The sequence below is a fragment of the Bufo gargarizans genome, unplaced genomic scaffold (genome assembly GCF_014858855.1).
Source record: "Bufo gargarizans isolate SCDJY-AF-19 unplaced genomic scaffold, ASM1485885v1 fragScaff_scaffold_576_pilon, whole genome shotgun sequence".
Taxonomy (NCBI): Eukaryota; Metazoa; Chordata; class Amphibia; order Anura; family Bufonidae; genus Bufo; species Bufo gargarizans.
In genome coordinates, this window is record NW_025334140.1 from 238,686 (window position 1) to 308,311 (window position 69,626).

A 69,626-nucleotide genomic window follows, 5' to 3' on the forward strand; every position below is an offset into this window, starting at 1 on the left:
ACCAGGCTGGGAGTTTGTAAAAGCCTCAGGAATCTTTTGCAGGTGTTTAGAGGTAATTAGTTGATTCAGATGATTAGGTTAATAGCTCGTTTAGAGAACCTTTTCATGATATGCTAATTTTTTTAGATAGGAATTTGGGTTTTCATGAGCTGTGGCCAAAATCATCAATATTAAAACAATAAAAGGCTTGAACTACTTCAGTTGGTGTGTAATGAATCTAAAATATATGAAAGTCTAATGTTTATCAGTACATTACAGAAAATACTGAACTTTATCACAATATGCTAATTTTTTTAGAAGGACCTGTATACCATGACCTGGATAAATGAGAACCTTCACAGACACTTGACCATAAAATGTAACTGACAAATGTTATTTTTTTTTTGTTAACCGGCCTACTAACGCCATATCAGCATGGCTTTGTGAGGGATTGATCATGCCAAACTAATTTAATCAGTTTCTATGAGGAGGTAAGTTCTAGACTTGACAGCGGCGAATCAATGGATGTCGTGTATCTGGACTTCTCCAAAGCATTTGACACTGTACCATATAAAATGAGAATGCTCGGACTGGGAGAAAACGTCTGTATGTGGGTAAGTAACTGGCTCAATGATAGAAAACAGAGGGTGGTTATTAACGGTACATACTCAGATTGGGTCACTGTCACTAGTGGGGTACCTCAGGGGTCAGTACTGGAGGGGTCACGGTCACTAGTGGGGTACCTCAGGGGTCAGTACTGGAGGGGTCACTGTCACTAGTGGGGTACCTCAGGGGTCAGTACTGGAGGGGTCACTGTCACTAATGGGGTACCTCAGGGGTCAGTATTGGGCCCTATTCTCTTCAATATATTTATTAATGATCTTGTAGAAGGCTTGCATAGTAAAGTATCAATTTTCGCAGATGACACTAAACTGTGTAAAGTAATTAACACTGAAGAGGACAGTATACTATATATATACTACAGAGGACAGTATACTATATATATACTACAGAGGACAGTATACTGTGTATATATATATATATACTACAGAGGACAGTATACTATTACAGAGGGATCTGGATAGATTGGAGGCTTGGGCAGATAAGTGGCAGATGAGGTTTAACACTGACAAATGTAAAGTTATGCACATAGGAAGGAATAATGCAAGTCACCCGTACATACTAAATGGTAAAACACTCGGTGACACTGACATGGAAAAGGATCTAGGAATTTTAATAAACAGCAAAGCTGCTGCCAAGGCCAATAAGATAATGGGTTGCATCAGAAGGGGCATAGATGGCGGTGATGAGAACATAGTCCTACCACTTTTCACATCACTAGTCAGACCACAGATGGAGGACTGTGTACAGTTCTAGGCTCCTGTAAATAAGGCAGACATAACAGAGCTGGAGAGGGTCCAGAGGAGGGCAACTAAAGTAATAACTGGAATTGGGCAACTACAGTACCCTGAAAGATTATCAACATTAGGGTTATTCACATTACGAAAAAGACGACCTGAGGGGAGATCTAATTACTATGTATAAATATATCAGGGGTCAGTACAGAGATCTATCCCATCATCTATTCATTCCCAGGACTGTGACTGTGACGAGGGGACATCCTCTGCGTCTGGAGGAAAGAAGGTTTGTACACAAACATAGAAGAGGATTCTTTATGGTAAGAGCAGTGAGACTATGGACTCTGTACTGTAAGAGCAGTGAGACTATGGACTCTATACTGTAAGAGCAGTGACACTATGGACTCTATACTGTAAGAGCAGCGAGACTATGGACTCTATACTGTAAGAGCAGTGAGACTATGGACTCTATACTGTAAGAGCAGTGAGACTATGGACTCTTTACTGTAAGAGCAGTGAGACTATGGACTCTATACTGTAAGAGCAGTGAGACTATGGACTCTATACTGTAAGAGCAGTGAGACTATGGACTCTATACTGTAAGAGCGGTGAGACTATGGACTCTACTGTAAGAGCAGTGATACTATGGACTCTATACTGTAAGAGCAGTGAGACTATGGACTCTGTACTGTAAGAGCAGTGAGACTATGGACTCTTTACTGTAAGAGCAGTGAGACTATGGACTCTATACTGTAAGAGCAGTGAGACTATGGACTCTATACTGTAAGAGCAGTGAGACTGTGGACTCTTTACTGTAAGAGAAGTGAGACTATGGACTCTATACTGTAAGAGCAGTGAGACTATGGACTCATTTACTGTACGAGAAGTGAGACTATGGACTCCTGTACCTTGTAAGAGCAGGGAGACTATGGACTCTGGTACTGTAAGAAGCAGTGAGACTATGGACTCTATTACTGTAAGAGCAGTGAGACTATGGACTCTATACTGTAAGAGCAGTGAGACTATGGACTCTATACTGTAAGAGCAGTGACACTATGGACTCTATACTGTAAGAGCAGTGAGACTATGGACTCTATACTGTAAGAGCAGTGAGACTATGGACTCTTACTGTAAGAGCAGTGAGACTATGGACTCTATACTGTAAGAGCAGTGAGACTATGGACTCTATACTGTAAGAGCAGTGAGACTATGGACTCTATACTGTAAGAGCAGTGAGACTATGGACTCTATACTGTAAGAGCAGTGAGACTATGGACTCTATACTGTAAGAGCAGTGAGACTATGGACTCTATACTGTAAGAGCAGTGAGACTATGGACTCTATACTGTAAGAGCAGTGAGACTGATGACTCTATGTAGGGGACTTCTATACTGTAAGAGCAGTGAGACTATGGACTCTATACTGTAAGAGCAGTGAGACTATGGACTCTATACTGTAAGAGCAGTGAGACTATGGGACTCTATTACTGTAAGAGCAGTGAGACTATGGACTCTATACGGTAAGAGCAGTGAGACTATGGACTCTATACTGTAAGAGCAGTGAGACTATGGACTCTATACTGTAAGAGCAGTGAGACTATGGACTCTATACTGTAAGAGCAGTGAGACTATGGACTCTACTGTAACAGCAGTGAGACTATGGACTCTATACTGTAAGAGCAGTGAACTATGGACTCTATACTGTAAGAGCAGTGAGACTATGGACTCTATACTGTAAGAGCAGTGAGACTGTGGACTCTATACTGTAAGAGCAGTGAGACTATGGACTCTATACTGTAAGAGCAGTGAGACTATGGACTCTATACGGTAAGAGCAGTGAGACTATAGACTCTATACTGTAAGAGCAGTGAGACTAATGGACTATTCTACTGTAAGAGCAGTGAGACTATTGACTCTATACTGTAAGAGCGTGAGGACTATGGACTCTATACTGTAAAGAGCAGTGAGACTATAGACTCTATACTGTAAGAGCAGTGAGACTAGGACTATTACTGTAAGAGCAGTGAGACTATGGACTCGTACTGTAACAGCAGTGAGCACTATGGACTCTATACTGTAAGAGCGGTGAGACTAGGGACTCTATACTGTAAGAGCGGTGAGACTATGGACTCTTTCCTGTAAGAGCAGTGAGACTATGGACTCTATACTGTAAGAGCAGTGAGACTTGGACTCTATACTGTAAGAGCAGTGAGACTGTGGACTCTATACTGTAAGAGCAGTGAGACTATGGACTCTATACTGTAAGAGCAGTGGAGACTATGGACTCTATTACTGTTAAGAGCAGTGAGACTATTGGACAGTGAGACTATGGACTCTTTACTGTAAGAGCAGTGAGACTATGGACTCTTTACTGTAAGAGCAGTGAGACTATGGACTCTTTACTGTAAGAGCAGTGAGACTATGGACTCTTACTGTAAGAGCAGTGAGACTATGGAACTCTATACTGTAAGAGCAGTGAGACTATGGACTCTATACTGTAAGAGCAGTGAGACTATGGACTCTATACTGTAAGAGCAGTGAGACTATGGACTCTATACTGTAAGAACAGTGAGACTATGGACTCTTTACTGTAAGAGCAGTGAGACTATGGACTCTTTACTGTAAGAGCAGTGAGACTATGGACTCTTTACTGTAAGAGCAGTGAGACTATGGACTCTGTACTGTAAGAGCAGTGAGACTATGGACTCTATACTGTAAGAGCAGTGAGGACTATGGACTCTATACTGTAAGAGCAGTGAGACTATGGACTCTGTACTGTAAGAGCAGTGAGACTATGGACTCTTTACTGTAAGAGCAGTGAGACTACGGACTCTATACTGTAAGAGCAGTGAGACTATGGACTCTATACTGTAAGAGCAGTGAGACTATGGACTCTATACTGTAAGAGCAGTGAGACTATGGACTCTATACTGTAAGAACAGTGAGACTATGGACTCTTTACTGTAAGAGCAGTGAGACTATGGACTCTTTACTGTAAGAGCAGTGAGACTATGGACTCTATACTGTAAGAGCAGTGAGACTATGGACTCTATACTGTAAGAGCAGTGAGACTATGGACTCTGTACTGTAAGAGCAGTGAGACTATGGACTCTATACTGTAAGAGCAGTGAGACTATGGACTCTATACTGTAAGAGCAGTGAGACTATGGACTCTATACTGTAAGAGCAGTGAGACTATGGACTCTTTACTGTAAGAGCAGTGAGACTATGGACTCTATACTGTAAGAGCAGTGAGACTATGGACTCTATACTGTAAGAGCAGTGAGACTATGGACTCTATACTGTAAGAGCAGTGAGACTATGGACTCTTTACTGTAAGAGCAGTGAGACTATGGGCTCTATACTGTGAGAGCAGTGAGACTATGGACTCTTTACTGTAAGAGCAGTGAGACTATGGACTCTGTACTGTAAGAGCAGTGAGACTATGGACTCTATACTGTAAGAACAGTGAGACTATGGACTCTATACTGTAAGAGCAGTGAGACTATGGAGCGCTCTGCCTGAGGAGGTGGTGATGGTGAGTACAATAAAGGAGTTCAGGAGGGGCCTGGATGTATTTCTGGAGTGTAATAATATTACAGGTTATAGCTTCTAGAGAGGGGTGGGGAAAATTGGCTTCTACCTCAGTTTTTTTTTGCCTTCCTCTGGATCAACTTGCAGGATGACAGGCCGAACTGGATGGACAAATGTCTTTTTTTGGCCTTATGTACTATGTTACTAGGTTTAGCAGTGCTACTATACACCCAAAAATTGGTGAATTTCACCCGAAAATGTAACTGACAATTTTATTTTTATTTTTTAACCGGCCTACTATGTATAGCAGTGGTACATCACACCAAAATTTTTTTGAATTTCACCATAAGATGTAACAGACAAATTGTTTTATTGTTTAACCTATCTACTAGGTATAGCAGTGGTACTTCACACCCAAAAATTGTTGAATTTCAACTGAAAATGTAACTGACAAATTTTTTTTTTTTGTTAACCGGCCTACTAGGTATAGCAGTGGTACTATACACCCAAAAATTGGTGAATTTCACCCGAAAATGTAAATGACAAATAAGTGAAATGATATAAAATAAAACATGTACAAAAAAAAAAAATGTGATTTATGAGGTCGAATTCCATATGGAGTAGGAGTTTGAGGAGGCGGTGGACGTAGCGGCAGTGGAGGAGGACGAGATAGCCAACACAGGTTTTTGGTTTTAATTACATTTTTAAAAATTAAGGTACACTCCGAAAGTGTGAAATATCCAAAATACAAATATGAGCAGTTGCGCTGCAGTATAACAATGGCTGCTTAGTGCCGGTATACAGGTCTATTCTGCACAAGGTACGGACAAGTCCTGAGGGATCCAGGCCTGGTTCATTTTATTGAACGTGAGCTTGTCCACATTGGCTGTAGACAGGCGGCTGCGCTTGTCTGTGATGACGCCTCTGCTGAGCTAAACACACGTTCAGATAATACACTGGCTGCAGGGCAGGGAGCACCTTCAAGGCGTAAAGGGCAAGCTCAGGCCATGTGTCCAATTTAAAGACCCAGAAGTTGAAGAGGGCCGACCCGTCAGTCAGTCCGTGTAGGCGTGTGCACACTTACTGCTCCACCGTGTTGGTGAAATGCTGCTTCCTGCCTCAGCTGGTGGTGCTGGTTGTTGTGGCGTGCTGACAAAGCTTTTCCACATGTCGGCCATGCTCACCCTGCCTTCTGAGGTGCTGGTGGTGCCCCAGCTGTGTTGGCGACCTCTTCCTCCTCCTCTGCCTTCGCCTTGTGCTTCCACTGTGCCCCCGCTGTCAGGTGGGAATGCCACCAGCAGCGTGTCTTCCAGTGTGTGCTAGTACTCGCGCATCTTACGATCACGCTCCAGTGAGGGAATTAAGGACGGTACGTTGTCCTTGTAACAGGGATCCAGCAGCGTGGCCGCCGAGTAATCAGCACAAGTTAGAATGTGGGCAACTCGGCGGTCGTTGGGGAGACACTGCAGCATGTAATTGCTCATGTGTGCCAGGCTGCCCAGAGGCAACGAAAAGCTGTCCTCTGTGGGAGGTGTATCGTCTGTGTCCTCTGTATCCCCCCATCCACGCACCAGTGATGGCCATGAGCTGGTCTGGGTGCCACCCTGCTGTAAACATGGTTCCTCCTCCTCCATCTCCTCCACCTCATCATCCTCCAGAACTGTGGCCTGGCTGGACAATTGTGTACCTTGGGTTTGTGGGTGCAGGAACCCACCCTCGAAGCCACTTGGGAATGACTGGCCGGAAACCCTACGAAATGATCCCTCTTCCTCCTCCTGTGCCACATCCTCTTCCATCATCGCCAGCAGCGTTTTTTCAAGGAGGCATAGAGGTCGGATAGTAACGCTGATAACGGCGTTATCGGCACTGGCCATGTTGGTGGAGTACTCAAAGCAGTGCAACAAGGAACACAGGTCTTGCATGGAGGCCCAGTCATTGGTGGTGAAGTGGTGCTGTTAGGCCGAGCGACACACCCGTGCGCGCTGCAGCTGAAACTCCACTATCGCCTGCTGCTGCTCGCACAGTCTGTCCAGCATGTGCAAGGTGGAGTTCCACCTTGTGGGCACGTCGCATTTGAGGCGGTGAGCGGGAAGGCCGAAGTTACGCTGTAGCGGTGACATACGAGCAGCAGCAGGGTGAGAATGCTGAAAGCGCACTTTATGCAGCAGCTCTGACATATCGGGGGTAATTTTTAAGGAATCTCTACACCACCAAAATCACCACATGCGCCAGGCAAGGGATGTGCGTCAAACCGGCTAGTCCGTAGAGCTACTACGAGATTTCGCCCATTATCGCACACCACCAGGCCGGGCTTCAGGCTCACTGGCACAAACCACTCATCGGTCTGTTGTTCAAGGCCCGTCCATAGCTCCTGCACGGTGTGGGGTTTGTCCCCCAAACAGATACGTTTTAGAACTGCCTGCTGTCGTTTACCCCGGGCTGTGCTGAAGTTGGTGGTGAAAGTGTTACACTGACCGGATGAGGAGCCGGTAGAGGATGAGGAAGCAGAGTAGGAGGAGAAAGCAACAGGAGGCAAACTGAAGCGCCCTGCAATCCTCGGTGGTGGAAGGACATGCGCCAAACTGCTATCCTCCTCAGGCCAAGCCGCCACTGCATTTACCCAGTGTGCTGTTATGGAGATATAACGGCCCTGACCGCGCTTACTGGTCCACGTATCCGTAGTCAGGTGCACCTTGCCACAGGTGGCGTTGCGCAGTGCACACCTGATTTTGTCCCCTACTTGGTTGAGCAGAGAAGGGATGGCTCTCCTTGAAAAGTAGTAGCGGCTGGGCACGACGTACTGTGGGACAGCCACCGCCATAAGGCCTTTAAAACTCTCCGTCTCCACCAGACTGAATGATAGCATTTCAAAGGCCAGTAATTTAGAAATGCTGGCATTCAGGGCTAGGGATCGCGGGTGGGTAGGGGGTACTTCCTCTTCCTCTCCAGCGTTTGGGAGATGGAGAGCTAAACGCTTCCGTGGGACATTGTGGAGATGCTTGGTGACCCAGGTGTTGGTGTTGCTGGCAGATCCTCTGTTTGCGGGGTGGCAGGTGGCAAAATGGATATATTTCAAATGGCTGTATATCAAATGCCTGAATCAAACCCCTGTATGTAGAGGGGGTATCTCACAGGGCCTGAACCAGTGTAGGCCTGAATTAAATATTTCTTTGCACAAAATGCATGTATTTCAAATGGCTGTATTTCAAATGCCTGAATCAAACCCCTGTATGTAGAGGGGGTATCTCACACGGCCTTAATTAAATATTTCTTTGCCCAAAATGGCTGTATTTCAAATGCCTGAAGCAAACCCCTGTATGTAGAGGGGGTATCTCACACGGCCTTAACCAGTGTAGGCCTGAATTCAATATTGGTGCACCAAATGGCGGTATTTAAAATCTCTGAATGTAACCTAAATGTATTAAGGGTGTATCTTACAATGACATCTGCATCAAAGGCTGCCAACTAAATTTTTTGTGCCCAAACGAGTGTATGTTTAACAACTGAATTTGACAGCAGTATATAAGCCTGTAATTTCACATGTGCTGATGCTGCAAGGCCTGAAAATAGTGTTTTTTGTCAAAAAAGTGTGTTTTTAAAATCCCAGGAAATGATGGGTATATTTCTAGCTTAAATTGCACACTGACTAATCCAGATGTTGTAGATTGCCAAAAAAGTGTTTTTTTGTTAACAGAATATGAAAGCTGTATATAGTAAACTTGAATTTAACACTTGTAGATCAGAAAAATAGTGTTTTTCAAAACTCAGAAAATGATGGGTGTATTTCTAGCTTAAATTGCACACTGACTACTCCAGATAGATATTGTAGATTGCCAAAAAATGGTGATTTGCAATGTCCCAAAAGCTCAGATGCAGTGCTGGTGCACTGAGCTTGCATAAAATGGCCGCCGCCGCCCGCCTAACTAAATTATAAAAGTTTTTTTTATCTTTTTGGTCAATGGGCTCAGGGCAGGGTAAAACGATTGTGCCCTGCACCCACACAACTATTTCTCTGTAGATCGCTCAGTTAGATTCTCTCCTATTATCTCCCTGAAATCACAAGTCCAGCAGCATCCTCTCCCTACACTAGTAACAGCAGAGTGACGTGCAGTGCTATGTGACTGCAGCTTATATAGAGCCTGGGTCACATGCTGCTCTGGCCAATCACAGCCATGTCATTAGTAGGCATGGCTATGATGGCTTCTAAGGTCAGACAGTTAACCGCTTGTTGATTGGCTGCTTTGCAGCCTTTCAAAAAGCGCTCGAACACCGAACCCGAACTTTTACAGAAATGTTCGGGTTTGGGGTCCAAAAATCCTAAAGTTCGGTACGAACCCTAGACAGGATCTCTTGGGAAGGAGCTCTGAAGAGCCAATCGTCCAGGTATGGAATGATGCTCAGACCCTGAAGTCTTAGAGCTGCCACCATGGAAACCACCACTTTGGTGGGGCTGATGAAATTCCAAACGGGAGGGCTGCAAACTGAAAGTGTTTTAGGTCTCCCCTGACTTGCACCGCGATCCTTAAGAATCTTCTGGACCCAGGATGGATGGGAATATTGAGGTAAGCATTGTAACGGATCTCCTGGCACCCCGATCGGGTACCTCCATTGATGGATGCTCCTAGCGCTTCCTGAGGACTCCAAGCACTCCACTAGATACCGTAACCACCACAGGAACCAGGAAGAGCTCTTACAAGAGCTAGTAGTTATAGCCAGGGGAAAAATCAGGGGTTTGAGCAGCTCTCACCTGCCAAGGATTCCACTAATATAGCGCGGACCAGCTCCCTCACCCGAAGCAGGAGAAATGTAGATATGAAGAAAAAAAAAAAGGATTGATTGGTCCAGCTTGTATTCGTGGTAATCCAAAGCTTTATTCAAAATTCAGTAAAATCCAGGTACAGGAATGCAGGTCTACATGTTTCAGGCTCAATAAAATCCTAGCCCTTACTCATGACATTTTCCAGTACACTGCAGAAAGTTTTTATAGAGAGGAGGGAGGGACTGACTTTCTCACCTGAGGTAATCAGGCTGAGGTTCAACCACTCACATCCCATCCACAAACCAACACTCAGTTAAAAGCATACCATAAATTTATGTGATTTATAAAAACATAAAAAGAAATAGCAATGACATATTCAGAAAAAAATTATATAGTAATAATGACGGATCTGGGTGAAAAAAATGATGAGAAAGGAGGAATACTATATGGTCAATAGTTTGAAAATCAATATTGTAGGATGAGGTCAAGTTTTTTATTCAGACCATGGGGTTGGCGACTTTCTAACTGGAAAATCCAGTAGGATTCTCTATTCAGAAGTTTACGTTTTCTGTCACCACCTCTTAAAGGTTTTTTGACTTTTTCGATACCTTGTGCTGACATATATGAGACATCCCCACCATGCACTGTGGCAAAATGGAGACTTGCCGCAGATACATTACGGTTTGCATGGTGCGGTATGTCTGATATATGTTTTCTAATGCGCGTTTTTATGGCATTTGTTGTACATCCTACATATTGCAGCTTGCATTTGGTGCATGTTATGCAATAAATGGCAAAGGTGGTATTGCAATTGAGAAAGGAGTGAATCTTAAAAGTCTGGCCATTAACAGTAGATTCAAAATTCTGGCTGATTTTCATGTATTTGCAACAAATACAAATGGAATGACCACATTTGTAGTTCCCCTTTGTGGATAACCAAGTGCTCTGAATAGAGCAAGATTTGTCATTTCTAAAAAGGGAGGGACTTATTGAGCTAGCTATGGTAGGTGCTTTTTAGCTGCACATTTTACACCTTTTTGTGCCATTGCTGCCCATGCCTTGTCGCAGGCCAAAACCGGAAAGTGTTTTTTTACAATATTGCAAATTTGGGTGTATTCTTTGCTATATTGTGTTACAAAGATATTTTTTCTTTCATGGTTCAATGTCTCTCTGATATTGTGACTATGTTTTTTCACATTAATAGTTAATAATGAATTTCTGTCAATGTTTGATACCTCTCTATTGCATTTGTCCAACATTTTTTGTGAATAAGCCCTATGTGTCAATCTTTTAGTAATGTTTTCTGCCTCTGTTTTGTAGGTTGACTCGTCACTGCAATTCCTTCTGGCTCTAATTAGTTCTCCCTTAGGTATATTCCTGATGGTATGTGTGGGATGGCATGATTGTGCATGCAGTAGTGTATTACCAGCTGTTTGCTTTCTGTGTGTGCTGGTGTATATGGAGGCTGTGGCGGAGTCCCCCCTGAGTCTGAGATCTAAAAATTCGATGTTATTCATACTGTGTTGAACGGTAAATTGAATACCATTTACACAGGAATTCAGATAATCCGTGAACAGCGGTACGGCCGCCACATCGCCCGACCAGATAAAGATCAGGTCGTCGATGTAACGGCCATACCACCTCACGCAATCCGAAAAAGGGTTGGTGTCGATGAGGAGAAAGCTCCTCTCCCACCATGCCATAAATATATTAGCGATGGAGGGAGAGAACTTGGCCCCCATCGACACCCCTGATGTCTGCAGGAAGAACTTTCCATCAAACATGAAATAATTTCGTCTCAGTAGGAAGTCCACCACAGCCACCACATACTCTGATAGCACCACAGAAAAATTTCCAAAGTTTTCCAAAAACCAAACCAGGGAAGTATGGACCATATTATGAGGGATGCTAGGGTAAAGTGCAATTACATCCGCAATGACCCAAGAATATTTCTGGGACCATTCAAGCTCCTGTATTGCTTGTAGAACTGATTTGGTATCCCTTAAAAAACCAGGGATGTTGGGGATCAAAGGTTGCAATAACGAGTCAACCCACTGGCAGAGACGTTCAGAATAGGACCCTATGCCCGAGACGATTGGTCTCAGGGGAGGTGGAAAAATTAATTTGTGGACTTTTGGTAAGGCATGTAAAATAGGGGTGACAGGAAAGGCAACAAAAATATAGTCCTGATCTTTTTGGCTAAGAATACCCAAATTGAAACCATGCATCAATAAAGTTTTCAGTTCTGATTGAAAGGAGGGGAGCGGGTCACCTGATAAACTCATATAGGTCTTATCTTTTTGTAACATCTGATTAATTTGGCATCTATAGAGTTCACTATCAAGAATGACCACAGCTCCCCCCTTATCAGCTTGTTTCACAACAATATCATCTCTGTTTTGGAGACTGCGCAATGCTAATGATTCTTTCTTAGACAAATTGTCAGTATGAAGATCATTATGTTGTGAAGCTACAAAAATGCTCAATGAGACAAGATCTCTTTCAACCAGTTCCTGAAACCTATCCAGTGCATGAGACCTGGATTGCACCGGATAGAAATCACGGTTGGAAGGGTTAAAGTCTGGTGAGCAATGCATGGTGTCAAGTGGGAGACAAGTATTTTTCAATTCTATTAAATCATAAATGTGTAACATTTCATTGAAAGACATACTGGTAACATTAAATGTTTGGTCTGATATGGATGGAGCAATAGCTTCATCAAGGTCCGGTTTAACATTGGAGGTGAACACATTGGTCGCAGCGTCACTTGAACTACACAGCTGTGAATCAACTGATTGAAAATGCTGCTGCAGGGTTAGGCTGCGGGCCAGTCTGTTCACGTCCAATATGGTTCTATATAGATCAAAATGACATGATGGCGCAAAGGTGAGACCTTTGCCTAGAACCTTAAGTTCATATTCCGATATAGTACACGCCGACAGATTGATTATCTGTAGTTCGTTTTCCCCCGTCTGGATCTTGCAGGATAGCGACGGCTTTCTATGTCTCCGTCCCCCTCTGCGTTTTTTGACGTTTGTCTGTGTGAACCAGAACCTTGTGTGGAGCGGGTGCTCGGTGTCTCCATCTGAAGTTGATTGGTATCGCTTTCCGATTCAGCAGAATCGGCCTCAGTTGAACTGAATGAAACTTTGGGTTTCTATTTTCATTGTTTTTTCTGCGATACTGGCTAACATCATGGCACACGCTTCATTGCGTCCGATGGAGGATGAACAGGAAAGATTCCTGAAAATCAATGCCATTTTTGAACAGCCACAGCAGGATATCCAGGACAGTCTGCGTTCCATTACACTGATGTCTACACTAGAAAAACAGCTTCTAAAAGAGCTTCGCACCTGGTGGGACTATACGTCACTTAAAAAGTATATTGAAAAAGAAATGATCCCCAGGGGCCTACGCTTAAAAAAGAAACCATCCACCATCTATTCAGATTTATTTCTTACGGAATGGGAATCTATTTTATCAAACTGCTCCCTAAAACTTATGGACTTAATTGTTCAAAATGAAAAACAGACCCTAGAGGAATTAAGAAGGGAGATTAAAACCACACAAGATTCACTGCTGGAATACATCAATAATCCAGCATTCTTGAAATTTGATGACAAATTAAAGGAGGACCTTGCAGCAACTGAGGAAGCCCTCATGCAAATGAAGCAATCCAAATTCAACAGAGATTTACTGGACTATAACCGTAAAGAAGTATATACCTGGCCAGAAATGCGGTCACATACACCGAGATCCATTCTGAGAGGCTTACGATCCAAAAAAGCCCAACGCCGCAAAGTTCATTCAGTTCAACTGAGGCCGATTCTGCTGAATCGGAAAGCGATACCAATCAACTTCAGATGGAGACACCGAGCACCCGCTCCACACAAGGTTCTGGTTCACACAGACAAACGTCAAAAAACGCAGAGGGGGACGGAGACATAGAAAGCCGTCGCTATCCTGCAAGATCCAGACGGGGGAAAACGAACTACAGATAATCAATCTGTCGGCGTGTACTATATCGGAATATGAACTTAAGGTTCTAGGCAAAGGTCTCACCTTTGCGCCATCATGTCATTTTGATCTATATAGAACCATATTGGACGTGAACAGACTGGCCCGCAGCCTAACCCTGCAGCAGCATTTTCAATCAGTTGATTCACAGCTGTGTAGTTCAAGTGACGCTGCGACCAATGTGTTCACCTCCAATGTTAAACCGGACCTTGATGAAGCTATTGCTCCATCCATATCAGACCAAACATTTAATGTTACCAGTATGTCTTTCAATGAAATGTTACACATTTATGATTTAATAGAATTGAAAAATACTTGTCTCCCACTTGACACCATGCATTGCTCACCAGACTTTAACCCTTCCAACCGTGATTTCTATCCGGTGCAATCCAGGTCTCATGCACTGGATAGGTTTCAGGAACTGGTTGAAAGAGATCTTGTCTCATTGAGCATTTTTGTAGCTTCACAACATAATGATCTTCATACTGACAATTTGTCTAAGAAAGAATCATTAGCATTGCGCAGTCTCCAAAACAGAGATGATATTGTTGTGAAACAAGCTGATAAGGGGGGAGCTGTGGTCATTCTTGATAGTGAACTCTATAGATGCCAAATTAATCAGATGTTACAAAAAGATAAGACCTATATGAGTTTATCAGGTGACCCGCTCCCCTCCTTTCAATCAGAACTGAAAACTTTATTGATGCATGGTTTCAATTTGGGTATTCTTAGCCAAAAAGATCAGGACTATATTTTTGTTGCCTTTCCTGTCACCCCTATTTTACATGCCTTACCAAAAGTCCACAAATTAATTTTTCCACCTCCCCTGAGACCAATCGTCTCGGGCATAGGGTCCTATTCTGAACGTCTCTGCCAGTGGGTTGACTCGTTATTGCAACCTTTGATCCCCAACATCCCTGGTTTTTTAAGGGATACCAAATCAGTTCTACAAGCAATACAGGAGCTTGAATGGTCCCAGAAATATTCTTGGGTCATTGCGGATGTAATTGCACTTTACCCTAGCATCCCTCATAATATGGTCCATACTTCCCTGGTTTGGTTTTTGGAAAACTTTGGAAATTTTTCTGTGGTGCTATCAGAGTATGTGGTGGCTGTGGTGGACTTCCTACTGAGACGAAATTATTTCATGTTTGATGGAAAGTTCTTCCTGCAGACATCAGGGGTGTCGATGGGGGCCAAGTTCTCTCCCTCCATCGCTAATATATTTATGGCATGGTGGGAGAGGAGCTTTCTCCTCATCGACACCAACCCTTTTTCGGATTGCGTGAGGTGGTATGGCCGTTACATCGACGACCTGATCTTTATCTGGTCGGGCGATGTGGCGGCCGTACCGCTGTTCACGGATTATCTGAATTCCTGTGTAAATGGTATTCAATTTACCGTTCAACACAGTATGAATAACATCGAATTTTTAGATCTCAGACTCAGGGGGGACTCCGCCACAGCCTCCATATACACCAGCACACACAGAAAGCAAACAGCTGGTAATACACTACTGCATGCACAATCATGCCATCCCACACATACCATCAGGAATATACCTAAGGGAGAACTAATCAGAGCCAGAAGGAATTGCAGTGACGAGTCAACCTACAAAACAGAGGCAGAAAACATTACTAAAAGATTGACACATAGGGCTTATTCACAAAAAATGTTGGACAAATGCAATAGAGAGGTATCAAACATTGACAGAAATTCATTATTAACTATTAATGTGAAAAAACATAGTCACAATATCAGAGAGACATTGAACCATGAAAGAAAAAATATCTTTGTAACACAATATAGCAAAGAATACACCCAAATTTGCAATATTGTAAAAAAACACTTTCCGGTTTTGGCCTGCGACAAGGCATGGGCAGCAATGGCACAAAAAGGTGTAAAATGTGCAGCTAAAAAAGCACCCACCATAGCCAGCTCAATAAGTCCCTCCCTTTTTAGAAATGACAAATCTTGCTCTATTCAGAGCACTTGGTTATCCACAAAGGGGAACTACAAATGTGGTCATTCCATTTGTATTTGTTGCAAATACATGAAAATCAGCCAGAATTTTGAATCTACTGTTAATGGCCAGACTTTTAAGATTCACTCCTTTCTCAATTGTAACACCACCTTTGCCATTTATTGCATAACATGCACCAAATGCAAGCTGCAATATGTAGGATGTACAACAAATGCCATAAAAACGCGCATTAGAAAACATATATCAGACATACCGCACCATGCAAACCGTAATGTATCTGCGGCAAGTTTCCATTTTGCCACAGTGCATGGTGGGGATGTCTCATATATGTCAGCACAAGGTATCGAAAAAGTCAAAAAACCTTTAAGAGGTGGTGACAGAAAACGTAAACTTCTGAATAGAGAATCCTACTGGATTTTCCAGTTAGAAAGTCGCCAACCCCATGGTCTGAATAAAAAACTTGACCTCATCCTACAATATTGATTTTCAAACTATTGACCATATAGTATTCCTCCTTTCTCATCATTTTTTTCACCCAGATCCGTCATTATTACTATATAATTTTTTTCTGAATATGTCATTGCTATTTCTTTTTATGTTTTTATAAATCACATAAATTTATGGTATGCTTTTAACTGAGTGTTGGTTTGTGGATGGGATGTGAGTGGTTGAACCTCAGCCTGATTACCTCAGGTGAGAAAGTCAGTCCCTCCCTCCTCTCTATAAAAACTTTCTGCAGTGTACTGGAAAATGTCATGAGTAAGGGCTAGGATTTTATTGAGCCTGAAACATGTAGACCTGCATTCCTGTACCTGGATTTTACTGAATTTTGAATAAAGCTTTGGATTACCACGAATACAAGCTGGACCAATCAATCCTTTTTTTCTTTATAGCCAGGGGAGTATAGCAAATCTTCAGTGTATAGCAATCCCCAGTGTCGATCAGTTACCCAAACACCAGCCTCAACATGATGAAGGGTAAAACAGGAACTCTTTATTGAGCACACAAGCATTGACTTATATACACATTTTCCAACAAGGGTACCACCCCCGTGGACCTGGCTGGGAACTGAGGACACAACATAGCAGCCAATCCTTACAGTTTAAACAGAAAAACTATACATTCAACAAACACAATGGCATTGTCTGTGACGCAATTAACAAACACAATGGCATTGTCTGTGATGCAATTAACAAACACAATGGCATTGCCTGTGACACAGGAATAGGCATTGTCTTTGATGCAATCAACCAAATACAATTACCAAAACACAATGGACTCTGCCTATAATACAATTACCAAACATAATGGGCTAACTTAATCACTCACAGGCAGAAAACACTCATTTTTTCCCAAAACACAGAAAACACCTCAAAATCCCACATATCTCCATAATCTGATCTGGGTGAACAACATATCCAAAAATCACCCATATCTGAGCAGGGGTTCCCAAATTCCATGGAAATCACATTTGACCGACCGCAAGCGTGGCTTTCCTGCCCAAAACAGTTCCACAGATTTAGGCTGAGCGGCCGGTCTGTCTTCTCCTTCAAAGTTAGTATATGGGCCATAATCCTGAGGCAAGAGGCTGGCAAACAGGCACCTCCAAAACCCAGTGGCGAGGTTATTTTCACCACAAGCATCCTTGAGATCCAAGGTTGCCAGGAAATCTCCTGGCAATGGAAGATTGGTCACTGACTGGATAGTTTCCATTCGGAAATGCTTGCGTTTGATGAACTGAACTTGCGTTTGATGAACTGAAATATCTCAAATCTATGATCATCCTCCAGTCTCTGGTCACCTTGGGTACCAGGAAAACTGGGGAATAGATATCTGCTCCCTGATCCTGAAGAGGCACCTCCTCTAAGGCCCCTTTCCGAAGATACTCCAGGATATAGTCCTCTAGAATCTTCTGTTTGCTGGACGGAAGCAGTCTTGTTAGCAAAAATTTATCCCCGAGATATAATACGGAGCACTCAAGGGTCTTGGATATGGATCTGCCAAGATTCTAGAAAGTGTTGTAGGCGACCGCCTACAGGAATATGGGGAGTAGGGAGTTCTGAGAATCCAGTCAGACCTGCATGGTACCAAGAGCCTCGAGGAGCCCCGCAATCAGAGCGTTGAAGATTTCTTGGGGCTTAGAGACCCTGGAGGATTCCCCCCCCCCCTACGGGTGCTCCAATCTCTCTGGGCTTTGGGCTGAGGTCCAGACCTGGATCCATACCTTTTGCCCTGACCACGAAAGGGCTGTTGGAGGAGAGACTTGCTCTTCCATAATCTGGTCAAGCTCTGTCCCAAAAAGTCTGCCGGGTTAATATGCCATGGCGCAGACATTGTTTGGAAGTTGTATCAGCCTTCCAGGGTTTTAGCCAGAGCGGACGCCTGCCCACGGCTGAGAGCGCCATGGTCTTGGAAGCCAATTTTAGATGTTAAGGAGCAGCGTCACACAAACAAAAAAACAATGGCCAGACCGGCCAACTTACAAAAGGCCAAAATGTCATCCCTAGAGATGTCAGACTGAATTTGAGCGAACCTGGTCTTGAGAAAGTTTGCCACTTCAGAGGACGCTATTGCGACCGAGGCAGAAGCCGAAGCAGAGGAATAAATGGGCCTAAAGGCGCAATCCGCCTTGCGGTCCATCGGATCCTGAAGTACCATGGTCCTCTTGGAAATGGCCATATCCACCTTTGGTACTGGCCCCCAAAATGGCCATATCCACCTTTGGTACTGGCCCCCAAAAGGACAATTGATCTTCTCTTACTGGGAAGACAGACTTAAATCTTTTGGTCAGCAAGGGACCTTTTTCTGGTTTCTTCCACTCCATCCTCATTAATGACAGGAGGGATTTGTCCGCTTTAAAGGCCCTGAGCCCCTTAGAGGCGGAGGTAGAGGCTTCACCCTGATCCACATCCTGGTCTCCCGACCGGATGGATCTCAGCAGCCGCTGGGCCTTCTCGGGAGGGAAGAAGTAGGAAAGCCCATCCTCATCTTTGGAAGAAGAGGAAATAGAACCCTCTCTGGCATCCTGAGCCCCCGATGAGGAGAGGAAGGTCTTTGGCGCTTAGCTCTAAAGGCCTGCTTCAGCTCCTCTTCAGAGGAGTTCACCTGGTTCATGTTGGACTCCATGTAGTTCTTCACCCAGTCAACTACATCATGAATCGTAGGTTCCTGCTGGGGAAGAAGCTTAGCTCTACAGGGCGGACATCGCAAAAATAAATAATTCCAGGACAATTTGACAATCGTGGCATAGAAGATGACGTCTTTTGCCAGAACTCTTCCTGCCCGGGTCCCGATCACTGTCCCCTGTAGACGACATGGCTGCAAGAAACAAACAGAATTAACTGTTAAGACTGGAAGGAGGAAAGGAATCCAAGCAAATAGGCTTTTTCACAGAAAACCGAGACCTGTTTCAAGCAAAACCCGCAAGCGTAAAATAGCAGAGGACAGCACTAGCTGAACAAAGGAAAACCGCTTGGAAGAAGGGAAGCTTCACCAATATCCAAGACAGACAGAGTATAGGATACTGTCACGACCATGGTCATGGCCGTGACTCCTGGAACCGCATGCAATTGCCTGCGGTCTGGTCTTGGTGTCAATCACAGGTGAGGGCTGAAGTATGTTGCCTCACCTGTGGTTGCCGCTGGCAACATATTGTATTCGGCAGTATAGCAGCCTGAGCTGTTGCTAGGCAGCTTGCTGTCAAGTGCATGCGGTTGCACCTGGCAGCCTGTCTATGTATGTGTGCCTTTTATCTGTGTGGTGTACACTGGGTTTATGTGTGTGTGTGCACTTCCCCTTTAAGTGGCTTCACTACCCTGTCTGATGTCGCAAGGGTTAATTCCCTTTCCACTGTGTGGGTGTGGCTACTTGGGCTATTTAGCCTCTGCTGAGATCTGAAGCTGAGGGGTACTCCAGCCTTGTTGTAAGCTGGAGTCATCCTCCTGGTCTCTATACCATCTGCCAGTGAGGGTCACCCTTGTGGTCATAAAAGTTTATGTATGATGCTATGAAGATGTTTCTATGGTCTCTTTGTGTTTATTGCAGCTATGGTTTCCTGTGTGATGTATGGTGTGTGCTGTGTCTGTTTGTGTTGTTGTGGTTCCAGGCTGTGTGTCTGTGGCAGGTAGGTGTGGTACTTGTTTCACTTACCTGCCATTGCCATATGCTGTATATGTTCCCCTTTCCTTGCAGCTTGGCCAGTGAGACTCCTGTTCGTCCGTGTCTAGGAGGAACAGGTCGTCTTACCCTGCTCCTAGTCCAGGGCTACCCTGAGGGCTAGTAAGGACCATAGGTTCCGGAGTATGAGCCCCCCTACCATCAGGGTTGGCTCATACAGCTAGGAGTCAGGGTCAGAATTAGGGACGTATTAGGAGGTGACCTGCTCCCTGATTTCTGTCCTGGCCTAATAGCGACCATTATCTTCTGTCATCGCACGGCTGAGGGTTTCCCCCATCCTCAGCCGTGACAGATACCCATACACCTGCGCTCCAGGAGGCCGAATGACCACTGGTGCAGGATTTAAATAGCAACCTTGGCGCCCAAAAATAGGCTCCGCCCAAAAATCTAAACATCAATAAAAATGACTAAAAACAAGATCGAACTAGAAATACTAGGCTAAGAGGGAGCCAAAATAGCTTAATTCGCGCAAAAAAAGTACATTATTAAAGGAGAAAACACTTCTCCTAGAAACAGGAAGTGACGTCACAGCCGGAGACGTCACTCCCAAAATGGCGGCCCACAGGAAACACGTGGGGCCTCTGTTTCCAAGCTCCACAGCTCAGGAGTGCCTAGATAGAGGACAGCAGGGAGCCACAAGCAGGCCGAATACAACCATCCTTACCGCCCCGAGAACACAGCACGGGAGTGGCAGAGATTACCCTGCGGACAGCCGCAGAAATGAAGAACAGCCAAGTTACCCCAAAGGGGTAAGTGTCACGTTAAAATGAACAGGGATCTCCACTAGTCCAACCCTGTCCGGAGGACAAAAAAAACACAAGGGGACTGGGGGTGATCCCCCTCTTTATTGGAGGTGGGAGGGTCAAATTAATTAAGTGTAAATAAAATGTCCACCTGTCCTACCAGTCCACGGGGGGTGGAATACCCCATGTGTGCCACTCGTTAGGACGTAAGGGAACTCACAGGAGCCCCCGTGGTCTGCAGGAAGGACCTCACAGGAGCCCCCGTGGTCTGCAGGAAGGACCTCACAGGAGCCCCTATGGTCTGCAGGAATGACCTCACAGGAGCCCCCATGGTCGCAGAAGGAACCTCACAGGAGCCCCCATGGTCGCAGAAGGGACCTCACAGGAGCCCCTATGGTCTGCGGGAAGGACCTCACAGGAGCCCCTATGGTCTGCGGGAAGGACCTCACAGGAGCCCCCATGGTCGCAGAAGGAACCTCACAGGAGCCCCCTTGGTCTGCAGGAAGGACCTCACAGGAGCCCCTATGGTCTGCAGGAATGACCTCACAGGAGCCCCTATGGTCTGCAGGAAGGACCTCACAGGGGCCCCTATGGTCTGCAGGAAGGACCTCACAGGAGCCCCTATGGTCTGCAGGAAGGACCTCACAGGGGCCCCTATGGTCTGCAGGAAGGACCTCACAGGAGCCCCTATGGTCTGCAGGAAGGACCTCACAGGAGCCCCTATGGTCTGCAGGAAGGACCTCACAGGAGCCCCTATGGACTGCAGGAAGGACCTCACAGGAGCCCCCATGGTCTGCAGGAAGGACCTCACAGGAGCCCCTATGGTCTGCAGGAAGGACCTCACAGGAACCCCTATGGTCTGCAGGAAGGACCTCACAGGAACCCCTATGGTCTGCAGGAAGGACCTCACAGGAGCCCCTATGGTCTGCAGGAAGGACCTCACAGGAACCCCCATGGTCGCAGAAGGAACCTCACAGGAGCCCCCTTGGTCTGCAGGAAGGACCTCACAGGAGCCCCCATGGTCGCAGAAGGAACCTCACAGGAGCCCCCTTGGTCTGCAGGAAGGACCTCACAGGAGCCCTTATGGTCTGCAGGAAAGACCTCACAGGAGCCCCTATGGTCTGCAGGAAGGACCTCACAGGAGCCCCTATGGTCTGCAGGAAGGACCTCACAGAAGCCCCCTTGGTCTGCAGGAAGGACCTCACAGGAGCCCCCATGGTCTGCAGGAAGGACCTCACAGGAGCCCCTATGGTCTGCAGGAAAGACCTCACAGGAGCCCCCATGGTCGCAGGAAGGACCTCACAGGAGCCCCCATGGTCGCAGGAAGGACCTCACAGGAGCCCCCATGGTCGCAGGAAGGACCTCACAGGAGCCCCCATGGTCGCAGGAAGGACCTCACAGGAGCCCCCTTGGTCTGCAGGAAGGACCTCACAGGAGCCCCTATGGTCTGCAGGAAAGACCTCACAGGAGCCCCCATGGTCGCAGGAAGGACCTCACAGGAGCCCCCATGGTCGCAGGAAGGACCTCACAGGAGCCCCCATGGTCGCAGGAAGGACCTCACAGAAGCCCCCATGGTCTGCAGGAAGGACCTCACAGGTGCCCCTATGGTCTGCAGGAAGGACCTCACAGGTGCCCCTATGGTCTGCAGGATGCATTCTAACACTCATTGTACAGTGTAGACTGAATGGGCTGCAGGGCGATCCTCAGAGGAGCCAGTACATTCTAGGCACGTCTCTGCTACACTGGCTGTAATGTACGGACTGCAGGAAGGAACTGAGCTCACACAGCCCGTACATTGTAGGCGGAACCCTGCAGTGAGACCTCCGGCATCCCAGCATGCTCCGCTCCTGGGTCACTCTAGCTGGAGCCTGTAGTTAGCGTCAGGCGCAGATAATCGAATGAAGAATGATGTGATCTGTCAGTTCTGCTCCTTTTCCAGACTGGATGGCCGCGAGTGATTGGTCTCTGTGCTCTGTTAGTACAGTCTGATGCTCCATGTGTTGAATGGTGGCTTACTGCGTGGGACGAGCTGGTTCTGACGGTAGCGGTAGGTCCTGCCCGGGAGCCTGTGGACGGACGGACAGGTAGGTAGATAGACAAACAGACACAGACAGACACTTCCATCCCACGTGCACTTCTTTCATGCCTCTCAAGTGTCCCTCTCTTGGACCCCCCCCCCCCCGTCCCTCTCTTGGACCCCCCCCCCCCCGTCCCTCTCTTGGACCCCCCCCCCCCCCCGTCCCTCTCTTGGACCCCCCCCCCGTCCCTCTCTTGGACCCCCCCCCCCCGTCCCTCTCTTGGACCCCCCCCCCCCCGTCCCTCTCTTGGACACCCCCCCCCCCCCGTCCCTCTCTTGGACCCCCCCCCGTCCCTCTCTTGGACCCCGTCCCCGTCCCTCTCTTGGACCCCCGTCCCCGTCCCTCTCTTGGACCCCCGTCCCTCTCTTGGACCCCCCCCCCCCGTCCCTCTCTTGGACCCCGTCCCTCTCTTGGACCCCGTCCCTCTCTTGGACCCCCCCCCCCGTCCCTCTCTTGGACCACCCCCCCCGTCCCTCTCTTGGACCACCCCCCCCCCCGTCCCTCTCTTGGACCACTCCCCCCCCCGTCCCTCTCTTGGACCACCCCCCCCGTCCCTCTCTTGGACCACCCCCCCCCCGTCCCTCTCTTGGACCACCCCCCCCCCCCCCGTCCCTCTCTTGGACCACCCCCCCCGTCCCTCTCTTGGACCACCCCCCCCCCGTCCCTCTCTTGGACCACCCCCCCCCGTCCCTCTCTTGGACCACCCCCCCGTCCCTCTCTTGGACCACCCCCACCCCGTCCCTCTCTTGGACCACCCCCACCCCGTCCCTCTCTTGGACCACCCCCACCCCGTCCCTCTCTTGACCACCCCCCACCCCGTCCCTCTCTTGGACCACCCCACCCCCCCGTCCCTCTCTTGGACCACCCCCACCCCCCGTCCCTCTCTTGGACCACCCCCCCCCGTCCCTCTCTTGGACCACCCCCCCCCGTCCCTCTCTTGGACCAACCCCCCCCCCCGTCCCTCTCTGGTACAACCCCCCCCCCGTCCCTCTCTTGGACCCACCCCCCCCCGTCCCTCTCTTGACCACCCCCCCCCCCCGTCCCTCTCTTGGAACACCCCCCCCCGTCCCTCTCTTGGACCCCCGTCCCCGTCCCTCTCTTGGACCACCCCCACCCCGTCCCTCTCTTGGACCACCCCCCCCCCGTCCTCTCTTGGACCCACCCCCCCGTCCCTCTCTTGGACACCCCCACCCCCGTCCCTCTCTTGGACCACCCCCCCCCCCGTCCCTCTCTTGGACCACCCCCACCCCGTCCCTCTCTTGGACCCCCCCCCCCCCGTCCCTCTCTTGGACCAACCCCCCCCCCCGTCCCTCTCTTGGACCCCCCCCCCCCCCCGTCCCTCTCTTGGACCCCCCCCCCCGTCCCTCTCTTGGACCCCCCCCCCCCCGTCCCTCTCTTGGACCCCCCCCCCCGTCCCTCTCTTGGACCCCCGTCCCCCGTCCCTCTCTTGGACCCCGTCCCTCTCTTGGACCCCGTCCCTCTCTTGGACCCCGTCCCTCTCTTGGACCCCGTCCCTCTCTTGGACCCCCGTCCCTCTCTGGACCCCCCCCCCCCGTCCCTCTCTTGGACCCCCCCCCCCGTCCCTCTCTTGGACCACCCCCACCCCGTCCCTCTCTTGGACCACCCCCCACCCCGTCCCTCTCTTGGACCACCCCCCACCCCCGTCCCTCTCTTGGACCACCCCCCCCCCCCGTCCCTCTCTTGGACCACCCCCCCCCCCGTCCCTCTCTTGGACCCCCCCCCCCCCCCGTCCCTCTCTTGGACCACCCCCCCCCCCGTCCCTCTCTTGGACACCCCCCCCCGTCCCTCTCTTGGACACCCCCCCCCCGTCCCTCTTGGACACCCCCCCCCCCCGTCCCTCTCTTGGACCCCCCCCCCCGTCCCTCTCTTGGACCCCCCCCCCCGTCCCTCTCTTGGACCACCCCCCCCCGTCCCTCTCTTGGACCACCCCCCCCCGTCCCTCTCTTGGACCACCCCCCCCCCCCTCCCTCTTGGACCACCCCCCCCCCCGTCCCTCTCTTGGACCACCCCCCCCCCCCCGTCCCTCTTGGACCACCCCCCCCCCCGTCCCTCTCTTGGACCACCCCCCCCCGTCCCTCTCTTGGACCACCCCCCCCCCGTCCCTCTCTTGGACCACCCCCCTCCCTCTCTTGGACCACCCCCCGTCCCTCTCTTGGACCACCCCCCCCCCCCCCCCGTCCCTCTTGGACCACCCCCCCCCCCGTCCCTCTCTTGGACCACCCCCCCCCCGTCCCTCTCTTGGACCACACCCCCCCCCCGTCCCTCTCTTGGACCACCCCCCCCCCCGTCCCCTCTTGGACACCCCCCCCCCCCCCGTCCCTCTCTTGGACACCCCCCCCCCCCCCGTCCCTCTCTTGGACCACCCCCACCCCGTCCCTCTCTGACACCCCCCCGTCCCTCTCTTGGACCACCCCCCCCCCCCCGTCCCTCTCTGGACCACCCCCCCCCCCCCGTCCCTCTCTTGGACCACCCCCCCGTCCCTCTCTTGGACCACCCCCCGTCCCGCTCTTGGGACACCGTCCCCGTCCCATCCTTCTTTCACCCTTAATTGTCCGTCTTTTTGACCTGTGGAATTAGCACATAAATGTGCATTAATAAATTTCCTAAACTGCTCCTTTCTTAACTCTGTCTGGTTTCTATCTGTATATTAGACCATAAATTCATTATTTGGTGCAATTATGACCTTAAAATGTCTATAATCCCATAAACTATGTGCTAATATTTAAAAGGATATTGAAGTGCAAGAAAAAGTTTCTCCCCGGGGCTCCAGATGCTCCTCACCGGTCCCCGGGTGCTGCAGTTCTGACTCAGGAATTATGCTTTAGGCGGAGTGATGCGCGCCGTACATATTGTCTCTTTGTGATTTTCTAAAGGTGGACGGCCTGCTTTTTGTAGTGACTGATATTTGAGGCCATGTGTTTCCATGGAGTCCAGACGGCTCCATAACCAGTAGTATTGCAGTAGGTGGCGCTGCGGCTCCATAACCGGTAGTATTGCAGTAGGTGGCGCTGCGGCTCCATAACCAGTAGTATTGCAGTAGGTGGCGCTGCGGCTCCATAACCAGTAGTATTGCAGTAGGTGGCGCTGCGGCTCCATAACCAGTAGGTGGCAGTGCGGCTCCATAACCAGTAGTATTGCAGTAGGTGGCAGTGCGGCTGCGGCTCCATAACCAGTAGTATTGCAGTAGGTGGCGCTGCGGCTCCATAACCAGTAGTATTGCAGTAGGTGGCAGTGCAGCTGCGGCTCCATAACCAGTAGTATTGCAAGTAGGTGGCGCTGCGGCTCCATAACCAGTAGTATTGCAGTAGGTGGCGCTGCGGCTCCATAACCAGTAGTATTGCAGTAGGTGGCAGTGCAGCTGCGGCTCCATAACCAGTAGTATTGCAGTAGGTGGCAGTGCAGCTGCGGCTCCATAACCAGTAGTATTGCAGTAGGTGCAGTGCAGCTGCGGCTCCATAACCAGTAGTATTGCAGTAGGTGGCAGTGCAGCTGCGGCTCCATAACCAGTAGTATTGCAGTAGGTGGCAGTGCAGCTGCGGCTCCATAACCAGTAGTATTGCAGTAGGTGGCAGTGCAGCTGCGGCTCCATAACCAGTAGTATTGCAGTAGGTGGCAGTGCAGCTGCGGCTCCATAACCAGTAGTATTGCAGTAGGTGGCAGTGCAGCTGCGGCTCCATAAACCAGTAGTATTGCAGTAGGTGGCAGTGCAGCTGCGGCTCCATAACAGTAGTATGCAGTAGGTGGCGCTGCGGCTCCATAACCAGTAGTATTGCAGTAGGTGGCGCTGCGGCTCCATAACCAGTAGTATTGCAGTAGGTGGCAGTGCAGCTGCGGCTTCATAACCAGTAGTATTGCAGTAGGTGGCAGTGCAGCTGCGGCTCCATAACCAGAAGTATTGCAGTAGGTGGCAGTGCAGCTGCGGCTCCATAACCAGTAGTATTGCAGTAGGTGGCAGTGCAGCTGCGGCTCCATAACCAGTAGTATTGCAGTAGGTGGCAGTGCAGCTGCGGCTCCATAACCAGTAGTATTGCAGTAGGTGGCAGTGCAGCTGCGGCTCCATAACCAGTAGTATTGCAGTAGGTGGCAGTGCAGCTGCGGCTCCATAACCAGTAGTATTGCAGTAGGTGGCAGTGCAGCTGCGGCTCCATAACCAGAAGTATTGCAGTAGGTGGCGCTGCGGCTCCATAACCAGTAGTATTGCAGTAGGTGGCAGTGCGGCTGCGGCTCCATAACCAGTAGTATTGCAGTAGGTGGCAGTGCGGCTGCGGCTCCATAACCAGTGGTATTGCAGTAGGTGGCAGTGCAGCTGCGGCTCCATAACCAGTAGTATTGCAGTAGGTGGCAGTGCAGCTGCGGCTCCATAACCAGTAGTATTGCAGTAGGTGGCAGTGCGGCTGCGGCTCCATAACCATTAGGGTATTGTAGGTGGCAGTGCGGCTGCGGCTCCATAACCAGTGGTATTGCAGTAGGTGGCAGTGCGGCTGCGGCTCCATAACCAGTAGTATTGCAGTAGGTGGCAGTGCGGCTGCGGCTCCATAACCAGTAGTATTGCAGTAGGTGGCAGTGCAGCTGCGGCTCCATAACCAGTAGTATTGCAGTAGGTGGCAGTGCAGCTGCGGCTCCATAACCAGAAGTATTGCAGTAGGTGGCGCTGCGGCTCCATAACCAGTAGTATTGCAGTAGGTGGCAGTGCGGCTGCGGCTCCATAACCAGTAGTATTGCAGTAGGTGGCAGTGCGGCTGCGGCTCCATAACCAGTGGTATTGCAGTAGGTGGCAGTGCAGCTGCGGCTCCATAACCAGTAGTATTGCAGTAGGTGGCAGTGCAGCTGCGGCTCCATAACCAGTAGTATTGCAGTAGGTGGCAGTGCGGCTGCGGCTCCATAACCAGTAGTATTGCCGTAGGTGGCAGTGCGGCTGCGGCTCCATAACCAGTAGTATTGCCGTAGGTGGCAGTGCGGCTGCGGCTCCATAACCAGTAGTATTGCAGTAGGTGGCACTGCGGCTCCATAACCAGTAGTATTGCAGTAGGTGGCAGTGCGGCTGCGGCTCCATAACCAGTAGTATTGCAGTAGGTGGCAGTGCGGCTGCGGCTCCATAACCAGTAGTATTGCAGTAGGTGGCACTGCGGCTCCATAACCAGTAGTATTGCAGTAGGTGGCAGTGCGGCTGCGGCTCCATAACCAGTAGTATTGCAGTAGGTGGCAGTGCGGCTGCGGCTCCATAACCAGTAGTATTGCAGTAGGTGGCAGTGCGGCTGCGGCTCCATAACCAGTGGTATTGCAGTAGGTGGCAGTGCAGCTGTGGCTCCATAACCATTAGGGTATTGTAGGTGGCAGTGCAGCTGAGGCCTTGGTTGTTGCTGACGTGTGCCTTTTCTGGTTGTAGGTTGCGATGGCGTCTCTGGTGAGTAAGGACTCCTATCTGCAAAGTCTGGGCAAGAAGGTCTGTGCGCAGCCGAGTAAAGGAACGCCGAAACGTAGAGCAGACGAAGGTGCGGTTTCTTCTTCATGTCGTGTCCGGCTTACTCTTCCACCAGTCTGTTACTGATTCTCTCCCTCTGATCTCCAGTTTTTAGAAGCCGAAATCCAGAGGAGCCTCATGGCCCCAAGAAGAAGAAGAAGCTGAGAAAGCTGAGGCCGGAGCGAGGCATGCAGGGACGTGCCCACAGGCCGCCAGTAATGGTCTCTGTACCGCACAGGACAGGTGACTGGTGTATAACGCAGGGTGGGGAGGCTGCACTGATCTGCCTCATTTCCATTACTTACAGGGTTAAAATCAAACCAGAATCAAAAGCTGCACTTAGGGCCCTTTCACACTTGCGTTTTTCTTTTCCGGCACTGAGTTCTGTCAAAAGGGCTCAATGCCGGGAAAGAATTGATCAGGCGTATCCCCATGCATTCTGACTGGAGAGTGATCCGTTCAGGACGTCTTCAGTTCAGTCATTTTGACTGATCAGGCAAAAGATAAAACCGCAGCATGCTACGGTTTTATCTTCGGCCCAAAAAACTGAAGACTTGCCTGAATGCTGGATCTGCCTTTTTTTCCAAAGGAATATATTAGTGCCGGATCCGTCCTTCTGGTGAACAAAAAATAAATGCCGGATCCGTTTTGCCGGATGACACCGGAAAGACGGAACCGGCATTTCAATGCATTATTTTTTTTTCTGACTGATCAGTCTTACAAATGCCATCAGTTGGCATACGTTTTTCTGGATCCAGCAGGCAGTTCCAGTGACAGAACTGCTTGCCGGATCACTCTGCCGCAAATGTGAAAGTAGCCTTAGAGCCGGTTCAGAGGCAGTGCGCAGAGACATGACCTTGTAGTGGGGGGAGGGTCATACTTTGGGGTCCCGTGTCATTTCTGTATGAGGGTGTTCTTACAGGGGTGTTTTTTTTATCCCCTTAACCCTTGTGCTTCCCCTGCAGAGCCGGCTCTGAGCTCCTTCTCCACAGTTGACCTACTAAGGAAATGTCTCCATGAAAAGATTGAGGAGTCTCGGGGGCAGGTGAGTCCAGTGTACAGCGCACTTTGTAGCCTTGAAGTGAAGCATAAATGAGCGTGGCCCTCCTCATGGCATGGGGCAGCCTGCAGATTCTGTGGAGTCAATGTTTCCTTCTTTTGGGATGCAGGTTTCCAACAAAACTCTTTCCACTGAAGAGATCAATAAAAAGCGACAAAGGAGGAAGCAAGAGAGAGAGCGGAAGAAGAGGAAAAGGAAGGAATTGAAGATGGAGACACAACAGACGCCACAGGCGGAAACCTCCTCAGGGGAGAAGAGCACAGAGGACCTGACAAAGGACTCGACCCAGCCTCCACTGGTGTTCAATAAGGTGGAGGTTCACGATGAACCACTCAATAAGGTCATGAAGAAGAAAGAGAAGAAGCAAAGCGTAAAGGGCAAAATAACACCCATGACAGGCAAGAACTACAAGCAGCTGCTGAGCCGCCTGGAGGCCCGGAAGGGCAAACTGGAAGAGCTGAGAGCCAAAGACCAGGAGAAAGCCAAGGAGTTTGAGGACAAGATTAAATGGACTAATGTTCTGTACAAAGCTGAGGGCCTGAAGATCAAGGATGATGAAGGAATGCTGAAAACCGCCCTTAAGAGGAAAGAGAAGCAGAAGGAACAGAGGAAGAAGCTCTGGGACAAGAGAACACAGAATACAGCCGAAAAGATGCAGCAGAGACAAGACAAAAGGAGCCGCAATATCAAGAAGAAGAAGGTGGCTAAGCTGGAGAAAAAGAAGAACCGGGCTCGCAAGCGTGGACGTATTATGCCGGAGGACTTGGCTAAAGCCAGTGTGAAGTAATGCGGGTCTTTACAGGCACAGAGACTCCACTTTCAGGGGGAGGGTTAATATGGTTTAGGAGGTTGAGAAGTTTGTTCTGAGGATTTTATAGAATAAAGACCTGAATGATGTTATGGACTTCAGGGCTTGAATTGTGTTGTGGGCTCATGTGTCATTATAGTTGTGTCCCTCTGCAGCATGGCTTCTGGAACGTTCATGAAGTCGTCCGCACATCAAGTCTGGATCTAGGGTATACTGAGGCACGTTGGTATGGAGACTGGCTGCCAGTGCCACGTTTGCTGAGGTGTGACGTGCTGGTTCCAAGGTGGTGGCAGTCAGAGACATGTATTCTGTAATGTGCTTCCACCAGATGAGACTGACAACTGGCTCCTTCTCCCTGTGTGAAGTGACTTTCTTCAAAATCCCAAGCTAATGGTGCACTCATAAATGATGAGTAAATTCCAGAGCAGTGCTCCTCATGATCCTTGGCGCTGGTTGTCTCTACCTTCCGAGGGCTTGGTCTGCTCTTGCAGGAGTAGCGTTTCTTCACTCTCTACGCTCCCTCCTTCATACAAGGTTTCCCCACATAGGACATTTCTTAACTATAATTATTAATAGTTGCTGGGGTCCCTACTGTTTGGAACCCCACCCGTCACAGCCAGGATTTTGAATGGAGAGATCGTAAAGCTTGTGCCCTGCCACTGATGTCACTATGATGCTGAAGGAACCATAGACCATGGAGGTGCATGTGTTCCCACCCATCCTATCAGCCTCCACCGTGTGCTCATGCAGTGAGGTTGTGTGAGCCAGCCCTGTTGTAGATATCGGGGTATAGCGTCTGTGGAGCCCCAGCCTGTCGGTAGATGCTCTTTGTGGGTTTAAACCCCTTTAATCTCTCTGGAGAAGCAGGATCCACATTCTGGAGGAGTGGGGACCTCGGTTCTGCTGCATCAAGCTTTATGGATCAGAGCGCCCATTATGGCCGATCAGTGACCGAATACAGGATCTAATGCTGCCCCAGACAGAAGTGGCAGACTTTCAGGGAGCCTTTGGTAGAGAGCTTTTCCGAGCAGGTTGTGGCATGTTCCCAGCGCAGGTATGGCCGTATGATTCTCCCAGGCCCTCTGCAGTCAGTAGTGGTTGCAGATGCTCGTCCAGAACTACACTTCCCAACATTCCGTTAATCATCATAAGCTTTATACCAGAATCGGCCTCTGTTCTGCCCGATACGCACCTGACAGATCCATCTGCGTGACAAAAGGATGTCCCAAGTCAGTTAAACGGTTTGGGTTAAAAATACCTGGGCGATGCTGGGAAATGGCCCAAAGTAATACTTGCAGCAGTACTTGCCTAACAGCAAGTGATTCTGCCTGGCTGCAATGGTGTGGAAAACGTGACTGCCGATCGCTGTCCTCAGTGGTGCACCTCTACATGGCCTCAACCCTGTCCTGTACAAGTCAATGAACATCTCCCCTCTGCAGATTTTAGATTCCATTTTCAGAACATGATTGGGGGGGCGGCGGCGGCAGCCATCGTCAACATGACTGGGGGGGGCGGCAGCCATCGTCAACATGATTGGGGGGGGGGGGGGGGTGGCAGCCATCGTCAACATGATTGTGGGTGGGGGCATCGTCAACATGATTGTGGGTGGGGGCATCTTCAACATGATTGTGGGTGGGGCATCTTCAACATGATTGTGGGTGGGGGCATCGTCAACATGATTGGGGGTGGGGGCATCGTCAACATGATTGGGGGTGGGGGCATCGTCAACATGATTGGGGGGGGGGGGGCGGCGGCAGCCATCGTCAACATGATTGGGGGGGGGGGGGGGGCGGGCAGCCATCGTCAACATGATTGGGGGTGGGGGCATCGTCAACATGACTGGGTGGGGGCATCGTCAACATGATTGGGGGGGGGGGCGGCAGCCATCGTCAACATGATTGGGGGGGGGGGGCGGGCAGCCATCGTCAACATGATTGGGGGTGGGGGCATCGTCAACATGATTGGGGGTGGGGGCATCGTCAACATGATTGGGGGTGGGGGCATCGTCAACATGACTGGGTGGGGGCATCGTCAACATGATTGGGGGGGGGGGGCGGCAGCCATCGTCAACATGATTGGGGGGGGGGGGCGGGCAGCCATCGTCAACATGATTGGGGGTGGGGGCATCGTCAACATGATTGGGGGTGGGGGCATCGTCAACATGATTGGGGGTGGGGGCATCGTCAACATGATTGGGGGTGGGGGCATCGTCAACATGATTGGGGGGGGGGGCGGGCAGCCATCGTCAACATGATTGGGGGTGGGGGCATCGTCAACATGACTGGGTGGGGGCATCGTCAACATGATTGGGGGGGGGGCGGCAGCCATCGTCAACATGATTGGGGGGGGGGCGGCAGCCATCGTCAACATGATTGGGGAGGGGGGCGGCAGCCATCGTCAACATGATTGTGGGGTGGGGCCATCTTGCACAGAATATTCTGATCTGGTGGCTCGCCTCCCTTTTCACTGTGGATGGGTGTGAATCCAGTCAGTTGTAACCATTGTAACTTTGGGCGGCACTCCAGAGACATCTTGTTTATTGCTCCATACACAGAGTACTAAACACATAAGACTACAAACATTCCACTAAATTAATAAAATACATTAAATTTAAAAAATGAACTGTAATTCATTATTAGTACCATAACTCTATTTCGTGTACCAAGTCCTATTCACTATAGCCAACCTGAGGCTCTCCAGCTGTTGCAAAACTACAACTCCCATCATGCCCGAACATTCTACAGCTATCAGCCTACAGCAGGGCATGGTGGGAGTTGTAGTTTTACAACAGCTGAAGAGCCGCAGGTTGGCCATCCCTGCTCTATACCCATGTATATGCCCTATCCCACCGTACATTTATATGAATTGACGCTCGTACGGTTTACTTGCAGGACAGTAAGCGCTTCTCCTGGCAGCACATCATATATTACAGCACTATTGGTTTGATAATAATGGAAAGATCTTTACTTGCTTTTCCAAGATCTTAAGTTGTTTCTTTCTTCTTTCATTCGCTGGATGTGCGGATCTGCAGTATATGGCAGCATACGCACTGTTTGGCGATACAACCTCTCCTATGGTGAGAAGAAGAGCGCCGCTCCAGCGCCGCAGTACATGGTTTTAGTACTGTGGATGGAGCAATAAAAGAACCGGTATAAACAAGCCTCTAGAGTGTCTCCAAGTGTGACAATTGTGTTACGGCAGCCCCATGGGCCACAGACGCCATGGACGGGAGGGACCTCATTGACTTCTGTGGGAGAGATTTCTGGGCATGCTCTGTGCCCTGTGCAGAGGTCATTGTGCAGGGAGGGGAGTAGATAAACTGTGACAATCGGCTATTGTGAATGCTGGATCCTGTCTTATCTATACACAGAGGTGATACAATGATAGATAAGCAGATAACTGCATTAAGTGATCAGTACAGACCAAGAATTATTAGGCTTAGTGGCCGGTGCGAGAACTTATAATAACATCATCAGAAATACTTTAAAAACATGGTAAACCTAAAAATGTGATTTACACACTAGGTCATCACTGATGGGGATCTGAATTAAGTAATTTTTATTAACATTTTACAAACACAAGCCCCCATAACCCTCCTGATGATGCTCTCCATGCTCCACGTTCCTCACCATCATGTCTTTGTGATAAATACGTGCTCCTTTCCTACTCTCAACAATACTGCCCTAAATCTGGATCCTGTGGGTAAAATGACATTTTGCTATCAGACACAACTCCCCCTGTGGAGAGACCACCAATCACGGATCCAACAGCACACGTCCGGTATTAATACCCCTCACACCAGTGCCCTGGGGCGTCAATCCAAGGAGTTTCTCCAATTTGGTGATAGCACCCCTCTTTCTAAATTGATTAGCCAGTTAATCTTGGCTATATATTCGGTTCCACTAAGACTACAAGCCCGATAGGCCTCCACTGGCCACTAGAATGGGGATCCACACAGCTCCGTTCCAACCCTATGTGGCCTTTAGGATATGCATGTTTGGTGCTTTATTCAATCAGGGAACACGGGCCCTCATCCCACTGATTGCTGGGGGCCCCAGCAGTCAGACTCCCAACGATCCCCTATCCAGTGAATAGGGGATAAGTTGTTATCTCAGGCAAGATGGCCGCCCCATTATGGAGTAGAGAATATTTAATCTCCTCACATCCCGGGATTTCCAAACACAACACTTGGGATGAAGGAGTGAGTGGCAGCCCCATGTAAATGGTCGTACTGAACATTACCGCACCGACACGGGGACCCAGGATTACCGGCATGGTCTTTGATGTCGTTGCTGCTGTTTCCCCAGAGGCTGGAGGCAGCTGCTCCCAGTCCCAGGGGTGTAGAGTCTTTGTCATGAAGGAGGAGAGTGAGGCAGCACCTGCTCCAGTCGCCAGGACCTGCAGATAGAGCAGCCCGACAGCCATGTTCCTGGAGATGTGTAAGTGCACGATGGTGGGGGGTGGGTAGCTGTTCCTGATAACTTTAGTCCTACCAACGTCGGTGCCCCCCTCAGTCAGGAGCCCAGGCTTGTTCTCTAGTAACTGGAGGTGGAAGGGTGGATGTCCACAAATGTCTAGAATCGGTCACTGTTATGTGAACAGCAGTCCTTCACAAGGGTCCCATCACCACATCTGGACAGGATAGCTGCTTCTCTTCTCCTGTATGTATGGCCTGTGCACAGTACTGCTCCTGTGTGTATGGCCTGTGCACAGTACTGCTCCTGTGTGTATGGCCTGTGCACAGTACTGCTCCTATATGTATGGCCTGTGCACAGTACCGCTCCTATATGTATGGCCTGTGCACAGTACTGCTCCTGTGTGTATGGCCTGTGCACAGTACTGCTCCTGTATGTATGGCCTGTGCACAGTACTGCTCCTGTGTGTATGGCCTGTGCACAGTACTGCTCCTATATGTATGGCCTGTGCACAGTACTGCTCCTGTGTGTATGGCCTGTGCACAGTACCGCTCCTATATGTATGGCCTGTGCACAGTACTGCTCCTGTGTGTATGGCCTGTGCACAGTACTGCTCCTGTATGTATGGCCTGTGCACAGTACTGCTCCTGTGTGTATGGCCTGTGCACAGTACTGCTCCTATATGTATGGCCTGTGCACAGTACTGCTCCTGTGTGTATGGCCTGTGCACAGTACCGCTCCTATATGTATGGCCTGCACAGTACTGCTCCTGTGTGTATGGCCTGTGCACAGTACTGCTCCTGTATGTATGGCCTGTGCACAGTACTGCTCCTGTGTGTATGGCCTGTGCACAGTACTGCTCCTGTATGTATGGCCTGTGCACAGTACTGCTCATGTGTGTATGGCCTGTGCACAGTACTGCTCCTATATGTATGGCCTGTGCACAGTACCGCTCCTATATGTATGGCCTGTGCACAGTACTGCTCCTGTATATATGGCCTGTGCACAGTACTGCTCCTGTGTGTATGGCCTGTGCACAGTACTGCTCCTGTATGTATGGCCTGTGCACAGTACTGCTCCTGTATGTATGGCCTGTGCACAGTACTGCTCCTGTGTGTATGGCCTGTGCACAGTACTGCTCCTGTATGTATGGCCTGTGCACAGTACTGCTCCTGTATGTATGGCCTGTGCACAGTACTGCTCCTGTGTGTATGGCCTGTGCACAGTACTGCTCCTGTGTGTATGGCCTGTGCACAGTACTGCTCCTGTGTGTATGGCCTGTGCACAGTACTGCTCCTGTATGTATGGCCTGTGCACAGTACTGCTCCTGTATGTATGGCCTGTGCACAGTACTGCTCCTGTATGTATGGCCTGTGCACAGTACTGCTCCTGTATGTATGGCCTGTGCACAGTACTGCTCCTGTATGTATGGCCTGTGCACAGTACTGCTCCTGTATGTATGGCCTGTGCACAGTACTGCTCCTGTATGTATGGCCTGTGCACAGTACTGCTCCTGTATGTATGGCCTGTGCACAGTACCGCTTCTCCTGTATGTATGGACAGTGCACAGTACCGCTTCTCTTGTATGGACGGTACACGATACTACTACTGTATGTATGGACAGTGCACAGTACTGCTTATCCTGTATGTATGGACAGTGCACAGTACCGCTTCTCCTGTATGTATGGACAGTGCACAGTACTGCTTCTGTATGTATGGCCTGTGCACAGTACCGCTCCTGTATATATGGCCTGTGCACAGTACCGCTTCTGTATGTATGGACTGTGCACAGTACCGCTTCTGTATGTATGGACTGTGCACAGTACCGCTTCTGTATGTATGGACAGTGCACAGTACCGCTTCTGTATGTATGGACAGTGCACAGTACCGCTTCTGTATGTATGGACTGTGCACAGTACCGCTTCTGTATGTATGGACTGTGCACAGTACTGCTTCTGTATGTATGGACAGTGCACAGTACCGCTTCTGTATGTATGGACTGTGCACAGTACCGCTTCTGTTCTCTATGTATGGACAGTGCACAGTACTGCTTCTGTATGTATGGACAGTGCACAGTACCGCTTCTGTATGTATGGACAGTGCACAGTACTGCTTCTCCTGTATGTATGGCCTGTGCACAGTACCGCTTCTCCTGTATGTATGGCCTGTGCACAGTACCGCTTCTCCTGTATGTATGGCCTGTGCACAGTACCGCTTCTCCTGTATGTATGGCCTGTGCACAGTACCGCTTCTCCTGTATGTATGGCCTGTGCACAGTACTGCTTCTGTATGTATGGACAGTGCACAGTACCGCTTCTGTATGTATGGACAGTGCACAGTACCGCTTCTGTATGTATGGACTGTGCACAGTACTGCTTCTGTATGTATGGCCTGTGCACAGTACTGCTTCTCCTGTATGTATGGACTGTGCACAGTACCGCTTCTCCTGTATGTATGGACTGTGCACAGTACCGCTTCTCCTGTATGTATGGACAGTGCACAGTACTGCTCCTGTATGTATGGACAGTGCACAGTACCGCTTCTCCTGTATGTATGGCCTGTGCACAGTACCGCTTCTCCTGTATGTATGGCCTGTGCACAGTACTGCTCCTGTATGTATGGCCTGTGCACAGTACTGCTTCTGTATGTATGGCCTGTGCACAGTACTGCTTCTGTATGTATGGACAGTGCACAGTACTGCTTCTGTATGTATGGCCTGTGCACAGTACCGCTTCTCCTGTATGTATGGACTGTGCACAGTACTGCTCCTGTATGTATGGCCTGTGCACAGTACCGCTTCTCCTGTATGTATGGACTGTGCACAGTACCGCTTCTCCTGTATGTATGGCCTGTGCACAGTACCGCTTCTCCTGTATGTATGGACTGTGCACAGTACCGCTTCTCCTGTATGTATGGCCTGTGCACAGTACCGCTTCTCCTGTATGTATGGACTGTGCACAGTAGGACTTCCCTGCCTTGTTGTCATGTTCTTGTCTCTTCTTCCCTCAGATCACAGGAGCTGTGGCAGGAGATGCTGCTGTCTTCTGAACTGCTTACTGCTTCTCATGGTGCTTTGCTCCTTCTGGTGAGTCTGTCATTCATTGCGGACTTCTCACATTAGAAGTATCTAGGGTTAGGGTCACTACGGTGCGAGTCGCTGCGTGTAGGGTCACTACGGTGCGAGTCGCCCCCTGAAGGGTCACTACGGTGCGAGTCGCCCCCTGAAGGGTCACTACGGTGCGAGTCGCCCCCTGAAGGGTCACTACGGTGCGAGTCGCCCCCTGAAGGGTCACTACGGTGCGAGTCGCCCCCTGAAGGGTCACTACGGTGCGAGTCGCCCCCTGAAGGGTCACTACGGTGCGAGTCGCCCCCCTGAAGGGTCACTACGGTGCGAGTCGCCCCCTGAAGGGTCACTACGGTGCGAGTCGCCCCCTGAAGGGTCACTACGGTGCGAGTCGCCCCCTGAAGGGTCACTACGGTGCGAGTCGCCCCCTGAAGGGTCACTACGGTGCGAGTCGCCCCCTGAAGGGTCACTACGGTGCGAGTCGCCCCCTGAAGGGTCACTACGGTGCGAGTCGCCCCCTGAAGGGTCACTACGGTGCGAGTCGCCCCCTGAAGGGTCACTACGGTGCGAGTCGCCCCCTGAAGGGTCACTACGGTGCGAGTCGCCCCCTGAAGGGTCACTACGGTGCGAGTCGCCCCCTGAAGGGTCACTACGGTGCGAGTCGCCCCCTGAAGGGTCACTACGGTGCGAGTCGCCCCCTGAAGGGTCACTACGGTGCGAGTCGCCCCCTGAAGGGTCACTACGGTGCGAGTCGCCCCCTGAAGGGTCACTACGGTGCGAGTCGCCCCCTGAAGGGTCACTACGGTGCGAGTCGCCCCCTGAAGGGTCACTACGGTGCGAGTCGCCCCCTGAAGGGTCACTACGGTGCGAGTCGCCCCCTGAAGGGTCACTACGGTGCGAGTCGCCCCCTGAAGGGTCACTACGGTGCGAGTCGCCCCCTGAAGGGTCACTACGGTGCGAGTCGCCCCCTGAAGGGTCATTGTTTTATTTCTTTATACTGTCGGCGACCACAGACTAATATAAGGGCGAGGCCATATGTGTGTTTTTTTTTTTTTTTAGGTAATCTGTCACCTATATTTTATATTGTCCGTCAGACCAGTGACGCGTCTCCTTTTAGGGTCCATTCACACGTCCGTTGTTTCTTTCCTGATCTGTTCCATTTTTTACATTTGTTTACATTGTGCTGTCCGATTTTTTATTTTTTTATTTTTTTTTAGGACCCATTGAAAATGAATGGGTCCAGATCTGGTCCGCAAAAAACGGAACAGATCAGGAAAGAAACAACGGACGTGTGAATGGACCCTTATTCTTATTATTGTAGCGGACAGGAGTCAGTGACTTGTATAGGGGGCATGCTCTGTGACCAGAGGTCAGGAGGGAGGAGATCAGCTGGTGAATGGTGGACTGTACGCTGTGACGGACGGACCAAAAACGGATACCTGCAGGGGTTTTTTAAACTGTAGATAGTGACATGGAAAATTAAAAATAACGTCATCAAAAATTCTTTAAAAATATGTTTAATATAAAAATGTAATAGGTAATTTTCGGAGGACAGATTCCCTTTGGGGGGGAGGGGGTTTGCTTTTGGGTGACGGTGGGTCTGTCCGGCTCTGTACCAGGCGGCTGCTGGTAAAGCCTTCTGGCCTCTCATACATGTCGTTTACTTGCCTCATCAGGTTCGGCATCAGAAGTGACCGATGGCGTCATGGGGTCCCTCCGTCCTGTGGACTCCGGTGAGTAGTCATCCTCCTCTGTCACATTCAGGACCTCAAATCACAATAGCGTAAAAACCAGTATGTGCTGCTGCGCCATACCACGTAATAATCCGGGGAAGCGCTGTGTGTTTGGCGCGAAACCGCCTAAATCAGACCTGTAGCTCCGGCATCGGGGTTCATACAGCAAAAAGAATATTGTACACGTGTGTAACACCAGCACGAAAGAGGCACCGCCATATTGTGCAAATTTACAATGCTACAGTCCAGTACACACAAATGACGCTGCTATACCGCACAAATAAGTAATGTATATCACACAGCACACATAAATGACACTGCTATACCGTACACATAGGTAGTGTATATCACACAGTACACATGAATGACACTGCTATACCGTACACATAAGTAATGTATATCACACAGTACACATAAATGACACTGCTATACCGTACACATAAGTAATATATATCACACAGCACACATAAATGACACTGCTATACCGTACACATAAGTAATGTATATCACACCGTACACATGAATGACACTGCTATACCGTACACATAAGTAATGTATATCACACAGTACACATAAATGACACTGCTATACCGTACACATAAGTAATATATATCACACAGCACACATAAATGACACTGCTATACCGTACACATAAGTAATGTATATCACACCGTACACATGAATGACACTGCTATACCGTACACATAAGTAATGTATATCACACCGTACACATAAATGACGCTGCTATACCGTACACATAGGTAATGTATATCACACAGTACACATAAATGACACTGCTATACCGTACACATAAGTAATGTATATCACACAGTACACATAAATGACACTGCTATACTGTACACATAAGTAATGTATATCACACAGCACACATGAATGACGCTGCTATACCGTACACATAGGTAATGTATATCACACCGTACACATAAATGACACTGCTATACCGTACACATAAGTAATATATATCACACCGTACACATGAATGACACTGCTATACCGTACACATAGGTAATGTATATCACACAGTACACATAAATGACACTGCTATACCGTACACATAGGTAATGTATATCACATAGTACACATGAATGACACTGCTATACCGTACACATAAGTAATGTATATCACACAGTACACATAAATGACACTGCTATACCGTGCACATAGGTAATGTATATCACACAGCACACATAAATGACACTGCTATACCGTACACATAAGTAATGTATATCACACAATACACATAAATGACGCTGCTATACCGCACAAATAAGTAATGTATATCACACAGTACACATAAATGACGCTGCTATACCGTACACATAAGTAATGTATATCACACAGTACACATAAATGACACTGCTATACCGTGCACATAGGTAATGTATATCACACAGCACACATAAATGACACTGCTATACCGTACACATAAGTAATGTATATCACACAATACACATAAATGACGCTGCTATACCGCACAAATAAGTAATGTATATCACACAGTACACATAAATGACACTGCTATACCGTACACATAAGTAATCAATATCACCGTAAACATAAATGACACTGCTATACCGTACACATAGGTAATGTATATCACACCGTACACATGTAATGTATATCACACACAGTACACATAAATGACGCTGCCATACCGTACACATGTAATGTATATCACACAGTACACATAAATGACACTGCTATACCGTACAAATAAGTAATTTATATCACCGTAAACATAAATGACACTGCTATACCGTACACATAGGTAATGTATATCACATAGTACACATGAATGACACTGCTATACCGTACACATAAGTAATGTATATCACACAATACACATAAATGACGCTGCTATACCGCACAAATAAGTAATGTATATCACACAGTACACATAAATGACGCTGCTATACCGTACACATAAGTAATGTATATCACACAGTACACATAAATGACACTGCTATACCGTACACATAAGTAATCAATATCACCGTAAACATAAATGACACTGCTATACCGTACACATAGGTAATGTATATCACACCGTACACATGTAATGTATATCACACACAGTACACATAAATGACGCTGCCATACCGTACACATGTAATGTATATCACACAGTACACATAAATGACACTGCTATACCGTACACATAAGTAATGTATATCACACAGCACACATAAATGACGCTGCTATACCGTACACATAAGTAATGTATATCACACAGTACACATAAATGACGCTGCTATACCGTACACATAAGTAATGTATATCACACAGTACACATAAATGACACTGCTATACCGTACACATAAGTAATGTATATCACACCGTACACATAAATGACACTGCTATACCGTACACATAAGTAATGTATATCACACCGTACACATAAATGCCACTGCTATACCGTACACATAAGTAATGTATATCACACAGTACACATAAATGACGCTGCTATACCGTACACATAAGTAATGTATATCACACAGTACACATAAATGTCGCTGCTATACCGTACACATAAGTAATGTATATCACACAGCACACATAAATGTCGCTGCTATACCGTACACATAAGTAATCAATATCACACAATACACATAAATGTCGCTGCTATACCGTACACATAAGTAATCAATATCACACAATACACATAAATGACGCTGCTATACCGTACACATAAGTAATGTATATCACACAGCACACATAAATGCCGCTGCTATACCGTACACATAAGTAATGTATATCACACAGTACACATAAATGCCGCTGCTATACCGTACACATAAGTAATGTATATCACACAGTACACACAAATGACGCTGCTATAACTTACACATAAGTAATGTATATCACACAGCACACATAAATGACGCTGCTATACCGTGCACATAGGTAATGTATATCACACAGTACACATAAATGCCGCTGCTATACCGTACACATAAGTAATGTATATCACACAGCACACATAAATGCCGCTGCTATACCGTACACATAAGTAATGTATATCACACAGTACACATAAATGACGCTGCTATAACTTACACATAAGTAATGTATATCACACAGCACACATAAATGACGCTGCTATACCGTACACATAAGTAATGTATATCACACAGCACACATAAATGCCGCTGCTATACCGTACACATAAGTAATGTATATCACACAGTACACATAAATGACACTGCTATACCGTGCACATAAGTAATGTATATCACACACAATACACATAAATGCCACTGCTATACCGTACACATAAGTAATGTATATCACACAGCACACATAAATGCCGCTGCTATACCGTACACATAAGTAATGTATATCACACACAATACACATAAATGCCACTGCTATACCGTACACATAAGTAATGTATATCACACAGCACACATAAATGCCGCTGCTATACCGTACACATAGGTAATGTATATCACACAGTACACATAAATGACGCTGCTATACCGTACACATAGGTAATGTATATCACACAGCACACATAAATGACACTGCTATACCGTACACATAAGTAATGTATATCACACACAATACACATAAATGCCACTGCTATACCGTACACATAAGTAATGTATATCACACAGTACACATAAATGCCGCTGCTATACCGTACACATAAGTAATGTATATCACACAGCACACATAAATTACGCTGCTATACCGTACACATAAGTAATGTATATCACACAGTACACATAAATGCCGCTGCTATACCGTACACATAAGTAATGTATATCACACAGCACACATAAATTACGCTGCTATACCGTACACATAAGTAATGTATATCACACAGCACACATAAATGACGCTGCTATACCGTACACATAAGTAATGTATATCACACAGCACACATAAATTACGCTGCTATACCGTACACATAAGTAATGTATATCACACAGCACACATAAATGACACTGCTATACCGTACACATAAGTAATGTATATCACACAGCACACATAAATTACGCTGCTATACCGTACACATAAGTAATGTATATCACACAGCACACATAAATGACACTGCTATACCGTACACATAAGTAATGTATATCACACAGTACACATAAATGCCGCTGCTATACCGTACACATAAGTAATGTATATCACACAGTACACATAAATGCCGCTGCTATACCGTACACATAAGTAATGTATATCACACAGTACACATAAATGCCGCTGCTATACCGTACACATAAGTAATGTATATCACACAGTACACATAAATGACGCTGCTATACTGTACACATAGGTAATGTATATCACACAGTACACATAAATGACGCTGCTATACTGTACACATAAGTAATGTATATCACACAGCACACATAAATGACACTGCTATACCGTACACATAAGTAATGTATATCACACAGTACACATAAATGACGCTGCTATACCGTACACATAGGTAATGTATATTACACAGTACACATAAATGACGCTGCTATACCGTACACATAAGTAATGTATATCACACAGTACACATAAATGCCGCTGCTATACCGTACACATAAGTAATGTATATCACACAGCACACATAAATGACGCTGCTATACCGTACACATAAGTAATGTATATCACACAGCACACATAAATGACTCTGCTATACCGTACACATAAGTAATGTATATCACACAGTACATAAATGACGCTGCTATACTGTACACATAAGTAATGTATATCACACAGTATACATAAATGACGCTGCTATACCGTACACATAAGTAATGTATATCACACAATACACATAAATGACGCTGCTATACCGTACACATAGGTAATGTATATCACACAGCACACATAAATGACGCTGCTATACCGTACACATAAGTAATGTATATCACACAGCACACATAAATGACTCTGCTATACCGTACACATAAGTAATGTATATCACACAGTACATAAATGACGCTGCTATACTGTACACATAAGTAATGTATATCACACAGTATACATAAATGACGCTGCTATACCGTACACATAAGTAATGTATATCACACAATACACATAAATGACGCTGCTATACCGTACACATAAGTAATGTATATCACACAGTACATAAATGACGCTGCTATACTGTACACATAAGTAATGTATATCACACAGTATACATAAATGACGCTGCTATACCGTACACATAAGTAATGTATATCACACAATACACATAAATGACGCTGCTATACCGTACACATAAGTAATGTATATCACACAGCACACATAAATGACGCTGCTATACCGTACACATAAGTAATGTATATCACACAGTACATAAATGACACTGCTATACCGTACACATAAGTAATGTATATCACACAATACACATAAATGACGCTGCTATACCGTACACATAAGTAATGTATATCACACAGTACACATAAATGACACTGCTATACCGTACACATAAGTAATGTATATCACACAGTACACATAAATGACACTGCTATACCGTACACATAAGTAATGTATATCACACAGCACACACAAATGACGCTGCTATACCGTACACATAGGTAATGTATATCACACAGCACACATAAATGACGCTGCTATACCGTACACATAAGTAATGTATATCACACAGTACATAAATGACACTGCTATACCGTACACATAAGTAATGTATATCACACAGTACACATAAATGACGCTGCTATACCATACACATAAGTAATGTATATCACACCGTACACATAAGTAATGTATATCACACAGTACACATAAATGACGCTGCTATACCGTACACATAGGTAATGTATATCACACCGTACACATAAATGACACTGCTATACCGTACACATAGGTAATGTATATCACACACAATACACATAAATGACGCTGCTATACCGTACACATAAGTAATGTATATCACACAGTACACATAAATGACACTGCTATACCGTACACATAAGTAATGTATATCACACAGTACACATAAATGACACTGCTATACCGTACACATAAGTAATGTATATCACACAGCACACACAAATGACGCTGCTATACCGTACACATAGGTAATGTATATCACACAGCACACATAAATGACGCTGCTATACCGTACACATAAGTAATGTATATCACACAGTACATAAATGACACTGCTATACCGTACACATAAGTAATGTATATCACACAGTACACATAAATGACGCTGCTATACCATACACATAAGTAATGTATATCACACCGTACACATAAGTAATGTATATCACACAGTACACATAAATGACGCTGCTATACCATACACATAAGTAATGTATATCACACCGTACACATAAGTAATGTATATCACACAGCACACATAAATGACGCTGCTATACCGTACACATAAGTAATGTATATCACACAGTACACATAAATGACGCTGCTATACCGTACACATAAGTAATGTATATCACACAGTACACATAAATGACACTGCTATACCGTACACATAAGTAATGTATATCACACAGCACACACAAATGACGCTGCTATACCGTACACATAGTTAATGTATATCACACTGTACACATAAATTACGCTGCTATACCGCACACATAGGTAATGTATATCACACAGTGCACATAAATGACGCTGCTATACCGTACACATAAGTAATGTATATCACACAGTACACATAAATTACGCTGCTATACCGCACACATAGGTAATGTATATCACACAGTGCACATAAATGACACTGCTATACCGTACACATAAGTAATGTATATCACACAGCACACATAAATGACGCTGCTATACCATACACATAAGTAATGTATATCACACAGTACACATAAATGACGCTGCTATACCGTACACATAAGTAATGTATATCACACAGCACACATAAATGACGCTGCTATACCGTACACATAAGTAATGTATATCACACAGTACACATAAATGCCACTGCTATACCGTACACATAAGTAATGTATATCACACACAGTACACAGAAATGACGCTGCTATACCGTACACATTGGTAATGTATATCACACCGTACACATAAGTAATGTATATCACACAGTACACATAAATTACGCTGCTATACCGTACACATAAGTAATGTATATCACACAGCGCACACAAATGACGCTGCTATACCGTGCACATAAGTAATGTATATCACACAGCACACATAAATGACTCTGCTATACCGTGCACATAAGTAATGTATATCACACAGCACACATAAATGACACTGCTATACCGTGCACATAAGTAATGTATATCACACAGCACACATAAATGACGCTGCTATACCGTACACATAAGTAATGTATATCACACAGCACACACAAATGACACTGCTATACCGTACACATAAGTAATGTATATCACACAGTACACAAATGACGCTGCTATACTGTACACATAAGTAATGTATATCACACAGTACACATAAATGCCACTGCTATACCGTACACATAAGTAATGTATATCACACAGCACACATAAATGACGCTGCTATACCGTACACATAAGTAATGTATATCACACAGCACACATAAATGACTCTGCTATACCGTACACATAAGTAATGTATATCACACAGTACATAAATGACGCTGCTATACTGTACACATAAGTAATGTATATCACACAGTATACATAAATGACGCTGCTATACCGTACACATAAGTAATGTATATCACACAATACACATAAATGACGCTGCTATACCGTACACATAAGTAATGTATATCACACAGTACATAAATGACGCTGCTATACTGTACACATAAGTAATGTATATCACACAGTATACATAAATGACGCTGCTATACCGTACACATAAGTAATGTATATCACACAATACACATAAATGACGCTGCTATACCGTACACATAAGTAATGTATATCACACAGCACACATAAATGACGCTGCTATACCGTACACATAAGTAATGTATATCACACAGCACACATAAATGACGCTGCTATACCGTACACATAAGTAATGTATATCACACAGTACACATAAATGCCGCTGCTATACCGTACACATAAGTAATGTATATCACACAGTACACATGAATGACACTGCTATACCGTACACATAAGTGATGTATATCACACAGTACATAAATGACGCTGCTATACTGTACACATAAGTAATGTATATCACACAGCACACATAAATGACGCTGCTATACCGTACACATAAGTAATGTATATCACACAATACACATAAATGACGCTGCTATACCGTACACATAAGTAATGTATATCACACAGCACACATAAATGACGCTGCTATACCGTACACATAAGTAATGTATATCACACAGCACACATAAATGACGCTGCTATACCGTACACATAAGTAATGTATATCACACAGTACACATAAATGCCGCTGCTATACCGTACACATAACTAATGTATATCACACAGTACACAAATGACGCTGCTATACCGTACACATAGGTAATGTATATCACACAGCACACATAAATGACGCTGCTATACCGTACACATAAGTAATGTATATCACACAGTACATAAATGACGCTGCTATACTGTACACATAAGTAATGTATATCACACAGTATACATAAATGACGCTGCTATACCGTACACATAAGTAATGTATATCACACAATACACATAAATGACGCTGCTATACCGTACACATAAGTAATGTATATCACACAGCACACATAAATGACGCTGCTATACCGTACACATAAGTAATGTATATCACACAGTACATAAATGACACTGCTATACCGTACACATAAGTAATGTATATCACACCGTACACATAAATGACACTGCTATACCGTACACATAAGTAATGTATATCACACAGTACACATAAATGACGCTGCTATACCGTACACATAAGTAATGTATATCACACAGCACACATGAATGACGCTGCTATACCATACACATAAGTAATGTATATCACACCGTACACATAAGTAATGTATATCACACAGTACACATAAATGACACTGCTATACTGTACACATAAGTAATGTATATCACACAGTACACATAAATGACACTGCTATACCGTACACATAAGTAATGTATATCACACAGCACACACAAATGACGCTGCTATACCGCACACATAGGTAATGTATATCACACAGTGCACATAAATGACGCTGCTATACCGTACACATAAGTAATGTATATCACACAGTACACATAAATTACGCTGCTATACCGCACACATAGGTAATGTATATCACACAGTGCACATAAATGACACTGCTATACCGTACACATAAGTAATGTATATCACACAGCACACATAAATGACGCTGCTATACCGTACACATAAGTAATGTATATCACACAGTACACATAAATGACACTGCTATACCGTACACATAGGTAATGTATATCACACAGTACACATAAATTACGCTGCTATACCGCACACATAGGTAATGTATATCACACAGTGCACATAAATGACGCTGCTATACCGTACACATAAGTAATGTATATCACACAGTACACATAAATTACGCTGCTATACCGCACACATAGGTAATGTATATCACACAGTGCACATAAATGACACTGCTATACCGTACACATAAGTAATGTATATCACACAGTACACATAAATGCCACTGCTATACCGTACACATAAGTAATGTATATCACACACAGTACACAGAAATGACGCTGCTATACCGTACACATTGGTAATGTATATCACACCGTACACATAAGTAATGTATATCACACAGTACACATAAATTACGCTGCTATACCGTACACATAAGTAATGTATATCACACAGCGCACACAAATGACGCTGCTATACCGTGCACATAAGTAATGTATATCACACAGCACACATGAATGACGCTGCTATACCGTACACATAAGTAATGTATATCACACAGCACACATAAATGACACTGCTATACCGTGCACATAAGTAATGTATATCACACAGCACACATAAATGACACTGCTATACCGTGCACATAAGTAATGTATATCACACAGCACACATAAATGACTCTGCTATACCGTGCACATAAGTAATGTATATCACACAGCACACATAAATGACTCTGCTATACCGTGCACATAAGTAATGTATATCACACAGCACACATAAATGACACTGCTATACCGTGCACATAAGTAATGTATATCACACAGCACACATAAATGACGCTGCTATACCGTACACATAAGTAATGTATATCACACAGCACACACAAATGACACTGCTATACCGTACACATAAGTAATGTATATCACACAGTACACAAATGACGCTGCTATACTGTACACATAAGTAATGTATATCACACAGTACACATAAATGCCACTGCTATACCGTACACATAAGTAATGTATATCACACAGCACACATAAATGACGCTGCTATACCGTACACATAAGTAATGTATATCACACAGCACACATAAATGACACTGCTATACCGTACACATAAGTAATGTATATCACACAGCGCACACAAATGACGCTGCTATACCGTGCACATAAGTAATGTATATCACACAGCACACATAAATGACACTGCTATACCGTACACATAAGTAATGTATATCACACAGCACACATAAATGACTCTGCTATACCGTGCACATAAGTAATGTATATCACACAGCACACATAAATGACGCTGCTATACCGTACACATAAGTAATGTATATCACACAGCACACACAAATGACACTGCTATACCGTACACATAAGTAATGTATATCACACAGTACACAAATGACACTGCTATACCGTACACATAAGTAATGTATATCACACAGTACACAAATGACGCTGCTATACCGTGCACATAAGTAATGTATATCACACAGCACACATAAATGACACTGCTATACCGTACACATAAGTAATGTATATCACACAGCACACATAAATGACTCTGCTATACCGTGCACATAAGTAATGTATATCACACAGCACACATAAATGCCACTGCTATACCGTACACATAAGTAATGTATATCACACAGCACACATAAATGACGCTGCTATACCGTACACATAAGTAATTTATATCACACAGTACACATAAATGACGCTGCTATACCGTGCACATAAGTAATGTATATCACACAATACACATAAATGCCGCTGCTATACCGTACACATAAGTAATGTATATCACACAGCACACATGAATGACGCTGCTATACCGTACACATAAGTAATGTATATCACACCGTACACACAAATGACACTGCTGTACCGTACACATAAGTAATGTATATCACACAGCACACATAAATGACGCTGCTATACCGTACACATAAGTAATTTATATCACACAGTACACATAAATGACGCTGCTATACCGTGCACATAAGTAATGTATATCACACAATACACATAAATGCCGCTGCTATACCGTACACATAAGTAATGTATATCACACCGTACACACAAATGACACTGCTGTACCGTGCACATAAGTAATGTATATCACACAATACACATAAATGACGCTGCTATACCGTGCACATAAGTAATGTATATCACACAGTACACATAAATGACGCTGCTATACCGTACACATAAGTAATGTATATCACACAGTACACATAAATGCCGCTGCTATACCGTACACATAAGTAATGTATATCACACCGTACACACAAATGACACTGCTGTACCGTACACATAAGTAATGTATATCACACAGCACACATAAATGCCGCTGCTATACCGTACACATAAGTAATGTATATCACACAGCACACATAAATGACGCTGCTATACTGTACACATAAGTAATGTATATCACACAGCACACATAAATGCCGCTGCTATACCGTACACATAAGTAATGTATATCACACAGCACACATAAATGACGCTGCTATAACGTACACATAAGTAATGTATATCACACAGCACACATAAATGACGCTGCTATACCGTACACATAAGTAATGTATATCACACAGTACACATAAATGCCGCTGCTATACCGTACACATAAGTAATGTATATCACACCGTACACATAAATGACGCTGCTATACCGTACACATAGGTAATGTATATCACACCGTACACATAAATGCCGCTGCTATACCGTACACATAAGTAATGTATATCACACCGTACACATAAATGACACTGCTATACCGTACACATAAGTAATGTATATCACACCGTACACATAAATGACGCTGCTATACCGTATACATAAGTAATGTATATCACACAGTACACATAAATGACACTGCTATACCGTACACATAGGTAATGTATATCACACCGTACACATAAATGACACTGCTATACCGTACACATAAGTAATGTATATCACACAGCACACATAAATGACACTACTATACTGTACACATAAGTAATGTATATCACACAGTACACATAAATGACACTACTATACCGTACACATAAGTAATGTATATCACACAGCACACATAAATGACGCTGCTATACTGTACACATAAGTAATGTATATCACACAGTACACATAAATGACACTGCTATACTGTACACATAAGTAATGTATATCACACAGTACACATAAATGACACTGCTATACCGTACACATAGGTAGTGTATATCACACAGCACACATAAATGACACTGCTATACTGTACACATAAGTAATGTATATCACACAGTACACATAAATGACACTGCTATACCGTACACATAGGTAATGTATATCACACAGTACACATAAATGACGCTGCTATACCGTACACATAACTAATGTATATCACACAGTACACACAAATGACACTGCTATACCGTACACATAAGTAATGTATATCACACAGTACACATAAATGACACTGCTATACCGTACACATAAGTAATGTATATCACACCGTACACATAAATGACACTGCTATACCGTACACATAAGTAATGTATATCACACAGCACACATAAATGACGCTGCTATACCGTACACATAAGTAATGTATATCACACCGTACACATAAATGACACTGCTATACCGTACACATAAGTAATGTATATCACACAGCACACATAAATGCCGCTGCTATACTGTACACATAAGTAATGTATATCACACAGCACACATGAATGACGCTGCTATACCGTACACATAGGTAATGTATATCACACCGTACACATAAATGACACTGCTATACCGTACACATAAGTAATGTATATCACACCGTACACATAAATGACACTGCTATACCGTACACATAAGTAATGTATATCACACAGTACACATAAATGACGCTGCTATACCGTACACATAAGTAATGTATATCACACAGCACACATGAATGACGCTGCTATACCGTACACATAAGTAATGTATATCACACCGTACACATAAATGACACTGCTATACCGTACACATAAGTAATGTATATCACACCGTACACATAAATGACACTGCTATACCGTACACATAAGTAATGTATATCACACAGCACACATAAATGACGCTGCTATACCGTACACATAAGTAATGTATATCACACACAATACACATAAATGACACTGCTATACCGTACACATAAGTAATGTATATCACACCGTACACATAAGTAATGTATATCACACCGTACACATAAATGACACTGCTATACCGTACACATAAGTAATGTATATCACACAGCACACATAAATGCTGCTGCTATACTGTACACATAAGTAATGTATATCACACCGTACACATAAATGACACTGCTATACCGTACACATAAGTAATGTATATCACACCGTACACATAAATGACACTGCTATACCGTACACATAAGTAATGTATATCACACAGCACACATGAATGACGCTGCTATACCGTACACATAGGTAATGTATATCACACAGCACACATGAATGACGCTGCTATACCGTACACATAAGTAATGTATATCACACAGTACACATAAATGACACTGCTATACCGTACACATAAGTAATGTATATCACACAGCACACATAAATGACGCTGCTATACCGTGCACATAAGTAATGTATATCACACAGCACACATAAATGACGCTGCTATACCGTGCACATAAGTAATGTATATCACACAGCACACATAAATGTCGCTGCTATACCGTACACATAAGTAATGTATATCACACCGTACACATGAATGACGCTGCTATACCGTACACATAGGTAGTGTATATCACACAGCACACATAAATGTCGCTGCTATACCGTACACATAAGTAGTGTATATCACACAGTACACATAAATGACGCTGCTATACCGTACACATAAGTAATGTATATCACACAGTATACATAAATGACACTGCTATACCGTACACATAAGTAATGTATATCACACAGCACACATAAATGACGCTGCTATACCGTACACATAAGTAATGTATATCACACAGTACACATAAGTAATGTATATCACACAGTACACATAAATGACGCTGCTATACCGTACACATAAGTAATGTATATCACACAGTACACATAAATGACGCTGCTATACCGTACACATAAGTAATGTATATCACACAGTACACATAAATGACGCTGCTATACCGTACACATAAGTAATGTATATCACACAGTACACATAAGTAATGTATATCACACAGTACACATAAATGACGCTGCTATACCGTACACATAAGTAATGTATATCACACAGTACACATAAATGACGCTGCTATACCGTACACATAAGTAATGTATATCACACAGTACACATAAATGACGCTGCTATACCGCACACATAAGTAATGTATATCACACAGTACACATAAATGACACTGCTATACCGTACACATAAGTAATGTATATCACACAGCACACATAAATGACGCTGCTATACCGTACACATAAGTAATGTATATCACACAGTACACATAAATGACGCTGCTATACCGTACACATAAGTAATGTATATCACACAGTACACATAAATGACACTGCTATACCGTACACATAAGTAATGTATATCACACAGTACACATAAATGACGCTGCTATACCGTACACATAAGTAATGTATATCACACAGTACACATAAATGACACTGCTATACCGTACACATAAGTAATGTATATCACACAGCACACATAAATGACGCTGCTATACTGTACACATAACTAATGTATATCACACAGTACATATAAATGACACTGCTATACCGTACACATAAGTAATGTATATCACACAGTACACATAAATGACACTGCTATACCGTACACATAAGTAATGTATATCACACAGCACACATAAATGACGCTGCTATACCGTACACATAAGTAATGTATATCACACAGTACACATAAATGACGCTGCTATACCGTACACATAAGTAATGTATATCACACAGCACACATAAATGACGCTGCTATACCGTACACATAAGTAATGTATATCACACAGCACACATAAATGACGCTGCTATACCGTACACATAAGTAATGTATATCACACAGTACACATAAATGACGCTGCTATACCGTACACATAACTAATGTATATCACACAGCACACATAAATGACACTGCTATACCGTGCACATAGGTAATGTATATCACACAGTACACATAAATGACACTGCTATACCGTACACATAAGTAATGTATATCACACAGTACACATAAATGACGCTGCTATACCGTACACATAACTAATGTATATCACACAGCACACATAAATGACACTGCTATACCGTACACATAGGTAATGTATATCACACAGCACACATAAATGACACTGCTATACCGTGCACATAGGTAATGTATATCACACAGTACACATAAATGACGCTGCTATACCGTACACAGGTATTATGCTCATGGAGCCCAGACACCATCAAACACCTCTATTAATGGATCTGTCACTTACCTCGCACATCCCACAGGACACTACGGTTTTCCTCTGTACGGCTGTATAAAGCCTCCATATCATCCACACAAAGCGCCCACTTTATGTCGTCCTCACCCAGGGGCACCACCACTAACCTCTCCGTCGACTCCTCATCACCTCAAGACCTTTATAAAGACATCGCTCTGCAAAGGTAAAACAGTCTGCAGGGTCAGTGGAAGCCCACCCACAAAGGACCCCCGTGGTGGTGGGCACTGGCTGAGACCCTCATAGTGGTGGTGGGCACTGGCTGAGACCCTCATAGTGGTGGTGGGCACTGGCTGAGACCCTCATAGTGGTGGTGGGCACTGGCTGGGACCCTCATAGTGGTGGTGGGGGGCACTGGCTGAGACCCTCATAGTGGTGGTGGGGGGCACTGGCTGAGACCCTCATAGTGGTGGTGGGCACTGGCTGAGACCCTCATAGTGGTGGTGGTGGTCACTGGCTGAGACCCTCATAGTGGTGGTGGTGGTCACTGGCTGAGACCCTCATAGTGGTGGTGGTGGGCACTGGCTGAGACCCTCATAGTGGTGGTGGGCGGCACTGGCTGAGACCCTCATAGTGGTGGTGGTGGGCACTGGCTGAGACCCTCATAGTGGTGGTGGGGGGCACTGGCTGAGCCCCTTATAGTGGTGGTGGGGGGCACTGGCTGAGACCCTCATAGTGGTGGTGGGGGGCACTGGCTGAGACCCTCATAGTGGTGGTGGGGGGCACTGGCTGAGACCCTCATAGTGGTGGTGGGGGGCACTGGCTGAGACCCTCATAGTGGTGGTGGGGGGGCACTGGCTGAGACCCTCATAGTGGTGGGGGGGGGGGCACTGGCTGAGACCCTCATGGGAAGGGCGCGCAGGGGCTGGGAGCGGTACCCCGCGGGGCGCGCAGGGGCTGGGAGCGGTACCCCGCGGGGCGCGCAGGGGCTGGGAGCGGTACCCCGCGGGGCGCGCAGGGGCTGGGAGCGGTACCCCGCGGGGCGCGCAGGGTTATGGTCTTGGTTGGTGTTCACTTATTGCAGGGAAGGAATGGACAGGGCTGTGCCCTGTATGGTTTGTGTGATGGAGCAGACTATTCAAGGACTGTTTCGGGATTTTTGGGGTCATACTGATGAGAATAAGTCAATAAATGAAATATTTTATCTTCTCCTAACACCCCTCCCCCCATTTTACAGGATGCTGTATGAGAAGCCGGATGCCTTGAAGTCCCCGTAAGTGTCTGCACTGCCGCCTGCTGATGCTGTCAAAGCCTTAATATTAGGGGGGCTCCAGCCGCATGTGTACTTTTGTGGGGGAGGGGCATCTTTATATTTAATAATCGCATACTGTCTTAACCAATCTGCAATCTCTGGGTATAATGTCATACGTGGAGGAAGATCATCATCCACTGTAACCATCCGTTTTCCTGCAGACCATGATGCGGTGTCACTGTCTTGCAGGAGGTCTGACATCTCCATGATGGCTCCCTGGTTCGCCCCTATTGTCTGGAACGGCACCTATAACATTGACATATTGAATGCACAGTTCCAGTCAAGAGGCGTCCACATCGGCCTCACGGTGTTTGCTGTTAAGAAGTGAGTAATGTCGCAGGAATACGCCGCCCATAAGACGGTGGTCGGAAGGAACAGAATGCAGGTGGAGGAGGATCTGTAGTAGCTTCATGGTGAGAGATTCTGGAGGAGCAAAGAAGAAAGCGGAAGATAATGAGACAAACACAAAGTAATATCTCATTTAGATCAAAACACAAATGTGCCCACCTACCACAGCAAGGCAGGAACCTACCTACCTCTAGAGGAGAGCAGGGCCGGCACATATAATACTGCACTTTATGTGTTACCTCTGTGTGCACTCAGCATTCAGAGGAAGAGCAAACTCCACTCAGTGTATCACCCAATCAGAGGAATCGATGGCGTCATAGGACTGTGTTCAGACCTGGTGGCGGCCATAGCTCAGAGTATGGACTACAAAGACAATCGATGCGGTGGGCACTGTAGTGGGCATCTGTGGCTGGCACTATTGGAGGCAGGTCACCCCTTTCATCCAGTACATCCATCTACCTGGGGCTTCTAAGCAGAGTGCGTATGTAGCTGGGTTGTAGGCTTAGGTAAGTCCACAGAGAGGCAGTATACAGTGTTAGTGACCCATCTACGGAAGCCACCTTGACACCTGCTAGATGGGCCCGACACACGTTTGATCAAATATATGCGCTAAGAGCTTCCATTACTCATTTATAGTAGGTATTATACCACTTTTATTTAGAATGACCCCCATTTCTTAGCTGTATCATGGTTTGCGTCATGGCTATGCCCCTGTGATTCTGAAGGTTCTGGTCTAAATGTCCTTGTACTATTGGAGGCAGGTCACCCCTTTCATCTAGGAGCACTCATGACTTCTTGGCTCACCAATGTGTTAGTGGCCCCAAAGTAATTGTGAGATAAGTGAGACTGGACAGAGCGGGCGGCGAGTAATGTTCTTGTAGTACCTGCTGATGATGGTCTGGAATAGCTGATGCTCTAAGCCTGGTCCTCGCCGGAGTCTACTTACTGGATTATGGCTGTTTGCTGGATGTAACCCCCTTTCTTCCTTATTTTCCAGATATACCGTTTTTGTCCCGACTTTTCTAGAGACGGCTGAGAAGTATTTCATGGTGGGACACAAGGTCAACTACTATGTGTTTACAGACCGTGTGAGTGACATTCCAATCATAGAGCTGGCGGAGGGCAGGCGAATGGTGGTACTGAGTGTGCCCACCTACCAGAGATGGCAGGACGTGTCCATGAGGCGCATGGAGATACTCCAGGACTATTCCCGCCAGCGATTCATGGATGAGGTGGATTACCTGGTGTGTGTGGATGTGGACATGAGGTTCAATGATGAGGTTGGGGTGGAGATCTTAAGCAACCTGTTTGGGACACTACATCCGGGCCTGTACAGGGCCCCACGTGAAGGTTACACGTATGAGCGGAACCCACAGTCTGAGGCCTACATCCCCCTAGACGAGGGAGACTTTTATTATGCCGGGGGCTTCTTTGGGGGGAATGTAGAAGAGGTTCACAAGCTGACCAACTTCTGCCATAACGCCATAATGACGGACAAGGCCAAGAACATTGAGGCCATCTGGCACGACGAGAGCTACCTCAACAAATACTTCTTGTACCACAAGCCCTCCAAGATCCTGTCCCCGGAATATCTGTGGGACGACGACTTTGGCACACCGCCCTTCCTCAAGAGAAGGAGATTTCTCGCTGTGAGAAAAAACCACAAAGAAATACGGAACTAGAAAAAACGAGAATAAAAAACCTTTATTATTCTTTGTGATGTCATCGAGGGGCACTGGATTATCGGATGTGGACCGCTCCTCCTTGTAGATAAGCCTGGGAACAGCTGCTGAGCTCTTGGAAGTACTGCACCATGCGGCTTCAGTTTCTGTTGGTCAGCAAAGAGCACATTCGCTGTTCACAGCTGGGGTGTCGTTAATAAACATCAGCAGCGACGAGAGCCATCAAGGTTCATGCTCACGACTGTGGTGGTTTTGCAGTCTGCAAATTGCGGATCCGCAAAACAGTTACCGGCCGTGTGCATTCTGTGAAACGGAACAGCCGGACCCTAATAGAACAGATCTATCACCGTCTGTAATATGGACACATTCTATGGTCTTGTGGAACGGCCGTTAAGTGAATGGTTCCACATATGAGCCTAGAAAAACCACGGAATTAACAAGGACAAAAAATACATTCGTGAGCATCAGCCCTTAGTCTGAACTTCAGGAAAGGAGAAAGATTTGTGTTGCTGCTGAGACCGGTTACTTTTATATATAATCTGCTCAGCTCCTCCTGCTCTATAACACACTGCCTGCAGATTACACGGTGACAGGTTCTCTGTATATATAATCTGCTCAGCTCCTCCTGCTCTATAACACGCTGCCTGCAGATTACATGGTGACAGGTTCTCTTATATATAATCTGCTCAGCTCTTCCTGCTCTATAACACGCTGCCTGCAGATTACACGGTGACAGGTTCTCTGTATATATAATCTGCTCAGCTCCTCCTGCTCTATAACACGCTGCCTGCAGATTACACGGTGACAGGTTCTCTGTATATATATATAATCTGCTCAGCTCCTCCTGCTCTATAACACGCTGCCTGTAGATTACACGGTGACAGGTTCTCTGTATATATAATCTGCTCAGCTCCTCCTGCTCTATAACACGCTGCCTGTAGATTACACGGTGACAGGTTCTCTGTATATATATATAATCTGCTCAGCTCCTCCTGCTCTATAACACGCTGCCTTGCAGATTACACTGGTGACAGGTTCTCTGTATATATAATCTGCTCAGCTCCTCCTGCTCTATAACACGCTGCCTGCAGATTACATGGTGACAGGTTCTCTGTATATATAATCTGCTCAGCTCCTCCTGCTCTATAACACACTGCCTGCAGATTACACGGTGACAGGTTCTCTGTATATATAATCTGCTCAGCTCCTCCTGCTCTATAACACGCTGCCTGCAGATTACACGGTGACAGGTTCTCTGTATATATAATCTGCTCAGCTCCTCCTGCTCTATAACACGCTGCCTGTAGATTACACGGTGACAGGTTCTCTGTATATATAATCTGCTCAGCTCCTCCTGCTCTATAACACGCTGCCTGCAGATTACACGGTGACGCGTTCTCTGTATATATAATCTGCTCAGCTCCTCCTGCTCTATAACACGCTGCCTGCAGATTACATGGTGACAGGTTCTCTGTATATATAATCTGCTCAGCTCCTCCTGTTCTATAACACGCTGCCTGCAGATTACACGGTGACAGGTTCTCTGTATATATAATCTGCTCAGCTCCTCCTGCTCTATAACACACTGCCTGCAGATTACACAGTGACAGGTTCTCTTTATATATAATCTGCTCAGCTCCTCCTGCTCTATAACACACTGCCTGCAGATTACATGGTGACAGGTTCTCTGTATATATAATCTGCTCAGCTCCTCCTGCTCTATAACACACTGCCTGCAGATTACACGGTGACAGGTTCCTCTGTATATATAATCTGCTCAGCTCCTCCTGCTCTATAACACGCTGCCTGCAGATTACACGGTGACAGGTTCTCTGTATATATAATCTGCTCAGCTCCTCCTGCTCTATAACACGCTGCCTGCAGATTACACGGTGACAGGTTCTCTGTATATATAATCTGCTCAGCTCCTCCTGCTCTATAACACGCTGCCTGCAGATTACACGGTGACAGGTTCTCTGTATATATAATCTGCTCAGCTCCTCCTGCTCTATAACACGCTGCCTGCAGATTACATGGTGACAGGTTCTCTGTATATATAATCTGCTCAGCTCCTCCTGCTCTATAACACGCTGCCTGCAGATTACACGGTGACAGGTTCTCTGTATATATAATCTGCTCAGCTCCTCCTGCTCTATAACACGCTGCCTGCAGATTACATGGTGACAGGTTCTCTGTATATATAATCTGCTCAGCTCCTCCTGCTCTATAACACGCTGCCTGCAGATTACATGGTGACAGGTTCTCTGTATATATAATCTGCTCAGCTCCTCCTGCTCTATAACACGCTGCCTGCAGATTACATGGTGACAGGTTCTCTGTATATATAATCTGCTCAGCTCCTCCTGCTCTATAACACGCTGCCTGCAGATTACATGGTGACAGGTTCTCTGTATATATAATCTGCTCAGCTCCTCCTGCTCTATAACACGCTGCCTGCAGATTACATGGTGACAGGTTCTCTGTATATATAATCTGCTCAGCTCCTCCTGCTCTATAACACGCTGCCTGCAGATTACACGGTGACAGGTTCTCTGTATATATAATCTGCTCAGCTCCTCCTGCTCTATAACACGCTGCCTGCAGATTACACGGTGACAGGTTCTCTGTATATATAATCTGCTCAGCTCCTCCTGCTCTATAACACGCTGCCTGCAGATTACACGGTGACAGGTTCTCTGTATATATAATCTGCTCAGCTCCTCCTGCTCTATAACACGCTGCCTGCAGATTACACGGTGACAGGTTCTCTGTATATATAATCTGCTCAGCTTCCTCCTGCTCTATAACACGCTGCCTGCAGATTACACAGGTGACAGGTTCTCTGTATATATAATCTGCTCAGCTCCTCCTGCTCTATAACACGCTGCCTGCAGATTACACTGGTGACAGGTTCTCTGTATATATAATCTGCTCAGCTCCTCCTGCTCTATAACACGCTGCCTGCAGATTACACGGTGACAGGTTCTCTGTATATATAATCTGCTCAGCTCCTCCTGCTCTATAACACGCTGCCTGCAGATTACACGGTGACAGGTTCTCTGTATATATAATCTGCTCAGCTCCTCCTGCTCTATAACACGCTGCCTGCAGATTACACGGTGACAGGTTCTCTGTATATATAATCTGCTCAGCTCCTCCTGCTCTATAACACGCTGCCTGCAGATTACACGGTGACAGGTTCTCTGTATATATAATCTGCTCAGCTCCTCCTGCTCTATAACACGCTGCCTGCAGATTACACGGTGACAGGTTCTCTGTATATATAATCTGCTCAGCTCCTCCTGCTCTATAACACGCTGCCTGCAGATTACACGGTGACAGGTTCTCTGTATATATAATCTGCTCAGCTCCTCCTGCTCTATAACACGCTGCCTGCAGATTACACGGTGACAGGTTCTCTGTATATATAATCTGCTCAGCTCCTCCTGCTCTATAACACGCTGCCTGCAGATTACACGGTGACAGGTTCTCTGTATATATAATCTGCTCAGCTCCTCCTGCTCTATAACACGCTGCCTGCAGATTACACGGTGACAGGTTCTCTGTATATATAATCTGCTCAGCTCCTCCTGCTCTATAACACGCTGCCTGCAGATTACACGGTGACAGGTTCTCTGTATATATAATCTGCTCAGCTCCTCCTGCTCTATAACACGCTGCCTGCAGATTACACGGTGACAGGTTCTCTGTATATATAATCTGCTCAGCTCCTCCTGCTCTATAACACGCTGCCTGCAGATTACACGGTGACAGGTTCTCTGTATATATAATCTGCTCAGCTCCTCCTGCTCTATAACACGCTGCCTGCAGATTACACGGTGACAGGTTCTCTGTATATATAATCTGCTCAGCTCCTCCTGCTCTATAACACGCTGCCTGCAGATTACACGGTGACAGGTTCTCTGTATATATACTCTGCTCAGCTCCTCCTGCTCTATAACACACTGCCTGCAGATTACACGGTGACAGGTTCTCTGTATATATAATCTGCTCAGCTCCTCCTGCTCTATAACACGCTGCCTGCAGATTACACAGTGACAGGTTCTCTGTATATATACTCTGCTCAGCTCCTCCTGCTCTATAACATACTGCCTGCAGATTACACGGTGACAGGTTCTCTCTATATATAATCTGCTCAGCTCCTCCTGCTCTATAACACGCTGCCTGCAGATTACATGGTGACAGGTTCTCTGTATATATAATCTGCTCAGCTCCTCCTGCTCTATAACACGCTGCCTGCAGATTACATGGTGACAGGTTCTCTTTATATATAATCTGCTCAGCTCCTCCTGCTCTATAACACGCTGCCTGCAGATTACACAGTGACAGGTTCTCTTTATATATAATCTGCTCAGCTCCTCCTGCTCTATAACACGCTGCCTGCAGATTACATGGTGACAGGTTCTCTGTATATATAATCTGCTCAGCTCCTCCTGCTCTATAACACACTGCCTGCAGATTACACGGTGACAGGTTCTCTGTATATATAATCTGCTCAGCTCCTCCTGCTCTATAACACGCTGCCTGCAGATTACACGGTGACAGGTTCTCTTTATATATAATCTGCTCAGCTCCTCCTGCTCTATAACACGCTGCCTGCAGATTACATGGTGACAGGTTCTCTTTATATATAATCTGCTCAGCTCCTCCTGCTCTATAACACGCTGCCTGCAGATTACACGGTGACAGGTTCTCTGTATATATAATCTGCTCAGCTCCTCCTGCTCTATAACACACTGCCTGCAGATTACACGGTGACAGGTTCTCTGTATATATAATCTGCTCAGCTCCTCCTGCTCTATAACACACTGCCTGCAGATTACACGGTGACTGGTTCTCTGTATATATAATCTGCTCAGCTCCTCCTGCTCTATAACACGCTGCCTGCAGATTACACGGTGACAGGTTCTCTGTATATATAATCTGCTCAGCTCCTCCTGCTCTATAACACACTGCCTGCAGATTACACGGTGACAGGTTCTCTGTATGTATAATCTGCTCAGCTCCTCCTGCTCTATAACACGCTGCCTGCAGATTACACGGTGACAGGTTCTCTGTATATATAATCTGCTCAGCTCCTCCTGCTCTATAACACGCTGCCTGCAGATTACACGGTGACAGGTTCTCTGTATATATAATCTGCTCAGCTCCTCCTGCTCTATAACACGCTGCCTGCAGATTACACGGTGACAGGTTTTCTGTATATATAATCTGCTCAGCTCCTCCTGCTCTATAACACGCTGCCTGCAGATTACACGGTGACAGGTTCTCTGTATATATAATCTGCTCAGCTCCTCCTGCTCTATAACACACTGCCTGCAGATTACACGGTGACTGGTTCTCTGTATATATACTCTGCTCAGCTCCTCCTGCTCTATGACATTCTGTCTCAGCCCCTCTTCAGGCTGCAGTCCATGCTATGCGTTTGGGACAAGCTCCTACAATAGATGAGGTCGGGGCCTGTTCACACCTTGCAATGTGGGACAGTGTGACGGAGAATGAGCGCCTCCTTGTACGGCTCACGTGGCAGAGGTGGTGGAAGCCTCTACACATCCCTCACCTCATCGCAGCAGAACTCCGTGGACCCGGCCTGTGATGATCTAGAACGTCTGATTCTTTGCTGCCTGATCGCAGGAATGTCACTGGAGCAGAAGAGTAAAGGGGTTCTCCGGTTTTTTTTTCCTATTGAGGACATATCCTCAGAATGGGTCATCAATATCAGCTCCGCGGGGGTCCCCTTCCTGGCAATCAGGAAGAGACCACTGTTTACCCCAATCTGAGGACGTGGTGACCGTGGTTCCTGAAGGTTCTCTGCCCCCAGAAGATCTAGTAAAGAAGCAGATAATATAAAGCTGGGGTTACACAGAGCATTTATTGTGCCAGGAACAGCGGCGTCACTATGGAGGGGCGGCTGCTCGTCCCTCACCCTGCGCTCTGGTTATAGGCTGATCCCCTCCCCCATCTGATAAATTGCTTGGACTATTTCTGTATTAAAATAGATTACACGTATAAACACTATGCAGGAGAAATGCACAGAACCAATATGGCGGCCGCCTCATCATCTGTGGCTGGTGAAAGACCTAATGGCGTCCACTTATCATGCGGCATCCAGAGAACTGAGAGAAGAAACCAGACATGACTGTGCGCTGCATGATGGGAAACTTTGGTTCATGCACATTCCGCTGTGAGAGTGCCCAACGTCCGGCTAAGACCACCTGGTGCCCGCTCCCAACCCTCAGCCGTTCTCCTTCCACAACACCAAGTGGATACTGTGGTCGGGCATGCTGGTGGCGAACACCAGTCCCACATCATTGCCACCGTCCAGGCCATCCAGCCATGCCATCTCTCCAGCCAGGAAGCTGGAGCCCCTCTTGGACTTCCTGTACTCAGGGAGGGGCCAGCGGCTGATCAGCTTTTCAGTACGTAAGTCCATGATGTACAGGTGGTTGTTGTCAAAAAGAAGCGCAAAAATATCCCCAAAACCGAGCAGAGAAAGGTTCGTGGAGTCCGGGGTCTTAATGATTCTGAAAATAGAGGAAACGACTGATAACATGGGCAATGAACCTACAGGCCACCACAAATGGTGCAAACACATCCACAGATCCCTCAGTATATTGCAGAATAGCCTCCCCGCCAACGAGACAACTGCGGGGCCCCACTGGTGAGGGTTGAGTTGCCCTGCAGCATTTAAAGCAGTCATGGCACCTCAGGATATCCTGCTTGCAGCTGGCCTGGTCATGTTGGCATCATTAGGGTGACAGAAAGTCTGCTGATTACCATGACAACCCCAGAGCAAGCAGATTCCTGACTAGAGCTGTAATGGCATGGCCTACAGGGCTTCTGTCAGTCAGGACAGAACACAGAGAGGACTTACTTACCGTACAATGTCATAGCTGGCAAAATCCCACTGGTACAGACCCAGGGCTGAGCTGCAGACGATGAATCTGCCGTCAAAGTGCAGCCGTGGCTGAAGAGTAATACTCCTATCATCTGAGACATACAGAGTCTTCAGACACTTACAGTTTATCTCTCTGCCAATCGGCCAAATCTGCAAATCAGGAAAGAAAACAGAATGTATCACCCATCACTAATAATCTGTCACATGGCCTGTACAAGGGCCTTATTACTGGCTTCTGTGTCTGGCACCCAGATGATGTCACCAGACAATCTCTGTACAGCACTACAGAATATATCAGCGCTATATAATAACAGAACACATCACTCATCACTAATGATCTGTCACAGGGCCTGTACAAGGGCCTTATTACTGGCTTCTGTGTCTGGCACCCAGATGATGTCACCAGACAATCTCTGTACAACGCTGTAGAATATGTCAGTGCTATATAATAACAGAACACATCACTAATGATCTGTCACATGGCCTGTACAAGGGCCTTATTACTGGCTTCTGTGTCTGGCACCCAGATGATGTCACCAGACAATCTCTGTACAGCACTACAGAATATATCAGTGCTATATAATAACAGAACTCATCACTAATGATCTGTCACATGGCCTGTACAAGGGCCTTATTACTGGCTTCTGTGTCTGGCACCCAGATGATGTCACCAGACAATCTCTGTACAGCACTACAGAATATATCAGCGCTATATAATAACAGAACACATCACTCATCACTAATGATCTGTCACATGGCCTGTACAAGGGCCTTATTACTGGCTTCTGTGTCTGGCACCCAGATGATGTCACCAGACAACCTCTGTACAACACTACAGAATATATCAGCGCTATATAATAACAGAACACATCACTCATCACTAATGATCTGTCACATGGCCTGTACAAGGGCCTTATTACTGGCTTCTGTGTCTGGCACCCAGATGATGTCACCAGACAATCTCTGTACAGCACTACAGAATATATCAGCGCTATATAATAACAGAACACATCACTAATGATCTGTCACATGGCCTGTACAAGGGCCTTATTACTGGCTTCTGTGTCTGGCACCCAGATGATGTCACCAGACAACCTCTGTACAGCACTACAGAATATATCAGCGCTATATAATAACAGAACACATCACTCATCACTAATGATCTGTCACATGGCCTGTACAAGGGCCTTATTACTGGCTTCTGTGTCTGGCACCCAGATGATGTCACCAGACAATCTCTGTACAGCACTACAGAATATATCAGCGCTATATAATAACAGAACACATCACTCATCACTAATGATCTGTCACATGGCCTGTACAAGGGCCTTATTACTGGCTTCTGTGTCTGGCACCCAGATGATGTCACCAGACAACCTCTGTACAGCACTACAGAATATATCAGCGCTATATAATAACAGAACACATCACTCATCACTAATGATCTGTCACATGGCCTGTACAAGGGCCTTATTACTGGCTTCTGTGTCTGGCACCCAGATGATGTCACCAGACAATCTCTGTACAACACTACAGAATATATCAGCGCTATATAATAACAGAACACATCACTCATCACTAATGATCTGTCACATGGCCTGTACAAGGGCCTTATTACTGGCTTCTGTGTCTGGCACCCAGATGATGTCACCAGACAATCTCTGTACAACACTACAGAATATATCAGCGCTATATAATAAGAGAGTAAATCATCCATCACTAATGATCTGTCACAGGGCCTGTACAAGGGCCTTATTACTGGCTTCTGTGTCTGGCACCCAGATGATGTCACCAGACAATCTCTGTACAGCACTACAGAATATATCAGCGCTATATAATAACAGAACACATCACTCATCACTAATGATCTGTCACATGGCCTGTACAAGGGCCTTATTACTGGCTTCTGTGTCTGGCACCCAGATGATGTCACCAGACAACCTCTGTACAGCACTACAGAATATATCAGCGCTATATAATAACAGAACACATCACTCATCACTAATGATCTGTCACATGGCCTGTACAAGGGCCTTATTACTGGCTTCTGTGTCTGGCACCCAGATGATGTCACCAGACAATCTCTGTACAACACTACAGAATATATCAGCGCTATATAATAACAGAACACATCACTCATCACTAATGATCTGTCACATGGCCTGTACAAGGGCCTTATTACTGGCTTCTGTGTCTGGCACCCAGATGATGTCACCAGACAATCTCTGTACAACACTACAGAATATATCAGCGCTATATAATAACAGAACACATCACTCATCACTAATGATCTGTCACATGGCCTGTACAAGGGCCTTATTACTGGCTTCTGTGTCTGGCACCCAGATGATGTCACCAGACAATCTCTGTACAACACTACAGAATATATCAGTGCTATATAATAAGAGAGTAAATCATCCATCACTAATGATCTGTCACAGGGCCTGTACAAGGGCCTTATTACTGGCTTCTGTGTCTGGCACCCAGATGATGTCCCCAGACAATCTCTGTACAACACTACAGAATATATCAGTGCTATATAATAACAGAACACATCACTCATCACTAATGATCTGTCACATGGCCTGTACAAGGGCCTTATTACTGGCTTCTGTGTCTGGCACCCAGATGATGTCACCAGACAATCTCTGTACAGCACTACAGAATATATCAGCGCTATATAATAACAGAACACATCACTCATCACTAATGATCTGTCACAAGGCCTGTACAAGGGCCTTATTACTGGCTTCTGTGTCTGGCACCCAGATGATGTCCCCAGACAATTTCTGTTCAGTGCTGTAGAATATATCAGTGCTATATAATAACAGAGTATATTATCCATCACTAATGATCTGTCACATGGCCGGTACAAGGGCCTTATTACTGGCTTCTGTGTCTGGCACCCAGATGATGTCCCCAGACAATTTCTGTTCAGTGCTGTAGAATATATCAGTGCTATATAATAACAGAGTATATTATCCATCACTAATGATCTGTCACAGGGCCTGTACAAGGGCCTTATTACTGGCTTCTGTGTCTGGCACCCAGATGATGTCCCCAGACAATCTCTGTACAGCACTACAGAATATATCAGTGCTATATAATAACAGAGTATATCATCCATCACTAATGATCTGTCACATGGCCTGTACAGTGACCTTGTTACTGGCTTGTCTGTCTGGCACCCAGATGATGTCACATACAATCTCTGTGGAGTTTGTCAGCGCTATATAAGAATAGAGTACATCACCCATTACTAATGATCTGTCACATGGCCTGTACAAGGGCCTTGTTACCAGCTCCTGTGTATGATGTCACAGACCATCTCTGTACAGCACAGTAGAATATGTCAGCGCTATAAAAAACAGTGAACCTAAGACATCACTAGTGAACTGTCACATGGCCTGTCAAGGGCCTTGTTACTGGCTTCTGTGTTTGGCACCTAAATGATGCTACTGAACCCAGCATACTGATGACTTTGTCGGGGGCTGCCATCTCTGATTGGAGGACCCCTGCACCCTGCTATATTGGAGGGGGAACCTTAGATGCGGAATTATTATAAAACATCCTTAAAATATTAGATAAAAAGTTCTTCCTCAGAAGTCTCTGCACTGCCGAACTCTAATGAAGTAGGAGCCTGCTCTGACATTAGGGCCCCCTTACAGTGGCGCTGGCCCCTTAGTGCCCCCTTACAGTGGCGCTGGCCCCTTAGTGCCCCCTTACAGTGGCGCTGGCCCCTTAGTGCCCCCTTACAGTGGCGCTGGCCCCTTAGTGCCCCCTTACAGTGGCGCTGGCCCCTTAGTGCCCCCTTACAGTGGCGCTGGCCCCTTAGTGCCCCCTTACAGTGGCGCTGGCCCCTTAGTGCCCCCTTACAGTGGCGCTGGCCCCTTAGTGCCCCCTTACAGTGGCGCTGGCCCCTTAGTGCCCCCTTACAGTGGCGCTGGCCCCTTAGTGCCCCCTTACAGTGGCGCTGGCCCCTTAGTGCCTCCTTACAGTGGCGCTGGCCCCTTAGTGCCTCCTTACAGTGGCGCTGGTCCATTAGTGCCCCCTTACAGTGGAGCTGGCCGCTTAGTGCCCCCTTACAGTGGCGCTGGCCCCTTAGTGCCCCCTTACAGTGGCGCTGGTCCATTAGTGCCCCCTTACAGTGGCGCTGGCCCCTTAGTGCCTCCTTACAGTGGCGCTGGTCCATTAGTGCCTCCTTACAGTGGCGCTGGTCCATTAGTGCCCCTTACAGTGGAGCTGGCCGCTTAGTGCCCCCTTACAGTGGAGCTGGCCGCTTAGTGCCCCCTTACAGTGGCGCTGGCCCCTTAGTCCCCCGCACACAGTCAGGAGGACGGTATCTGTCTCTGCA

General features: G+C 46.4%; 3 protein-coding genes across 7 annotated transcripts in view; 2 read left to right on the plus strand and 1 right to left on the minus strand.

Annotated features, from left to right (window-relative positions):
* The first annotated feature begins 22,406 nt into the window (after nt 1–22,406).
* SURF6 (surfeit 6) lies at nt 22,407–30,092 on the plus strand. 3 transcript variants are annotated; one of them, XM_044273310.1, is made up of 5 exons: nt 22,407–22,633; nt 28,035–28,140; nt 28,218–28,352; nt 29,075–29,154; nt 29,279–30,092. In XM_044273310.1, exons 2-5 carry the CDS (start codon nt 28,041–28,043, stop codon nt 29,954–29,956), a joined length of 993 nt encoding a protein of 330 aa, XP_044129245.1. In that variant the 5' UTR covers nt 22,407–22,633; nt 28,035–28,040; the 3' UTR covers nt 29,957–30,092. The 3 variants fall into 3 exon arrangements, with proteins under 3 accessions (XP_044129245.1, XP_044129246.1, XP_044129247.1); XM_044273311.1 differs by having other exon boundaries at nt 22,407–22,627; nt 28,033–28,140; XM_044273312.1 differs by lacking the exon at nt 22,407–22,633 and having other exon boundaries at nt 28,016–28,140.
* Nucleotides 30,093–30,213: 121 nt separating this feature from the next.
* Nucleotides 30,214–58,977, plus strand: LOC122922624 (histo-blood group ABO system transferase 2-like). Of its 3 annotated transcripts, XM_044273309.1 has the most exons (7): nt 30,214–31,031; nt 37,402–37,477; nt 39,133–39,189; nt 55,082–55,237; nt 56,249–56,284; nt 56,513–56,647; nt 57,669–58,977. In XM_044273309.1, the coding sequence occupies exons 2-7, from the start codon at nt 37,458–37,460 to the stop codon at nt 58,351–58,353; spliced, it is 1,089 nt and encodes a 362-aa protein (XP_044129244.1). In that variant the 5' UTR covers nt 30,214–31,031; nt 37,402–37,457; the 3' UTR covers nt 58,354–58,977. The 3 variants fall into 3 exon arrangements, with proteins under 3 accessions (XP_044129244.1, XP_044129242.1, XP_044129243.1); XM_044273307.1 differs by lacking the exon at nt 30,214–31,031 and having other exon boundaries at nt 37,094–37,477; XM_044273308.1 differs by lacking the exon at nt 30,214–31,031 and having other exon boundaries at nt 37,096–37,477; nt 55,166–55,237.
* A 5,250-nt stretch (nt 58,978–64,227) lies between these two features.
* The window catches only part of FBXW2 (F-box and WD repeat domain containing 2), a 33,084-nt gene continuing 27,685 nt past the window's right edge, over nt 64,228–69,626 (minus strand). The window contains exons 7-8 of the mRNA XM_044273298.1: nt 65,253–65,422; nt 64,228–64,898 (exon numbers count right to left, since the gene is read on the minus strand). Of these exons, the coding sequence (XP_044129233.1) occupies nt 64,610–64,898; nt 65,253–65,422 (459 nt within the window). The 3' untranslated portion in view covers nt 64,228–64,609. The remainder of the gene's footprint in view (nt 64,899–65,252; nt 65,423–69,626) is intronic.

What these genes read in the sequence shown, in the direction of transcription:
- SURF6 (XM_044273310.1), top strand. Translation starts at nt 28,041, where the DNA reads ATGGCGTCTCTGGTGAGTAAGGACTCCTATCTGCAAAGTCTGGGCAAG. An exon ending in GAAACGTAGAGCAGACGAAG is followed by an intron (nt 28,141 to 28,217) that starts GTGCGGTTTCTT and finishes TCTGATCTCCAG; the next exon opens with TTTTTAGAAGCCGAAATCCA. An exon ending in CTCTGTACCGCACAGGACAG is followed by an intron (nt 28,353 to 29,074) that starts GTGACTGGTGTA and finishes CTTCCCCTGCAG; the next exon opens with AGCCGGCTCTGAGCTCCTTC.
- LOC122922624 (XM_044273307.1), top strand. Translation starts at nt 37,104, where the DNA reads ATGGCCTGTGCACAGTACCGCTTCTCCTGTATGTATGGACTGTGCACA. An exon ending in ATGGTGCTTTGCTCCTTCTG is followed by an intron (nt 37,478 to 39,132) that starts GTGAGTCTGTCA and finishes TTGCCTCATCAG; the next exon opens with GTTCGGCATCAGAAGTGACC. An exon ending in CCGGATGCCTTGAAGTCCCC is followed by an intron (nt 56,285 to 56,512) that starts GTAAGTGTCTGC and finishes ACTGTCTTGCAG; the next exon opens with GAGGTCTGACATCTCCATGA.